This window comes from Phyllobates terribilis, unplaced genomic scaffold (genome assembly GCF_046119375.1).
Source record: "Phyllobates terribilis strain yellow unplaced genomic scaffold, ASM4611937v1 Scaffold_5__5_contigs__length_657084704, whole genome shotgun sequence".
Taxonomy (NCBI): Eukaryota; Metazoa; Chordata; class Amphibia; order Anura; family Dendrobatidae; genus Phyllobates; species Phyllobates terribilis.
Window position 1 is genome coordinate 206867852 of NW_027362765.1, and position 72089 is coordinate 206939940.

The window sequence follows — 72089 nt, forward strand, 5'->3', positions numbered from 1 at the left end:
GTTGTATTGTATTATGAAATTTGTAAAAAAAAATAAAAAATAAAAAAATATTGGCATCATTTTCTGAAACCCACAACTTTTTTTCCAGTTGATGGAGCTGTTTGAGGGCTTGTTTTGCTTTTTATTTTTTGTTCAGCACTTAATGTAGTTGAAATAATTTTATATTTTGGCAGCTTCCATATAATGTGCTGCATTAATATAAGATGGCCCACTGCGGATGAAGTTGCCCGACTTATTCTTGTCTGATGAGACCACCATAGAAACATCTGAGGGCTATTGTACCTCAATGTGGTCAAAACCATGATGGCCCAGGCCTAAGTTAAAACCCTGAAGCCAAACAATTATAGAGGCCACAACATGAGACATAGTCCAGGCATGCGGCCCAGCTTCAGCACGGAGGCAAGACATTTGGATAAGTCCAGAAGCCTAGACCATCTGAGGCAACACTTATACAGTGCACTTACCTGTGCTGCCCCCATAACTGTGGCTTCACTCCTTCGTTTCCACATCATAACTTCTGCCACTGGCCACACTTCAAAACAATGGGGAATGGGGAAACTGGTAACGCCAAGAGCCCTCCTCAGAGGGAAGTGGCATCGCAACCAGGAATACTACATTATGCTGGATGATACTGTGGCTGGTTGACAGCTGAGGGACCACTTTAGAGGAGGAAAGGCTGGGACCCACCCAATACTACCTTAGTCCATACCCTGAAGTTGAAGAAGTTGGGTGTTTTCTCTTAGCGCACCTCTCTTGCGACGGTCCATTGTACGGACAAGAAAAACACTGGAGTGCGGTGGTAAGAAGGACCTTTTAACCTCTCAGTGATCCTGTCCCGGGTAAAACCTCCTGGTGCGCAGTCATGAAGGACAAACTGGAAAATTGCAATTCTGGAGTATTCATTTCTTTTAGCACTTATCGTACAGTATCAATAATTTCATACTTTGATAGACCAGACTCCCCCCCACCCCACACACACACACACACACACACTCAACAGTTTTATTTTCTTTTATTATAAAGGTGGAAAAGGGGAGTGATTTTTTAAAATGTTTGTTTTATTTTTTCTTAGCTGCCCTAAGGGCTTTGAACCTGCAATCATATTAATGTATATGATAAAACTGCAGTTCTAACAAAGGAGGACATAGGTGGCAGATATGGGGGTCATCAGCAGGTCTCTGGCTGCCATGGTAAGTCAGCGGTTCTTAGAAGGAGATGGTGATAGAAATGCAGCTGTCAGAGCACGCTCCGGTGGCTACATTATAGTCAGATGCCGGCTGTACACCACCGCCAGATTCTGTCACGTGAAGCAGGCTCAGTCCCTGGGCTGATTTCATACTTTCCATAGTGACCTATGAAGAAAATGTACGGCATCGGTCGTTAAAGGGGTATTTCCATCTCGAAGATCCTATCCCAATAGTAGTAGGTGTAAAAATAATATTAGCAAATACCCCCATTTAGAAATGTAATATAGTTTTTCTGATTCAATATTGCAGAACCTTAGGTATCCATGGTTACAATCACAGATATAGTGACTTAGGTATCCATGGTTATGACAACTAGCAAATAGCTAAGGTCCTGCAATGCCTGCACATGAGGAAAGAGACATAGCGAATCAGAAAAACTATACTACATTTCTAATTGGAGGTATTTGCTAATATTATTATTACACCTACTACATATTGGGATAGGATCTTGGAGATGGGAATACCCCTTTCAGCGCTTAAATTTACAATCCCTGTAAGAATTTTTATAATATACTTTATTACCTTACTTCTATGCTGCATACTGTTTTACATGGCCAGCTCAAGATCCTTTAAATGTGCCTGTCAACTGCTGCACCAAGATCAACATACTGAAGAAATCTAGATATGGTGAACAGAGACCACAACAGGGTGAGAACCAAGCATTTACCCTATGGAGGGAGAGTGGGCATCACTCACCTGGTGGAGTTGTGACAGGCACAACTCCTGTATAGGCGCTGCCCCATGGCTGGTGGATAGATACATTAGGTGGGCTGCACTGCTGGAGTAAACAGATTCTTCCACAATAAGGTATTCTTTATTCACAACGCGTTTAAACCATGTCAGCCATTATTTTTTTTTTTCCCCACTTGATAACAGATGCTGGTATGGCGTTGAAACGCGTTGTAAATAGAAAAAGAAAAGCCTTATCATTGTTGAAGAATCAGTTTATTCTAGCAGCGCAGCCCACCTAATATGTTATCAATATAATGTAGTCAAGCAATCATATATATAATATGATGATTGCGCAATATTAATAGGATAAAAACTTTGATGAGGAGGAGTGCTTCTTTAATGGTGTACATCATTTTCTGGAGAAAACAGCAACATTTATCCAGCATTTTTATTAGAATCTGCAATGAAGGCTAACAGATCCCCAGACTTAGGAAAATCGTGCTTTGCTCTTATCGAGCATTTGTTGCCCATTTTAATGCAGTTCTCAAAGCATATATAGCACTTCACAGTTTCCGATGTGAATTCGATTAATTGCAGCCATTGTTTTTCCTCTCCAAGCAGGAACCCATCCATCGTGCCAACGCAAACCACTTATTTCCCAATCAGGAATGAAAAGGAATTTAGATCTAAAAATAAAGTTTTGTGTAAGTACTTTCTGAATTGCTCAGTCGTTGAAATCAATCTTTTTAATATGGGCAGTAGCATGTGTGGAGAAGACTGACACAGGCTTCGATTAAAAGGGCACGTTTACATCAGCATTTCAGACTAGCAGATGGCCGGAAATAGGGCTAATGCTCAATAGTCTCAGGCACATTCGCTATTGCAGCTTGGTATAAAAGGGGCTGCGCAGGTTTATAAAACATCCGCCTTTATTGCCCAGGTATAGCGCCACCCTTGGGCTGTTTGTTTTTCCTTCTCAGCCACTGTATTACGTCAACTACCATTGCTTCAGAACCCTGAGCCAACCAGGTATCGGCCGGCAGTATCCCCCCCTTACAAAGAGCCTGGAAGGAGCCCCCCCATTATATATGCGTTTATACATTTTGTAATGTAGGAAACAACATCCAGCTGAAAATCTCTTTATTGGAAAACAAGAACAAGATTTACAGATAAGTTAAGCCGAGATATTTACCAACACATATGTCATGTCCGTTCTAAGCGAACATCCATGACAAAGTGCTCTTCTAAAGGGCCAGGGGGGACGGAGGGTAGAAAAACACGCTTATAAATACTGTTTAGAGGGTCTATAGGAAAGTTAAGTGCAGAAAACCTTGCACCCGCAGGTTTCTATGTACATCAGGAAAGTATCCTTAGGACAGGACTAAGTTCTTTACTGCCATTATTTTTTTTTTTTAAGAATAGGCCCCAAGTATAAAACACTTATTTTTCCACAGTAATCTGATTGATTACTATGGACAGATCTGTTAAGATTTTTTACCCATGGAAAGCAATGATATTTCACACAAATAGTCCAGCATTCAGTGGGTTATTCACAAATCCGCTTGGGATACTCAGATTCTGTCATTTTTGATGGGAAAATTAGCATTTTTCCTATAAAACCAACGGACCCTAATACAAGTTAATGTGGACCATAAGACACTGTGTATACCAGAACCCATAGCGCAGACGTGGACAGAGCCAGAGACGAAGGCTAAAAGACCACCAATTCTGCAGAAGTCAGCGGCACTCATACTGTAACGTAGGACTGAACTGTACAGTGTGGGCAACATGAATCTATAGGTGGCATGCCATATAGACTGCTGCCACCATAGCGTAACACTTGGCTTTAGGCCACCTAATTCACTACGTTCGCTTCACCCAACAGAAGTGGCAGTTCCCTGGAGAAACCTTCTCGTTGGCGTCACCTTGATGGTGAAGGACAAGTCTAATTCTTCTGTTACTGACTATTAATAATTAAATAAATTATAATGGAACATAAATCAGAACGCTGGAGACATTAAGGAACGATTAAAGCAGAAGGACATAAAGCACCCTCGGTAACCAGCAGGTCAGTTTATGAAGAGTTCATCATTCGGCAAACCATTGAGCAGCTGAAGAAGCCAGCGCTGCATGTTCCTGATGCTAGACGGGTCTGCACAAGTCTTTAAGAATCAACATAAAAATACAACTTCAATTTCACGAGGTGTAGTAGATACGTATGGCTGCGTTACTCGGTGGCTGATACATCCATGTTTAGGTCTTCAACAACTCAATGCAAGTGCTATGATTAGGCTACTGGTGCGCACCTTCAGAAATTACTGGTATAAGTGCAGATTTAATTGCTTATATGTAATGAGCAAGTAACAGGGAAAAAGCATTCGGGTGCATGACACGTTGCAGCTGGACAAGTGGCCGAAATTCTACCCATCCACAGTCAGCCAATGGTCGCACCCTTAGTCTTCCCAGAGATCAAAGTGCAACCAGTACAGTTAATGCAGGGGAGGAAATAGGCGCTGGTCTGGCCCAATGTAAAGGCTGTTTCAGTATTCACTGCACAAGTCCAGAGATGTCAGGTCACCAAAATCACAGTCAAAGAGTTCGCTTACACCCTCACTGTTCTCCAGCCCAAAGTGGTACTCATGAGAGAGAGGAGGAGACAGGCTGATGAACTCATCAGGGAGAAAATCAGGCAGGACACCATCAGTGACTGGGGACAGGTGAAGGTCCTCTGCGGAGTAACCCAAGGGGAGGTCTGTCTCCGGTGATAGCAAAGACTCTGGAAACAACAAATATACATTAAAATCACCAGGCATTGCAGTTACAGTATATCCAAAAAAATAAAATAAAAAGGCTACACAATGATACTACTTATATTCAAAGATAAGCTACCCCTTTCTCAGTAGGGGAATGCAAGGCTCATTCCATTCAATCATTATACATCACGAGGTCATGCACAACCCCAAAGGAAGAATGTAAGCTATGAACACAACTACAGAAGGGTCATAAATCCCGTGACAGCCATAAGTCAACCCTTCCATAAAGGAACAGATTCTGCATTAGACAAAATTCACCATACATGGGTTAGAGATTGACCCTGGTGTTTCTTTAAAATTGCCTCTTCAGAGAGGAAGCAGACTAGAGCTCTAGTGCCATCTATAGGAAATAGCAATCCTAAAAAAAGTCAATATCAACTCTCTAATGAGCCTTGTCACATGACTTAAGATTAAAGCCAATATGTAATTTGCAGACACTGTTTTGGGGTACTGCCACTTCCTATAGGTGGCACTAGCGTTCTAGTTCTCTTCCTCTCTGAAGAGACAATTTGCATATTTCCCAGAGGAGCATTGCAGCTTAAAAGTCTCCTCACCTCGGCATGTCAGGCTTGACATGTCACTCTCTGCAAGGAGAAAAGTTACCCCTTGGATCCCATTTAAAATTTAAGAAATAAGCCATTGGTGAAACTTCTGCATCAGTGACCTTTCACACAAGCAAATGTCTATATGAGTGTTTTCCATGCACATAAAACCAAACACCTTTATGATCACCGCAAGCCTCATTTAGAGAACACCCAAATTCTTTCCAGCAAAATATAAAAAGCCCAGCAGACAGGAGGTGGCTATGACGGGTATTGAAGTATCGGAAAGAGCAGCATTGTCAGCTCAGAGGCACACTGAGGGTAACCAGCACTTTTTCTATTGGAATATATCACTTGCCTCCAATGTTGGACTAGAACATACAAGTCTATTCTCATCGCATAATTTACATCTACAGCTACTTACCCAAGCATGCTTCACATTCTCACACACCGATAACACAAAAGCACAAGTATGGTGCAGATACAGACATGTACGGCTTCACAGAGAAATGAATCATGCCTGCATAGGAACACTTCCTCAGACATTTACATCATCACTTAGGAGACTATAGATTACTTCTCCCACCTAGAAGAGCAGGATCCTCACCTTGGTCACAAGAAAGCAGGCCTATGCCAATATCCTGAGAAGCTTCCAGAACTGTGGACTCGTTTCCGCTCTGTTTGCTTGGCGAGTTGTCAGAAGAACTAGTACCTTTGGTCGGGGTTTTGACTGGACTGCAAACCCCAGAAGTGTCATCTGGGCAGAGGAACACATCAATGGGTCCGCGGGTACTTTTAAGAGAAATCTGCAGACCCTACAGAGAGAAGGAAAAAAATAAACCATACAAACTGGAAAAAATTCTCTAACATCCCTAAAAATGTCCATTTAAAAATACACCTGTCTACAGCATTGACTATAAAACCCATTCGGCATCCACATTAAAGCTCGGTACAACTCAACTTCTCAATGGCAGAGCCAAGTTGGAAGAGCAAGCAAAACACTCATTTTTTTCTTAGAAATCAGACCGAATGTAGCCGCATTCTGGTGTCCCTAATACAGCCAGTGTTCGGACTGCCAATGGTTCCACGGACACTAAAGGGCCAGGCATTACGGCTGTATGAAGACAATCAAGCTACATTAGGGCAGCCTGAAAGCCTTTAGGAAGGCACTTCTACTTTCCATACCTCCCAGGTTTCGGCCTGTCAGACTTTTCTGCTTACCTCTGTGGGATCAGAAACTTGCATCTGTGTTTCTGGAGGAGCTTTAATCACCATCAACATGCGCTCTGAGGGGTCAGCAATGCTACGAAGGTCCTGGCAAGTTACATATCCCAATGTGCCACCAGTTAAGGAAAGTCAATGCTTATAAAAAAGTCTTAGCCAATTTTTCAAGCATGGCAGCACCAAGTAATTACATGTATACGGCAACATTCTGCATAATATAATCAAGCAATGCAAAACCAAAATCATTTTCTAGGAATATCAATTGATTGCTCCTTAATATAGGCCACCAGTGTGTGATCGGTGCAGGCCCCCTAATGCACTGTGCCTGGATAAACATTAAAAGGAATCCATCAGCTGACTCATGCTGCCTGAACTAAAAGCAGCACAAATCAGGCAGAAGCTGCATTATTGTAGCCATGTAGGAGGCTAACAAACGCTGTGACAAGAATCCTTCTTGGATGACTAGTCCGAGGCATGTCCCCAGCGGCTTCTCACTTACATGGCGACAGATCCATCAGTCTAGTGCAGCGGGTATGTGTACAGGGAGAGATGTGTCCATCTAGGTCAAGGAGTGGCCAGAGACTTGCCTTGGACTAGTCTTCTGAGATTAACATGCATTAGCGATGAACGATGTTATCCAAGTATCTTCGGCATGCTCGTATATCAAGTCCGAGTCCCTGCGTCTGCATGATTTATGGCTGTTAGACAGCCTCAACACATGTGAGGATTCCCCAAACAGGCAATCCCTGCATGTGATGAGGCTAACAGCCATAAATCATGCAGACGCAGGGACTCGAACATAATATACGAGAATGCCGAAGATACTCGGTAAGCAACCGAGCGTGCTCGGCGAAACGGTTAAACGAGCACGCTCACTCATCACTAATCTGCAAGTTAATAGCTTTCTGAAGCTGCCTAGTGCCTGCACAGAGCCCCACTGCCGGGAGCAAGTGAACTTTATCCCTCCTAGCCTAGGGCTTTCAGACATATGGGGGCCAGCACAGCTTCAGTCACTGTTCAGTACCTAGTGAGTGGCAGCTGTAACCTCGCCCAGACACCAACTGACATCTAGCTCACTAGGGCATAAGTGCTAAGCCAGTTGTCAGTAAGTGCCGGGGGAGCGGTTAGAGCTGTCGCTCACTAGGCATAGAGCAGTGACTGAAGCCACGCAGGCCCCCCATATGGCTGAAATCCAGAGCCTTCCCTGAGGAATAAAGCTCATTTCCTCCTGGCAGTGGGGCTCTCAGTGCAGCAGGTTCAGAACACTATTAACCTGCCTGCAGATTAATCCCATATCTGCGAGTTATTTATTTTTAACATGACGGTACCCTTTAAGCCGTCCATAATGCCCCCTTTATGCAGTGGAGTGTGGATTGGGTTCCAATTAATGGCGCACTTATTGGTCGTCTTAAAACAGCCATTTTGGAATATAAGTTAATATCTGAAAACTCAGAATGATGCATTCTCCAATTCTGCATTTTTGTATCTGAACTTTCAAAACCTCTATTGTTCTAAGACTCTAGAAAGGATATTGTTGGCTCTCGGACTCCTCGGTGAGCAGTTTCAGCTGTGTGGTGCACATGTGAAGCAGTTCATCTAACTGCTGCTCCGTTGCCACAAGATCCTGACAATCTTTCGCCAACATCTGGCATCTGCTGCTGGACTCCACCACTGATCTGTTCCCGCTACAAAGAGGCAGCGCAAAGTAAAAAGTGAGAAGAGTACATATAGGTAATTTAGAGATCTAATTAAATTTCTGCATTTTTTGGACTATAAGACACTTTTTTCCTCCAAAATTTTGGAGGAAAGTGTGTGTGTGTGTGTGTGTGTGTGTGTGTCTTAGTCCGAATACTATATGTATGGACGCATGGTGGTCGGTGTGGGAGAGCAGCAGCGGGAGATCAGCAGGGCACAGGAGGCAGCAGCCGCCTGCTGCAGCCTACTCTGTGCCCGCTACTAAAGAAAATGAGTACTCCCTGCTCCCCACGCCCATGGGCGTGGAGAGCAATGAATATTCATTTTTCTTAATGGCTGGTACACTGGAGCCGCAGCGCGGCTCCTGCTGTGCCAGCTATTAAAGCTCATGAATATTCCCTACAACCCACTCCCATGGGTTGTAGTGAATATTCATGGTCTTTAATAGCTGGCACACTGACCGCAGAGCGGAAGCAGGAGCCGCGCTGCTGTACAGTGTGCCGGCTGGTGAAGAGACTGAATGGTCACTGCTCCCCCACGCACAGAGTCCCAGCCATGCACGGCTCACACAGTGAGTGTCGGCAGCAGAGCGGGACAGCGCTGGAGGAGAGAGGAGGCGCGTATCATGGTTTCTTTTTTTTCTTCTTTTTTTTGTAGGCAGCGTCATGGGGCCTCAGAGGGTGCCATGCATACCAGGATGGGGGGCATAAAGGGGTGCCATGCATACCAGGATGGGGGGCATAAAGGGGTGCCATGCATACCAGGATGCAATGGGGGCCACTTATACCAGGATGGAGGATATTAACAGAATTAGGGGACATTAACCCAATACCAGTGTCAGCAGCAGACCACCACCCCCATAACAGGGCATCATGACCACATTTTTTGCTTAAATATTTTTTTCCTATTTTCCTCCTTTAAAACCTAGGTGCGTCCTATGGTCCGGTGCGTCTTATAGTCCGAAAAATACGGTACCCTCCCCATAGTAGCCAATGAAACATTACTACCACAAGCATCAACATTCTGGAAAACAAAGTCTTGTTAGAAATATTATATATGGAGACTATTGACAAAAAACATCTAAGATGGGGTGAAGAAATGTGATCCTTATAAAGTAACAGAGGCATAGACAGAAGGTACATGTCTTTCTGAGAGTCATCTGTGATTATCAGCTGAGAATACACATTTCTATTACTTACAGCCATTGAATGTGGTTTTTAGATTTTTTGGTGATCAGGTGGATCCCTTCAAGCACATTGGTGATGTCATAGATCCGCCTCTTTTGCACATTCAGGACCTGAGCGGCCCAGTTTAGGTCCACCACTCCATCTGCGGACTTGCTAAGAAGCTCCAGAAACCTCTTGGTTGTAAGGTTCAAAGATGTCTCATAACGGGACCTTTCTCCTGGAGACTTCACTCCTAGAGAAAAAAAAAACACCCAAAAATAACTTTTATAGCAGGCATAACACTCCAGAATTAAAATAAAATATTATAGTAATTATTATTGACTAAGGCTCAATCGTGCAGCAAACTGATGAATAAAGACTCCAGATCCAAAACCATAAATTAGAACTAACTGGACCAATGGGAAGTAAATAAAGCAGTGTTTGATAGTTCTGAGCTCAGTATAAGGCAGGCTGGCTCGCAATAGTCCAAGTGCGGCATCCAGTAACTACAATCACCTCTAGCAGGATTTCTCGTCTTTCCACGTGGCGTCTGAAGTCCTTCTGGAATATACCGGTGTCCGGCCTCCAAATCCAGCTTTCTCTTCACCTAAAAAAAAACAAAAGAAGGCCAGGTACTTAAAAAGGGAACACAATTGTTTCAGATTAGCCGATAGGCACATTACAAGTTGTATTCTAAAGCTGCATTCACACATTGCAATTTAAAAAAATCAAAGCAAAGTCCAATTGGACCTTGCACTTGTTTTTTCAGTTGCATCAGTTAAAGGGAATCTGTCACCAGTTTTTTTGTCATCTAATCTGACAGCAGCATGATGCAGGGGCAGACACCCTGATTCCAGCGATGTGTCACTTACTGTAGATTTGATAAAATCAGTTTTAATCAGCAGGAGATTATCACTACAGGACTAGTAAACCTGCTGCCAGGTAGTCCTCCATATTCATGAGCTCTGTATAACCCCTCCCCCCCCAACTGATTGGCAGCTTTCTGTATACATTGTACATAGGCAGAAAGCGGTGTGGGCGGGCTCATACAGAGCTCAGCATTCAGATATCTGGAAGATCTACAGCAGATAAAACAGCGATTTTATCAAAATGACAGCAAGAAGCCCAGTAAGTGGCACATGCCTGGAATCAGGGTCTCTGCCCCTACATAATGTTGGTCTCAGATGTGGTAGCAAAAATCTGGTGACAGATTCCCTTTAAGCAAACCAAAGCTGGTGGCCCCCATTGATTATTACTAGTGATGAGCACAAGTGCCAGTTACTCGAGTCTGTCGAGGGTGCTCTGATGTGCACCCAGTATTGCGGGTGCTCGAGTGACATGTTCGCGTTCCTGTGGCCACATGTTTTGTGACTGCTAGAGACAAAACAGGCGGGATTGCCTGACATACACATTTGCCTGCAGCCATGTTTAGATCCTTGCACCTGATATATTGCAGATGGGCGCCCGTTATCCGCCATTCGGCACATTAAGCACAGACTTCTCCCCAGAACAGAGAGAATAGCTGGGATTTTTTTCCCACCCAGACCCACTGTGCGTGTAAGAAATCACTCATGTCACTTGGCCTATTAACTTATCGGTTTGTGTGCTGTAAGTTGTGCACACAAGAGAGCAAAAAACATGTGCCCCAAGAATACAGCCACCAAAGTTTGGAAGTGATCCCCGGTCCATTGGATAAATGATAACTTTCCAACCGCTGGGGGTCAGACAAATGGAGCCCTAACTGATTCTGAAAAACGAGGCGGAGGTCGATCATTGATCATGCTCACTGCCACTCCATTCATTCTCATGGGAGTGCTGAACACAAACTGAGCGCAGCTCGTGGCTCTCCCATTAAGAATGCATGGAGCAGCAGTCCGCACACTCGACCACCACTCCACTCACACAGGACCCTTCAGAACCCAAGGTCTCGGGATCGGTGGGGTCTCAGCGGTCGGGAAGTTATCCCCTATGTATAACTAAGCCCAGCCATTGGGAGGGTAGATATTGGAGCTGCACTGCTGCCTCTCCCACAGCAGGCCATGGCTAGTACATGTCTGACTCTCCAGAAGCCGCACCTTGGGTCACATCTGCTCAGCGATTTCCCCACCACAGCCCATGTCAGGAGCGTGGGTGAGCCGCCACCAGCCTATCCTGTACTTGTAGGGGAGCGTCTGCTAGATGTGGAGAAACAAGTATTTCTCTGCCAGAGGGAGATGCATCACATTACAGACATGGGAACCCAGTCTGGGGGGGACAGACAGCACTAGCCAATCAGAGACCAGAAAGCGAGGAAAGTCTCCCCTCAAACGGAATCTCACATTTTTCAGGCTTCGTTGGACGGTAAATGGGTTGTAGACAAGAGAAACATGGCTGCTTTCCTCCACAATCTGTCCATGGGTGTGACTGGCATTGAAGGTGTAATAGCACACACAACCTGTGGACAGGCGTGGCACTGCGGAAAGAAGCGTCCAGATATCCTTCACTTGTATACATCTGCTATCACCTCAGGGAGAACGGCCATATATCTCTACATATTATTCACAAGTGATGCGGTACAGTGAAAGTCTCCAGGGTCATACACCCCCCCCCCCCCCCCAATATTCACACAGTAGATTTCACTCCACTAAAAGGGTCCCTCAATAAGAAGGCACAAAGGTTTAGGGTTTAACCAGCCACAATGGGATTTTACTGAGGAACAGACTTGGGCCCCATTCACATGTCCGCGGCTTGTGTACGGGTTATATGCAGCTTTTTGCAGATAAAACACAGACCTGTTTAGTATATGGACCTAATTCAGTGTCTTTTTGTACAAAGATGGAGGCAATCAAGAGCTTGGTCTGATGTGTGGAGCAAATTCACCCTTAATGGGGGAAAACAAAAAAAAAGTACACAGATCCATGTGCAGCCGATGTGTCACTGACTGATGCCAGGGCCGGGGGAAACCTCCATCAGTTAAGGGGGAAACGGAGGCTAAGGATAGTAAGACCAAGAACCTCAACCTGTGCATGTGTGAATTCAGCCTTACATGAAGACCACATACAAGCTCCTGGCATACGTAACCATAGAAGTACAATCACCCAACAGAGGCCAGAAGGGCACTCTGCCAGGCTGGTATATATCACCTTCATAAAGCCTCGCTATAGGGGATAGGTGATAAGATGGTGGAGATTTTCCGCAGCTTTCACATGTCAAACTTGACCCTTTAACTCAGTTAAAGTGCGGCTGCAGCTGACAGATAAGAGCAGGCCCAGCGCTGACGTGGTAACCCTACCCACTGCCAGACGGGGCTTACATCACTGCATACAGTGTACACTGGCCGGCTTACAGTAAGTGACAGTGCGGCCATTGTGGCTGCAACATGGTGTGTCAGACAGGTCATCACAGGAGAACTACATATCCTCCAGTCAGCTGTATTCACCCTATAGTGAATGCCTGTCATTACAGACCGCCATAGTGGCAGTCACCCATCTTCCTATGGTGGTACCTAGGCAGATCTGACGACCTCCGCAGAAAGGACATAGTCACACAGCTAACACCAATGTCCGATCCCATATTTCATGAGCTGGAAGTGTGGGGAACACTCCAAAAAGAAGCCCTAAAGTTTTTCAGTGTGTAAGGAAAAAAGCAACAAATAAAGGGGATTACCGGAGGACGTCCAAGGGTGGGCTTCTGTCCCGCACTTCCTGGGCTCGGTCCTTGCGGGGTAGTGAACAGCATCAGCTCCGCCTCACTGAGGCCGGTGTTTGTGGGTCCTTCTCCCGGGACATCTGGCGTGGATATAATGACGATCTGCTGCTCCGCCACATGGATGGTGCCACCAGCGTCCCAAATTGCCCCTAGATCTCCATCAATGCAGCCGTAAGTGACCCCAAAGTCCTGGGACATGATCAGAGGGGTTATTCCCTCCCTAGCTCCATGTCCACAATTAAAACCTTGTCTACACAAGAAACCTCAACCCAAGAACGGACGACCAACCAGACCCAGCGTCACTGGGCACAATCCACATCACCAAGACTTGGGGGAAAAGAAGCCGGGGTGGTTCATGGAGCCCTCTGTGTGTGGGGGTTACACGGCACTATGGTGGTACTCCCAGCCAATGTCACAATGCACAATACCCAGAGGTGACCGATCGGAACCATGCCAACTCTGGATGGATGGGCAGCAACTGGGACATTTAAAGGGCCATCAGGGCCAATCACAACAATAACCCAGGTAGTTAAAAGGATCGGAGGGGAGATAAATAATCCGGCAACAGGGAATAAAAGGGGGAACAGGAACCATTCCTACTGCGGTAAAGAAAGGGGCGACCAGCAGAGCACGGACTCAGCCCAGACTATGGTCTGCAGTCAGAAGACAGAGGTGTCACAGTCACCGACCAACTCCGGCATCTATGCTCCAAGTGCTAAACACCACAGTGCGATCCGATCGGAAGAGAAATCGTACAATCCGCATCTGTTCTGCAGCTCCCCGCACTTCTAGGCCAGTCCGCATCACACGTCCCGGGACATCACCATCCTCTGAGCTCTCAGCCGTGCCACACAGACGGGGTCTCCGCGCAGGGTGCAGGGGGGATCGGCGGCGCAGCCCGCAGTCAGTGGTCCCGAGAGCGCTATTGTTGTCTCCCCCCAGCTGATCCCCGGATCTCCCAGATCTCGCCCATTTGCGCGCCAATTCCTTTTTTGCCGCGAAACTTCACCCTACGTCATCAACTACTTGCTATTGGCTGTTGAGATCTCAGGAAACGCTCCTAATTGGCTGAGCGAATATTCGAAACAGGCGGGCAAGAAAGGACAGTTTGATTGATGCGTGCGAAAACCAATGGAGTAATAGAACGGAGCAAAACAAGGGCAGTGATTGGTCACATGCAGGGCAGTGGGCTGGGCCATGTTTCCTGACAGGAAATAAATACAGTTCTGTGCAGAGAATGTATGAAGGAGGATGAATGGGCAGTGAGGGGCTCTGCCCGGTGCAGTGTGCATGGTCTACGGTGGGTGCTAGTGGCAGCTTGTGATAGTAGTGGCAGCAACAAGCAGCACACTCCTACTATACTATGCATACAATCGCATAAAGACGTAGTAATAGAGTTTTATTTCTTTTTTGTATTTTTTTTCAGGGGCCATTTTTTTGCTAAAATATTATTAAGACTGTGTGCCAGAACTGAGAGCATAACAATTATTAGTTTACAATATTTAGTTTCTATGGAATTGAATACAAACTATTAAAAAAACATACAAAAAATCCCCAACATACACACACAAAGACAAATTGGTGGGTGAGCCCTGTGGGGACCCCAGTAGTGAAGAAACCCTAATAACAAATGTAAGAAATATACAAGAAAGAAATATACAACCCAATAATGAGCTCACCTAATAATAAGGAGCTCACCTAATAATAAGGAGCTCACCCAATAATAAGGAGCTCACCCAATAATAAGGAGCTCACCTAATAAGGAGCCCGCCTAATAAGGAGCTCACTCAATAATAAGGAGCTCACCTAATAAGGAGCTCACCTAATAATAAGGAGTTAACCCAATAATAATGAGCTCACCCAATAATAAGGAGCTCACCTAATAAGGAGCTCACCTAATAATAATGAGCTCACCCAATAATAAGGAGCTCACCCAATAATAAGGAGCTCACCTAATAATAAGGAGCTCACTCAATAATAAGGATCTCACATAATAAGGCGCTCACCTAATAATAAGGAGTTAACCCAATAATAATGAGCTCACCCAATAATAATCAGCTCACCCAATAATAAGGAGCTCACCCAATGATAAGGAGCTCACCTAATAATAAGGAGCTCACTCAATAATAAGGAGCTCACCTAATAATAAGGAGCTCACTCAATAATAAGGAGCTCACCTAATAAGGAGCTCACCTAATAATAAGGAGCTCACTCAATAATAAGGAGCTCACCTAATAAGGAGCTCACCTAATAATAAGGAGTTAACCCAATAATAATGAGCTCACCCAATAATAAAGAGCTCACCTAATAATAAGGAGCTCACTCAATAATAAAGAGCTTACTCAATAATAAGGAGTTCACCTAATAATAAGGAGCTCACACAATAATAAGTTCACCGAATAATAAGGAGCTCACCCAATAATAATGAGCTCATCCAATAATAAGGAGCTCACTCAATAATAAGGGGCTCACCAAATAATATGGAGCTCACCCGATAATAAAGAGCACACCTAATAAGGAGCTCACCTAATAAGAAGGAGCCCACCTAATAAGAAGGAGCTCACCCAATAAGAAGGAGCTCACCCGATAAGAAGGAGACCACCTGATAATAAGGAGCTCATCCAATAATAAAGAGCTCACCCAATAATAAAGAGCACCTAATAAGGAGCTCACCCAATAAGGAGCTCACCTAATAATAAGGAGCCCACCTAATAAGGAGCTCACCTAATAATAAGGAGGTCACCCAATAAGGAGCTCACCTAATAATGAGGAGCCCACCTAATAATAAGGAGCTCACCCAATGATAAGGAGCCCACCGAATAATAATGAGCTCACCCAATAATAAGGAGCTCACCCAATAAAGAACTTACCTAATAATAAGGAGCCCACCTAATAATAAGGAGCCCACCCAATAATAAGGAGCTCACCCAATAAGGAGCTTACCCAATAATATGGAGCCCACCTAATAATAAGGAGCTCATCCAATAATAAAGAGCTCACACAATAATGAGCTCACCCAATAATAAGGAGCTCAACTAATAATAAGGAGCTCACCCAATAAAGAGCTCACCTAATAATAAGGAGCCCACCTAATAATAAGGAGCTCACCTAATAAGGAGCTCACCCAATAATAAGGAGCTCACCCAATAAGGATCTCACCTAATAATAAGGAGCCCACCTAATAATAAGGAGCCCACCCAATAATAAGGAGATCACCCAATAATAAAGAGCTCACCTAATAATAAGGAGCTCACCCAATAAGGAGCTCACCTAATAATAAGGAGCCCACCTAATAATAAGGAGTCCACCCAATAATAAGGAGCTCGCCCAATAATAAGGAGGCACTGACCCAATAATAAAGAGCTCACCTTATAATAAAGAGCTCACCTAATAATAAGGAGCACACCCAATAATAAGGCGCTCACCCAATAATAAGGAGCTCACCCAATAATAAGGAGTTCACCTAATAATAAGGAATTCACCCAATAATAAGAAGCTCACCTAATAATGAGGCACTTACCCAATAATAAAGAGCTCACCTAATAATGAGCTCACTCAATAATAAGCTCGCCCAATAATAAGGAGCTCGCTCAATAATAAAGAGGCACTTAATAATAAAGAGCTCACTCAATAATGAGTTCACTCAATAATAAGAAGCTCAACCAATAATAAGGACTTCACCAAATAATAAGGAGCTCACCTAATAATAAGGAGCTCACCTAATAATAAGGAGGCACTTACCCAATAATAAAGAGCTCACCTAATAATAAGGAGCCCACCTAATAATAAGGAGCTCATCTAATAAGAAGGAGCCCACCTAATAATAAGGAGCTCACCCAATAAGGAGCTCACCTAATAATAAAGAGCTCACCCAATAATAAAGAGCTGACCCAATAATAAAGAGCTCACCTAATAATAAGGAGCTCACCTAATAATAGAGAGCTCACCCAATAAGGAGCTCACCTAATAATAAGGAGCCCACCTAATAATAAGGAGCCCATCCAATAATAAGGAGCTCACCTAATCATAAGGAGCTCACTCAATAAGGAGCTCACCTAATAATAAGGAGTCCACGTAATAATAATGAGCTCACCCAATAATAAGGAGCTCACCCAATAAGGAGCTCACCTAATAATAAGGAGCTCACCTAATAATAAGGAGCCCACCCAATAATAAGGAGCTCACCCAATAAGGAGCTCACCTAATAATAAGGAGCCAACCTAATAATAAGGAGCTCACCCAATAATAAAGAGCTCATCTAATAATAAAGAGCTCACCCAATAATAAAGAGCTCACCCAATAATAAGGTGCTCACCTAATAATAAGGAGCCCACCTAATAATAAGAAGTCCACCCAATAATAAAGAGCTCACCCAATAATAAGGAGCTTGCCCAATAATAAAGGGCACATGCTTCCTGACAGGAAATAAATACAGTTCTGTGCAGAGAATGTATGAAGGAGGATGAATGGGCAGTGAGGGGCTCTGCCCGGTGCAGTGTGCATGGTCTACGGTGGGTGCTAGTGGCAGCTTGTGATAGTAGTGGCAGCAACAAGCAGCACACTCCTACTATACTATGCATACAATCGCATAAAGATGTAGTAATAGAGTTTTATTTCTTTTTTGTATTTTTTTTCAGGGGCCATTTTTTTGCTAAAATATTATTAAGACTGTGTGCCAGAACTGAGAGCATAACAATTATTAGTTTACAATATTTCGTTTCTATGGAATTGAATACAAACTATTAAAAAAACATACAAAAAATCCCCAGCATACACACACAAAGACAAATTGGTGGGTGAGCCCTGTGGGGACCCCAGTAGTGAAGAAACCCTAATAACAAATGTAAGAAATATACAAGAAAGAAATATACAACCCAATAATGAGCTCACCTAATAATAAGGAGCTCACCTAATAATAAGGAGCTCACCCAATAAAAAGGAGCTCACCCAATAATAAGGAGCTCACCTAATAATAAGGAGCTCACCTAATAATAAGGAGCTCACATAATAAGGAGCTCACCTAATAATAAGGAGTTAACCCAATAATAATGAGCTCACCCAATAATAAGGAGCTCACCCAATGATAAGGAGCTCACCTAATAATAAGGAGCTCACCTAATAATAAGGAGCTCACTCAATAATAAGGAGTTCACCTAATAATAAGGAGTTAACCCAATAATAATGAGCTCACCCAATAATAAAGAGCTCACCTAATAATAAGGAGCTCACTCAATAATAAGGAGCTCACCTAATAATAAGTAGCTCACATAATAAGGAGCTCACCCAATAATAAAGAGCTTACTCAATAATAAGGAGCTCACCTAATAATAAGGAGCTCACACAATAATAAGTTCACCGAATAATAAGGAGCTCACCCAATAATAATGAGCTCATCCAATAATAAGGAGCTCACTCAATAATAAGGGGCTCACCAAATAATATGGAGCTCACCCGATAATAAAGAGCACACCCAATAAGGAGCTCACCTAATAAGAAGGAGCCCACCTAATAAGAAGGAGCTCACCCAATAAGAAGGAGACCACCTGATAATAAGGAGCTCATCCAATAATAAAGAGCTCACCCAATAATAAAGAGCACCTAATAATAAGGAGCTCACCCAATAAGGAGCTCACCTAATAATAAGGAGCCCACCTAATAAGGAGCCCACCTAATAAGGAGCTCACCTAATAATAAGGAGCTCACCCAATAAGGAGCTCACCTAATAATGAGGAGCCCACCTAATAATAAGGAGCTCACCCAATGATAAGGAGCCCACCGAATAATAATGAGCTCACCCAATAATAAGGAGCTCACCCAATAAAGAACTTACCTAATAATAAGGAGCCCACCTAATAATAAGGAGCCCACCCAATAATAAGGAGCTCACCCAATAAGGAGCTTACCTAATAATAAGGAGCCCACCTAATAATAAGGAGCCCACCCAATAATAAGGAGCCCACCTAATAATAAGGAGCTCACCCAATAATAAAGAGCTCACCCAATAATGAGCTCACCCAATAATAAGGAGCTCAACTAATAATAAGGAGCTCACCCAATAAAGAGCTCACCTAATAATAAGGAGCCCACCTAATAATAAGGAGCTCACCTAATAATAAGGAGCTCACCCAATAATAAGGAGCTCACCCAATAAGGATCTCACCTAATAATAAGGAGCCCACCTAATAATAAGGAGCCCACCCAATAATAAGGAGATCACCCAATAATAAAGAGCTCACCTAATAATAAGGAGCTCACCCAATAAGGAGCTCACCTAATAATAAGGAGCCCACCTAATAATAAGGAGTCCACCCAATAATAAGGAGCTCACCCAATAATAAGGAGCTCGCCCAATAATAAGGAGGCACTGACCCAATAATAAAGAGCTCACCTTATAATAAAGAGCTCACCTAATAATAAGGAGCACACCCAATAATAAGGCGCTCACCCAATAATAAGGAGCTCGCCCAATAATAAGGAGTTCACCTAATAATAAGAAATTCACCCAATAATAAGGAGCTCACCTAATAATGAGGCACTTACCCAATAATAAAGAGCTCACCTAATAATGAGCTCACTCAATAATAAGCTCGCCCAATAATAAGGAGCTCGCTCAATAATAAGGAGGCACTTAATAATAAAGAGCTCACTCAATAATGAGTTCACTCAATAATAAGAAGCTCAACCAATAATAAGGACATCACCAAATAATAAGGAGCTCACCTAATAATAAGGAGCTCACCTAATAATAAGGAGCTCACCTAATAATAAGGAGGCACTTACCCAATAATAAAGAGCTCACCTAATAATAAGGAGCCCACCTAATAATAAGGAGCTCATCTAATAAGAAGGAGCCCACCTAATAATAAGGAGCTCACCCAATAAGGAGCTCACCTAATAATAAAGAGCTCACCCAATAATAAAGAGCTGACCCAATAATAAAGAGCTCACCTAATAATAAGGAGCTCACCTAATAATAGAGAGCTCACCCAATAAGGAGCTCACCTAATAATAAGGAGCCCACCTAATAATAAGGAGCTCACCCAATAATAAAGAGCTCACCCAATAATAAAGGCCACGCCTAATAATAAGGAGCTCACCCAATAAGGAGCTCACCTAATAATAAGGAGCCCACCTAATAATAAGGAGCCCATCCAATAATAAGGAGCTCACCTAATCATAAGGAGCTCACTCAATAAGGAGCTCACCTAATAATAAGGAGTCCACGTAATAATAATGAGCTCACCCAATAATAAGGAGCTCACCTAATAATAAAGAGTCCACCCAATAATAAGGAGCTCACCCAATAAGGAGCTCACCTAATAATAAGGAGCCAACCTAATAATAAGGAGCTCACCCAATAATAAAGAGCTCATCTAATAATAAAGAGCTCACCCAATAATAAAGAGCTCACCCAATAATAAGGTGCTCACCTAATAATAAGGAGCCCACCTAATAATAAGAAGTCCACCCAATAATAAAGAGCTCACCCAATAATAAGGAGCTTGCCCAATAATAAAGGGCACACCTAATAATAAGGAGCTCACCTAATCATAAGGAGCTCACCCAATAAGGAGCTCACCTAATAATAAGGAGCCCACTTAATAATAATGAGCTCACCCAATAATAAGGAGCTCACCCAATAAGGAGCTCACCTAATAATAAGGAGCCCACCCAATAATAAGGAGCTCACCCAATAAGGAGCTCACCTAATAATAAGGAGCCAACCTAATAATAAGGAGCTCACCCAATAATAAAGAGCTCACCCAATAATAAAGAGCTCACCCAAAAATGAGCCCACCCAATAATAAGGTGCTCACCTAATAATAAGGAGTCCACCCAATAATAATAAGCTCGCCCAATAATAAGGAGCTCGCTCAATAATAAGGAGGCACTTAATAATAAAGAGCTCACTCAATAATGAGTTCACCCAATAATAAGAAGCTCAACCAATAATAAGGACTTCACCGAATAATAAGGAACTCACCTAATAATAAGGAGGCACTTACCCAATAATAAAGAGCTCACCTAATAATAAGGAGCCCACCTAATAATAAGGAGCTCACCTAATAAGAAGGAGCCCACCTAATAATAAGGAACTCACCCAATAATAAGGAGCTCACCTAATAATAAGGAGCCCATCTAATAATAAGGAGTCCATCCAATAAGGAGCTCACCCAATAATAAGGAGCTCACCTAATAAGGAGCTCACCTAATAATAAGGAGCTCACCTAATAATAGAGAGCTCACCTAATAATAAGGAGCTCACCCAATAATAAAGGGCACACCTAATAATGAGCTCACCCCATATAAGGAGCTCACCTAATAATAAGGAGCCCACTTAATAATAAGGAGCCCACTTAATAATAATGAGCTCACCCAATAATAAGGAGCTCACCCAATAAGGAGCTCACCTAATAATAAGGAGCTCACCTAATAATAAGGAGCCCACCCAATAATAAGGAGCCCACCCAATAATAAGGAGCTCACCCAATAAGGAGCTCACCTAACAATAAGGAGCCAACCTAATAATAAGGAGCTCACCCAATAATAAAGAGCTCACCAAATAATGAGCTCACCCAATAATGAGCTCACCCAATAATGAGCTCACCTAATAATAAAGAGCCCACCTAATAATAAGGAGTCCACCCAATAATAAAGAGCTCACCCAATAATAAGGAGCTTGCTCAGTAATAAGGAGGCACTGACCCAATAATAAAGAGCTCACCTTATAATAAAGAGCTCACCTAATAATAAGGAGCTCACCCAATAGTGAGCTCACCCAATAATAAGGAGCTCGCCCAATAATAAGGAGTTCACCCAATAATAAGGAGTTCACCCAATAATAAGGAGCTCACCCAATAATAAGGAGGCACTTACCCAATAATAAAGAGCCCACCTAATAATAAGAAGCTCACTCAATAATAAGGTGCTCGTGCAATAATAAGGAGGCACTTAATAATAAAGAGCTTACTCAATAATGAATTCACCTAATAATAAGGAGCTCACCCAATAAGGAGCTCACCTAATAATAAGTAGCTCACCTAATAATAAGTAGCCCACCTAATAATAAGGAGCTCACCTAATAATAAGAAGCTCACCCAATAATAAGGAGCTCACCCAATAAGGAGCTCACCTAATAATAAGGAGCCTGCCCAATAATAAGGAGCTCACCTAATAATAAGGAGCTCACCTAATAATAAGGAGACCACCTAATAATAAGGAGTCCACCCAATAATAAGGAGCTCACCCAATAAGGAGCCAACCTAATAATAAGGAGCTCACCCAATAATAAAGAGCTAACCCAATAATAAAGAGCTCACCCAATAATAAGGAGCTCGCCCAATAATAAGGAGCTCGCCCAATAATAAGGAGCTCACCCAATAATAAGGAGGCACTGACCCAATAATAAAGAGCTCACCTTATAATAAAGAGCTCACTTAATAATAAGGAGCTCACCCAATAATAAGGAGCTCACCCGATAATAAGGAGCTCACCTGATAATCAGGAGTTCACCCAATAATAAAGGAGCTCACCCAATAATAAGGAGCTCACCTATTAATAATGAGGCACTTATCCAATAATATAGAGTGCACCTAATAATAAGGAGCTCACTCAATAATAAGCTCGCCCAATAATAAGAAGCTCGCCCAATAATAAGGAGGCACTTAATAATAAAGAGCTCACTCAATAATGAGTTCACCCAATAATAAGGAGCTCACTCAATAAAAAGGAGCTTGCCCAATAATAAAGAGCTCACCTAATAATAAGGAACTTACCTAATAATAAGGAGCTCACCCAATAAAAAGGAGCTCGCCCAATAATAAACAGCTCACCTACTAATAAACAGCTCACCTAATAATAAGGAGCTCACCCAATAAAAAGGAGCTCACCCAATAATAAGCTCACCTAATAATAATAAGCTCACCCAATAATAAGGAGCTCACTCAATAATAAGGAGCTCACCCAATAATAAGGAGCTCACCTAATAATAAGGAGCTCACCTAATATAAAGGAGCTCACCCAATAATAAAGTGCTCATCTAATAATAAAGAGCTCACCTAATAATAAAGAGCTCACCTAATAATAAGGAGCTTACCTAATAATAAGGAGCTCACCTAATATAAAGGAGCTCACCCAATAATAAAGTGCTCACCTAATAATAAAGAGCTCACCTAATAATAAAGTGCTCACCTAATAATAAAGAGCTCACCTAATAATAAAGAGCTCACCTAATAATAAGGAGCTCACCTAATAATAAAGGGCTCTCCCAATAATAAGGAGCTCACCTAATAATAAGGAGCTTGCCCAATAAGTAGCTCACCCAATAATAAGTCTACTACGTCTGAATGTCAGCCTCCAGTAGGCGTACATGGGCAAAAATTATGTACGGAAGAGCGCACGTTTGCTCTGTCGGCAACATTATAGTCTATGGCCTCATCTGCGCATGCGCCCAAATCCCGTTTTGCAGGGGGTGCGGACGTAAGCCTGACAGGACCAACGAATGTGTGCCAGAATGCAGCGTGTAGCACCCTTACTATTTAATGAACATATATTAATACTATTTGTTATTAGGATCTCCTCACTGCTGGGGTCCCCACAGGGCTCACCCACCAATTTGTCTTTGTTTTTTTGAATGTCTTTTTTAACAATTTGTGTTCAATTCAATAAAATCTAAATATTTTAAACTAATTATTGTTATGCTCTCAGTCCTGGCACACAGTCTGTATTGGTCTCTTCTATGTCTTCAGTGCCTTTGGGACATCTCACTCTGTTCCAAGATTACAATTTTCGGTAGCTAAAATATTATTAGAATATTAAGCTTAATGAGACATTTTTTTGTTCCCCTGGGGGACCTGAAGCAGCGACCCTTTATAATGCATATTTTTTTCACAGCATCCAAGGTGTCAAAGTTTTGGAGACAGCGTTTATTGATCACCAATCATTCCCTGGTGCCCAGCACTGCTGGAAGTCAGGATTGTGAAGAACACAGCGCTGGGATCTTCTGAAGAGACTTGCTAGAAAGACTTCACAAGAAGCCCCCTCAATGGCCTTTATTAAGCGGTTAATTCTGCTGTTGTCTTCTTGTGCTCTTAGCTGTGCCTGTACACTGTGTGGCATGTGATTGTACCCATACACTATGTCACATGTGCCCATACAGTGACTGTGCCCATACATTGTGCAGCCTGTGGTTATACCCATACACTGTGTGGTATGTGCCCATATACCGTGAGGTATGTAGGTGTGCCCACACACTGTGCAGCATGTGCCCATATACTGTGTGGTATGTGCCCATACACTGCGATATATGCCCATATACCGTGCGGTCTGTGGTTGTGCCCATATACCGTGCGGCCTGTGGTTGTACTATATACTGTGCAGCATGTGGCTGTGCCCATACACTGTGCAGCCTGTGGTTAAACTATATACTGTGCAGCATGTGGCTGTGCCCATACACTGTGCAGCCTGTGGTTATACTATATACTGTACAGCATGTGGCTGTGCCCATACACTGTGCGGTCTGTGGTTGTGCCCATACACTGTGCAGCATGTGCCCTTACACTGTGCGGCATGTGCCCATACACTGAGCGGCATGTGTCCATATACCGTGCGGCCTGGGGTTGTACAAACAATATGCAGTATGTGGCTGTGCCCATACACTGTGCAGCCTGTGGTTATACTACACACCGTGCAGCATGTGGCTGTGCCCATACACTGAGCGGTCTGTGGTTATACTATACACCGTGCATCATGTGGCTGTGCCCATACACTGTGCGGCCTGTGGTTATACTATACACTGTGCAGCATGTGGCTGTGCTCATACACTGTGCAGCATGTGGCTGTGCCGATACACTGTGCAGCTTGTGGCTGTGCCCATACACTATGCAGCCTGTGGTTATACTATACACTGTGCAGCCTGTGGTTATACTATACACCGTGCAGCATGTGGCTGTGCCCATACACTGTGCAGCCTGTGGTTATACTATACACCGTACAGCATGTGCCTGTGCCCATACACTGTGCAGCCTGTGGTGTGGTTATACTATACACCGTGCAGCATGTGGCTGAGCCCATACACTGTGCAGCATGTGGCTGTGCCCATACACCGTGCAGCATGTGGCTGTGCCGATACACTGTGCAGCCTGTGGTTCTACTATACACCGTACAGCATGTGCCTGTGCCCATACACTGTGTGGTCTGTGGTCATACTATACACCGTGCAGCATGTGGCTGAGCCCATACACTGTGCAGCATGTGGCTGTGCCCATACACCGTGCAGCATGTGGCTGTGCCCGTATACTGTGCAGCATGTGGCTGTGCCGATACACTGTGCAGCATGTGGCTGTGCCCATACACTGTGTAGCATGTGGCTGTGCTCATACACTGTGCAGCATGTGGCTGTGCCGATACACTGTGCAGCATGTGGCTGTGCCCATACACTGTGCAGCCTGTGGTTATACTATACACTGTGCAGCCTGTGGTTATACTATACACCGTGCAGCATGTGGCTGTGCCCATACACTGTGCAGCCTGTGGTTATACTATACACCGTGCAGCATGTGCCTGTGCCCATACACTGTGTGGTCTGTGGTCATACTATACACCGTGCAGCATGTGGCTGAGCCCATACACTGTGCGGCATGTGGCTGTGCCCATACACCGTGCAGCATGTGGCTGTGCCCGTACACTGTGCAGCATGTGCCTGTGCCGATACACTGTGCAGCATGTGGCTGTGCCCATACACTGGGTAGCATGTGGCTGTGCCGATACACTGTGCAGCATGTGGCTGTGCCGATACACTGTGCAGCATGTGGCTGTGCCCATACACTGTGTAGCATGTGGCTGTGCCCATACACTGTGCAGCATGTGGCTGTGCCGATACACTGTGCAGCATGTGGCTGTGCCCATACACCGTGCAGCATGTGGCTGTGCCCATACACTGTGCAGCCTGTGGTTATACTATACACCGTGCAGCATGTGGCTGTGCACATACACTGTGCAGCATGTGGCTGTGCCCATACACTGTGTAGCATGTGGCTGTGCCGATACACTGTGCAGCATGTGGCTGTGCCGATACACTGTGCAGCATGTGGCTGTGCCCATACACTATGTAGCATGTGGCTGTGCCGATACACTGTGCAGCATGTGGCTGTGCCGATACACTGTGCAGCATGTGGCTGTGCCCATACACTGTGTAGCATGTGGCTGTGCCGATACACTGTGCAGCATGTGGCTGTGCCGATACACTGTGCAGCATGTGGCTGTGCCCATACACTGTGTAGCATGTGGCTGTGCCGATACACTGTGCAGCATGTGGCTGTGCCCATACACTGTGCAGCCTGTGGTTATACTATACACCGTGCAGCATGTGGCTGTGCACATACACTGTGCGGCATGTGGCTGTGCCCATACACTGTGTAGCATGTGGCTGTGCCCATACACTGTGCGGCATGTGCCCATACACTGTGTTGCCTGTGCCCATACACTGTGCGGCATGTGCCCATACACTGAGCAGCCCGTGGCTGTGCCCATACACTGTGCGGCATGTGGCTGTGCCCATACACTGTGCGGCATGAGCCCATACACTGTGCGGCACGTACCAATACACTGTGTGGCACATACCCATACACTGTGTGGCATGTGCCCATACACTGTGTGGCACGTGCCCATACACTGTGTGGCATGTGCCCATACACTGTGCTGTATGTGTCCATATACTGTGCGTCATGTAGTTGTACTATACATTGTACACCATGTGGCTGTGCCCGTACACTGTGCGGCATGTGACTGGCTAACATTAATGGCTATAGAGGTATTACAGTGTGTGGCAGTGGCCATAGTGATTACTAGTGACCCCATTAAGTAGTGAAAGACACTGGCAGTTTTTAACTAAATTATTTTGGTATGGACGGCCATACACATTAGACGGCTGTTTCTGTCAGTGTTATGGTAGCCAGGGCTCAGGGCTGGCTCTAGATTTATGCAAGTCTAATGGGCCACACTTTGCTTTAGATTTTACTTCCCCTTCTTCCAAGAGCCTTAATTCTTTCATTTTCTGTCATCATATAGTTGCATAACGGCTTGTGTTTTGGCGTATGATTTGTAGAGAGAAAAGTCCACCATTGCTTTTTTTGGGTTTTGTTTTTATGAAGTTCACTGCACGGTAAAAATGTTAACGTTGTCCTACAGGTCTTAAGGTTATGATGATGCCAAATTTATGTAGGCGTTATTGGCTTGTGTCGCCATATCCTGAGAGCAATAGCTTTTCTATTTAGATGGGCAGAGTTGCTCCACGGCATTTTTTTTTGCAGTATAAGCTGTAAGTCTTACCGTTATGACTGTGGAGTCCATACAACTTTCAGGTTTCTTCCATTTTTTGAAAAATAACCGAAAAAAATAGCAAATTTGCCATTTTAATATTTTCTTCCAATTCGATGGCCACTGTATATAATAAATATGTTATTTTCTTCAGATACCAACATGGCAATACGAAATGTGTAGATTTGGTAAATTTTTTTTTTACATTTTATTTACATTTTGGCAGCATATTGTAAAGTTACCAATCTCCTATGGTGCACAGACACAGTACAAGCATGGCAGACAGTAGGCCTCTGGCTGCCATGATAGTGACATCAGCAGGCTGGAAGGGAAGGGTGCGTAAGGGCGTAAAAATGGATACCTTCCCCCTCATTCTTCCATTTCCATTGTCCATGATTGACAGCGTCTCTTGGGGGGTGAAACTGCTCGGCTCCTCAGCCCGCAACATACATATAGTGAACACATGTGTTGTACATGTACGGAGGATTTCGCCAATGGAAATCTGGTCACCTGCGCATATTTGCTGGCTGCTGATGTCAGGCCTGCTAGGGGGTCCTAGCAGCCCCGAGATCTGCCATAAGTATCTACCTATTAGATCAATGCACAGTCATGGTCTAATAATTTGCTCAAGAAACAAAAAATGCAGCAGCACTCCATAAAAGGTCAAAATACATGAGTACATTGAAAGTATTGAATCTAGACTGTTTAGTCACTTGGGCTATGAACCTACAATTTCTGGGCTGGTAGAACTGATGAAATCACCTGTGGGTCAATGGGAGGGGTGCATGGTCAGAAAAGAGGCGGTCAAACCTCAAATTTGAGGTTTGACCACCTCTTTTCTGACCATGTATCCCTCCAGAAATTGTAGGTTCATAGCCCAAGTAGAGACATATTGGCCATTTATGTAGGCTTATAGCCCAGGTGTGACATATCAAGTAGTAGTGTAGTACCCATCAGAAGGAGGTTACCTTGTCATAGTTGATGGGCACACATGAATTGGCCAAATTATGCACTAAAAACCTTCATTTTGTAAGTACATTTCATTAAGTGACTAAACAGTCTAGATTCAATTCTTTCAATGTACCCATGTATTTTTGACCTATTATGGATTGCTTCTGCGTTTTGTTTTTTTTTGCATTATCTGTAGTCATTGCAGCAGGTACGTGTTCACATTATAAGATATGCTGGTCAGTTTTTCGCTTCACTAATAATTTGCCCATCAAGAAGTGTTGAAATTGACAGTACTCCATTCAAACCCCTCCCTCGCTGCGAATATGCAGGTGAGGAGGGCCTGCTGATCAGGACCCCCATTCTAGTGTTCAGTGGGAATCCCAGTGATCCTCCACAGCATCGGTGATGAATGCAAAATCATCCTAGTTGCTCCTGATTTTTTTTCATCCCCTTTTTTCACTGAAGCAAGTAGACTGATTTTTTAATTCACTGACTCTTAACAATGGATCAGTTATAAACGGATGAAACTCAGATGCAAGTCTGAAATAAAAAGTCTGTCTTCACAGTGTCATCCGTTTCACATAGATCTCCATAGACTTTCATGGCCGAGACAGCAAAACTGATGAGAATAGGACATGCTCTTAGTCTCACGAATTGGACACACCAACCCATTTTTAAAACTGATGTGTATGGATCAATGAAACGCTGTGAGTCAGTGTGCTGTCCGAGAGAAAAAAAAATAGACATGTTAACCGTAGCCTAAGGATGATCAGCTTTTCTTGGCACAATGTTTTGTATGTGTAAGATGAAGCGATCTGACCTGCTCATCTTTGGTCACTAGTTGTTTTCGCTACAATCTTTATGGCAATGGCAACAGAGTAAGTTTGACAATAGGCTATCTGTGCAAATAACCGTAAGGACTCGGGGTGCTTTGTGGGGCCTCTGTAATTTTATTTTTTTACATCTTGTCTTGTAAAGTTTCAGCTCTGTACAGGAGACTTGTTATTGGATGAAAATAATCGTACTCCTTATTAATGTTTGACGTCCTGAATTCTCAGTAATGGAGTACTGTCTAGTAATAAACACTGCAGAAGACCTTAGCGCTGGGTGATCATCTGGGCGATGTGCTGAGAGGGTTGTTACTGAGCAATGTGATAAGCAGATAAGCCACAAGTGAGACATCGGTCATGACACTGCGTATACATACTGTATATAGCCTGTATGTACACACAGCAGGGTGTTCAGGGAATTATCGTGATGGCCATTGCTAGGATATAACAAAAAGTGCCTTGAAAAAGTATTCATACCCTGTGAACTTTTCCACATTTTTTCCCTTTACACCCACAAACTTAAATTAATTTTATTGGGATTTTATGTGACATACCAACATTAAGTAGCAAGTATGTGTGATGTGCAAAGGAAATGATACATAATTTCTAATTAGTGTTATCAAATAAATCTGAAAATTGTGATGTGCAATTGTATTCACCCCCTGTAGTCGAATACCATTAAAAATAAAATCCTGAGTGACCAATTGACCCCAGACGTCACATAATTTGTAAATTGAGTCCACCTGTGTGTAATTTATTCTCAGTATAACTACAGCTGTTCTGTGAAGGCTTTAGAGGTTTGGGAAACACTGCTTTAGAGTTTTGTTTGAGAACATTAGAGATCAAACAGCATCATGAAAACCAAAGAACACACCAGACAGGTCAGGGATAAAGTAAAGAAGGGCCAAGTTATAAAAAATAGTCCAAGCTCTGAACATCTCACAAAGCACTGTTCAATCCATCATCCAAAAATGGAAGAAGTATGGCTCAACTGCAAACCTCCCAAGACATGGCCGTCCACCTAAACTGACATCCCGAATTAAATTACTAATTAGAAAAGCAGCCAAGAGGCACAAGGTCACTCTGGAGGAGCTGCCGAGATCCACAGCTCAGGTGGGAGAATCTTTCCACAGGACAACTTCTAAGTCATATACTCCACAAATACTCCACAAATCTGGCCTTTATGGAAGAGTGGCAAGAAGAAAGCCATTTTTGAAAGCAAGACATAAGAAGTCCCTTTTGCAGTTTGCAAAAAGCCATGTAGGAGACATAGCTAGCATGTGGAAGAAGTTCCTCAGTTCAGATGAGACCAAAGTAGAACTTTTTGGGCTAAATGTAAAACGCTATGTATGGAGGAAAATTAAAATGCACATCACCCTGAAAACACCTTCTCCACTGTCAAACATGGTGGCAGCATCATGCTGTGGGGATTCTTTTTTTCAGCAGTGACAGGGAAGCTGGACAGAGTTGATGGGAAGATGGATGGAGCTAAATACACGAGAAAAACCTATTAGAAGATGCTAAGGACTTGAGACTGGGGCATATGTTCACTTTCCAGCAGGACGACCCTAAACATACTGCCAGAGCTACAATGGAATGGTTCAACTCAAAGCATATTCATGTGTTTTGAATGGCCCAGTCACAGTCCAGACGTATATACCATTAAGGATCTGTAGCAAGTCTTTGAAAATTGCTGTTCACAGACGCCTCCATCCTCCATCCACATGAACACGTTCAGTATTTGGTCAGTATTTTCCATCAGTATTTGTAAGCCAAAACCAGGAGTGGAACAGTCTGAGGAAAAGTATAATAGAAACACATCACCACTTCTGGATTTATCAGCTACTTCTGGTTTTGGCTTACAAATAGTGATGTAAAAAAACTCACCAAATACTCAACGTGTGAACATAACCTTAGCAAGAGTGGTCCGTGGCTCTGGAGGGTCACGTGTCCTATAAAAATCTATAGCCGTCTTTTCTCTGCCCCCTATAACAGTGTACAACGTTTGCTGAAAGTGGAAACTCAAAATATTGGTTGAAAAGCACATGTAATAAAGACAGTGTATTGTGAAGATAAGATGTATTAAAATTATTAACATTAAGTAATTCCTATTTATGGTCATTAGAAAGCACAGAATGGAAGTTGTATTCATTCCTATCTAATACATGACATGTACTGCAGAGAAGGGTACCGAAGGGGACACAAGGAGGTTCTGGTTTGTCTTTATATCATGTGCTTTTTAAAGAGGTTCCCTAGGAATAGAAAGAACTACATAACTTAAGGAAATGTCATTATAAATAAATCCCTAAATACGCTTAATTAGCAAATCACTATTGTTTTGTATAGTGAGATAATCACTATAGAATCAAAATGGCTGTTGCCTTGTTTCACTGACAGAAACATGTCCTAGAATTAGTACAGGAGCCTGTGCAGTAAAAGCTAAGTCCTCCTTCATATGTAGGAAGATGTGCTCCACTAATACTACTGGCCTGTGACCATGTGCAGTAAAAGGTAAGTCCTCCTTCATATGTAGGAAGATGTGCTCCACTAATACTACTGGCCTGTGACCATGTGCAGTAAAAGCTAAGTCCTCCTTCATATGTAGGAAGATGTGCTCCACTAATACTACTGGCCTGTGACCATGTGCAGTAGAAGCTCCGTCCCCCTTCATATGTAGGAAGATGTGCTCCACTAACACTACTGGCCTGTGACCATGTACAGTAGAAGCTCCATCCTCCTTCATATGTAGGGAGATGTGCTCCACTAACACTATTGGCCTGTGACCATGTGCAGTAGAAGCTCCGTCCTCCTTCATATGTAGGAAGATGTGCTCCACTAATACTACTGGCCTGTGACCATGTTCAGTAAAAGCTCCGTCCTCCTTCATATGTAGGAAGATGTGCTCCACTAATACTACTGGCCTGTGACCATGTGCAGTAGAAGCTCTGTGCTCCTTCATATGTAGGAAGATGTGCTCCACTAATACTACTGGCCTGTGACCATGTGCAGTAGAAGCTCTGTCCTCCTTCATATGTAGGAAGATGTGCTCTGCTAATACTACTGGCCTGTGACCATGTGCAGTAGAAGCTCCATCCTCCTTCATATGTAGGAAGATGTGCTCCACTAATACTACTGGCCTGTGACCATGTGCAGTAGAAGCTCCATCCTCCTTCATATGTAAGAAGATGTGTTCCACAAATACTACTGGCCTGTGACCATGTGCAGCAGAAGCTCCATCCTCCTTCATATGTAGGAAGATGTGCTCCACTAACACTACTGGCCTGTGACCATGTGCAGTAGAAGCTCTGTCCTCCTTCATATGTAGGAAGATGTGCTCCACTAATACTACTGGCCTGTGACCATGTGCAGTAAAAGCTCCGTCCTCCTTCATATGTAGGAAGATGTGCTCCACTAATACTACTGGCCTGTGACCATGTGCAGTAGAAGCTCCATCCTCCTTCATATGTAGGAAGATGTGCTCCACTAATACTACTGGCCTGTGACCATGTGCAGTAGAAGCTCCATCCTCCTTCATATGTAGGAAGATGTGTTCCACAAATACTACTGGCCTGTGACCATGTGCAGCAGAAGCTCCATCCTCCTTCATATGTAGGAAGATGTGCTCCACTAACACTACTGGCCTGTGACCATGTGCAGTAGAAGCTCTGTCCTCCTTCATATGTAGGAAGATGTGCTCCACTAATACTACTGGCCTGTGACCATGTACAGTAGAAGCTCCGTCCTCCTTCATATATAGGAAGATGTGCTCCACTAATACTACTGTCCTGTGACCATGTACATTAGAAGGTCCGTCCTCCTTCATATGAAGGAAGATGTGCTCTACTAATACTACTGGCCTGTGACCATGTACAGTAGAAGCTCTGTCCTCCTTCATATGTAGGAAGATGTGCTCCACTAATACTACTGGCCTGTGACCATGTGCAGTAGAAGCTTCAACCTCCTTCATAAGTAGGAAGATGTGCTCCACTAATACTACTGGCCTATGACCATGTGCAGTAGAAGCTCTGTCCTCCTTCATATGTAGGAAGATGTGCTCCACTAATACTACTGGTCTGTGACCATGTGCTGTAGAAGCTCTGTCCACCTTCATATGTAGGAAGATGTGCTCCACTAATACTACTGGCCTGTGACCATGTGCAGTAGAAGCTCCATCCTCCTTTATATGTAGGAAGATGTGCTCCACTAACACTACTGGCCTGTGACCATGTGCAGTAGAAGCTCCGTCCTCCTTCATATGTAGGAAGATGTGCTCCACTAATACTACTGGCCAGTGACCATGTGCAGTAGAATCTCCATCCTCCTTCATATGTAGGAAGATGTGCTCCACTAATACTACAGGCCTGTGACCATGTGCAGTAGAATCTCTGTCCTCCTTCATATGTAGGAAGATGTGCTCCACTAATACTACTGGCCTGTGACCATGTGCAGTAGAATCTCTGTCCTCCTTTATATGTAGGAAGATGTGCTCCACTAACACTACTGGCCTGTAACCATGTGCAGTAGAATCTCCGTCCTCCTTCATATGTAGGATGATGTGCTCCACTAATACTACAGGCCTGTGACCATGTGCAGTAGAAGCTCCATCCTCCTTCATATGTAGGAAGATGAGCTCCACTAATACTACTGGCCTGTGACCATATGCAGTAGAAGCTCCGTCCTCCTTCATATGTAGCGAGATGTGCTCCACTAATACTACTGGCCTGTGACCATGTGCAGTAGAAGCTCCGTCCTCCTTCATATGTAGGAAGATGTGCTCCACTAATACTACTGGCCTGTGACCATGTGCAGTAGAAGCTCCGTCGTCCTTCATATGTAAGATGTGCTCCACTAACACTACTGGCCTGTGACCATGTGCAGTAGAAGCTCTGTCCTCCTTCGTATGTAGGAAGATGAGCTCCACTAATACTACTGGCCTGTGACCATGTGCAGTAGAAGCTCCATCCTCCTTTTTATGTAGGAAGATGTGCTCCACTAATACTACTGGCCTGTGACCATGTGCAGTAGAAGCTCCGTCTTCCTTTATATGTAGGAAGATGTGCTCCACTAACACTACTGGCCTGTGACCATGTACAGTAGAAGCTCCATCCTCCTTCACATGTAAGATGTGGCTCCACTAACACTACTGGCCTATGACCATGTGCAGTAGAAGCTCTGTCCTCCTTCATATGTGGGAAGATGTGCTCCACTAATACTACTGGCCTGGGACCATGTACAGTAGAAGCTCCGTCCTCCTTCATATATAGGAAGATGTGCTCCACTAATACTACTGTCCTGTGACCATGTACATTAGAAGGTCCGTCCTCCTTCATATGAAGGAAGATGTGCTCTACTAATACTACTGTCCTGTGACCATGTACATTAGAAGGTCCGTCCTCCTTCATATGTAGGAAGATGTGCTCCACTAATACTACTGGCCTGTGACCATGTGCAGTAGAAGCTCCATCCTCCTTCATATGTAGGAAGATGTGCTCCACTAATACTACTGGCCTGTAAACATGTGCAATAGAATCTCTGTCCTCCTTCATATGTAGGAAGATGTGCTCCACTAATACTACTGGCCTGTGACCATGTACAGTAGAAGCTCCATCCTCCTTTATATGTAGGAAGATGTGCTCCACTAATACTACTGGCCTATGACCATGTACAGTAGAAGCTCTGTCCTCCTTCATATGTAGGAAGATGTGCTCCACTAATACTACTGGCCTGTCACCATGTGCAGTAGAAGCTCCGTCCTCCTTCATAGCTAGGAAGATGTGCTCCACTAATACTACTGGCCTGTGACCATGTGCAGTAGAAGCTCCATCCTCCTTCATATGTAGGAAGATGTGCTCCACTAATACTACTGGCCGATGACCATGTGCAGTAGAAGCTCCGTCCTCCTTCATATGTAGGAAGATGTGCTCCACTAATACTACTGGCCTGTGACCATATGCAGTAGAAGCTCCGTCCTCCTTCATATGTAGGAAGATGTGCTCCACTAATACTACTGGCCTGTGACCATGTGCAGTAGAATCTCCATCCTCCTTCATATGTAGGAAGATGTACTCCACTAATACTACTGGCCTATGACCATGTGCAGTAGAAGCTCTGTCCTCCTTCATATGTAGGAAGATGTGCTCCACTAATACTACTGGCCTGTGACCATGTGCAGTAGAAGCTCTGTCCTCCTTCATATGTAGGAAGATGTGCTCCACTAATACTACTGGCCTGTGACCATGTGCAGTAGAAGCTCCATCCTCCTTTATATGTAGGAAGATGTGCTCCACTAACACTACTGGCCTGTGACCATGTGCAGTAGAAGCTCTGTCCTCCTTCATATGTAGGAAGATGTGCTCCACTAATACTACTGGCCAGTGACCATGTGCCGTAGAATCTCCATCCTCCTTCATATGTAGGAAGATGTGCTCCACTAATACTACTGGCCTGTGACCATGTGCAGTAGAATCTCTGTCCTCCTTCATATGTAGGAAGATGTGCTCCACTAATACTACTGGCCTGTGACCATGTGCAGTAGAATCTCCATCCTCCTTCATAAGTAGGAAGATGTGCTCCACTAATACTACTGGCCTATGACCATTTGCAGTAGAAGCTCTGTCCTCCTTCATATGTAGAAAGATGTGCTCCACTAATACTACTGGTCTGTGACCATGTGCTGTAGAAGCTCTGTCCTCCTTCATATGTAGGAAGATGTGCTCCACTAATACTACTGGCCTGTGACCATGTGCAGTAGAAGCTCCATCCTCCTTTATATGTAGGAAGATGTGCTCCACTAACACTACTGGCCTGTGACCATGTGCAGTAGAAGCTCCGTCCTCCTTCATATGTAGGAAGATGTGCTCCACTAATACTACTGGCCAGTGACCATGTGCAGTAGAATCTCCATCCTCCTTCATATGTAGGAAGATGTGCTCCACTAATACTACTGGCCTGTGACCATGTGCAGTAGAATCTCTGTCCTCCTTCATATGTAGGAAGATGTGCTCCACTAATACTACTGGCCTGTGACCATGTGCAGTAGAATCTCTGTCCTTCTTTATATGTAGGAAGATGTGCTCCACTAACACTACTGGCTTGTAACCATGTGCAGTAGAATCTCTGTCCTCCTTCATATGTAGGATGATGTGCTCCACTAATACTACAGGCCTGTGACCATGTGCAGTAGAAGCTCCGTCCTCCTTCACATGTAGGAAGATGTGCTCCACTAATACTACTGGCCTATGACCATGTGCAGTAGAAGCTCCGTCCTCCTTCACATGTAGGAAGATGTGCTCCACTAATACTACTGACCTGTGACCATATGCAGTAGAAGCTCCGTCATCCTTCATATGTAGGAAGATGTGCTCCACTAATACTACTGGCCTGTGACAATGTACAGTAGAATCTCCATCCTCCTTCATATGTAGGAAGATGTACTCCACTAATACTACTGGCCTATGACCATGTGCAGTAGAAGCTCTGTCCTCCGTCATATGTAGGAAGATGTGCTCCACTAATACTACTGGCCTGTGACCATGTGCAGTAGAAGCTCTGTCCTCCTTCATATGTAGGAAGATGTGCTCCACTAATACTACTGGCCTGTGACCATGTGCAGTAGAAGCTCCATCCTCCTTTATATGTAGGAAGATGTGCTCCACTAACACTACTGGCCTGTGACCATGTGCAGTAGAAGCTCCGTCCTCCTTCATATGTAGGAAGATGTGCTCCACTAATACTACTGGCCAGTGACCATGTGCAGTAGAATCTCCATCCTCCTTCATATGTAGGAAGATGTGCTCCACTAATACTACTGGCCTGTGACCATGTGCAGTAGAATCTCTGTCCTTCTTCATATGTAGGAAGATGTGCTCCACTAATACTACTGGCCTGTGACCATGTGCAGTAGAATCTCCATCCTCCTTCATAAGTAGGAAGATGTGCTCCACTAATACTACTGGCCTATGACCATGTGCAGTAGAAGCTCTGTCCTCCTTCATATGTAGGAAGATGTGCTCCACTAATACTACTGGTCTGTGACCATGTGCTGTAGAAGCTCTGTCCTCCTTCATATGTAGGAAGATGTGCTCCACTAATACTACTGGCCTGTGACCATGTGCAGTAGAATCTCCATCCTCCTTCATAAGTAGGAAGATGTGCTCCACTAATACTACTGGCCTATGACCATGTGCAGTAGAATCTCTGTCCTCCTTCATATGTAGGAAGATGTGCTCCACTAATACTACTGGCCTGTGACCATGTGCAGTAGAATCTCTGTCCTTCTTTATATGTAGGAAGATGTGCTCCACTAACACTACTGGCTTGTAACCATGTGCAGTAGAATCTCTGTCCTCCTTCATATGTAGGATCATGTGCTCCACTAATACTACAGGCCTGTGACCATGTGCAGTAGAAGCTCCATACTCGTTCATATGTAGGAAGATGAGCTCCACTAATACTACTGGCCTGTGACCATGTGCAGTAGAAGCTCCGTCCTCCTTCATATGTAGGGAGATGTGCTCCACTAATACTACTGGCCTGTGACCATGTGCAGTAGAAGCTCCGTCCTCCTTCATATGTAGGAAGATGTGCTCCACTAATACTACTGGCCTGTGACCATGTGCAGTAGAAGCTCCGTCCTACTTCATATGTAAAAAGATGTGCTCCACTAATACTACTGGCCTGTGACCATGTGCAGTAGAAGCTCCGTCGTCCTTCATATGTAAGATGTGCTCCACTAACACTACTGGCCTGTGACCATGTGCAGTAGAAGCTCTGTCCTCCTTCGTATGTAGGAAGATGTGCTCCACTAATACTACTGGCCTGTGACCATGTGCAGTAGAAGCTCCATCCTCCTTTTTATGTAGGAAGATGTGCTCCACTAATACTACTGGCCTGTGACCATGTGCAGTACAAGCTCCGTCCTCCTTTATATGTAGGAAGATGTGCTCCACTAACACTACTGGCCTGTGACCATGTACAGTAGAAGCTCCATCCTCCTTCATATGTAAGATGTGGCTCCACTAAAACTACTGGCCTATGACCATGTGCAGTAGAAGCTCTGTCCTCCTTCATATGTAGGAAGATGTGCTCCACTAATACTACTGGCCTGTGACCATGTGCAGTAGAAGCTCCATCCTCTTTCATATGTAGGAAGATGTGCTCCACTAACACTACTGGCCTGTGACCATGTGCAGTAGAAGCTCTGTCCTCCTTCATATGTAGGAAGATGTGCTCCACTAATACCACTGGCCTGAGACCATGTACAGTAGAAGCTCCGTCCTCCTTCATATATAGGAAGATGTGCTCCACTAATACTACTGTCCTGTGACCATGTACATTAGAAGGTCCGTCCTCCTTCATATGAAGGAAGATGTGCTCTACTAATAATACTGGCCTGTGACCATGTACAGTAGAAGCTCCGTCCTCCTTCATATGTAGGAAGATGTGCTCCACTAATACTACTGGCCTGTGACCATGTGCAGTAGAAGCTCCATCCTCCTTCATATGTAGGAAGATGTGCTCCACTAATACTACTGGCCTGTAACCATGTGCAGTAGAATCTCTGTCCTCCTTCATATGTAGGAAGATGTGCTCCACTAATACTACTGGCCTGTGACCATGTGCAGTAGAAGCTCCATCCTCCTTCATATGTAGGAAGATGTGCTCCACTAATACTACTGGCCTATGACCATGTGCAGTAGAAGCTCCGTCCTCCTTCATATGTAGGAAGATGTGCTCCACTAATACTACTGGCCTGTGACCATGTGCAGTAGAATCTCTGTCCTCCTTCATATGTAGGAAGATGTGCTCCACTAATACTACTGGCCTGTGACCATGTGCAGTAGAATCTCTGTCCTTCTTTATATGTAGGAAGATGTGCTCCACTAACACTACTGGCTTGTAACCATGTGCAGTAGAATCTCTGTCCTCCTTCATATGTAGGATGATGTGCTCCACTAATACTACAGGCCTGTGACCATGTGCAGTAGAAGCTCCATACTCCTTCATATGTAGGAAGATGAGCTCCACTAATACTACTGGCCTGTGACCATGTGCAGTAGAAGCTCCGTCCTCCTTCATATGTAGGGAGATGTGCTCCACTAATACTACTGGCCTGTGACCATGTGCAGTAGAAGCTCCGTCCTCCTTCATATGTAGGAAGATGTGCTCCACTAATACTACTGGCCTGTGACCATGTGCAGTAGAAGCTCCGTCCTACTTCATATGTAAAAAGATGTGCTCCACTAATACTACTGGCCTGTGACCATGTGCAGTAGAAGCTCCGTCGTCCTTCATATGTAAGATGTGCTCCACTAACACTACTGGCCTGTGACCATGTGCAGTAGAAGCTCTGTCCTCCTTCGTATGTAGGAAGATGTGCTCCACTAATACTACTGGCCTGTGACCTTGTGCAGTAGAAGCTCCATCCTCCTTTTTATGTAGGAAGATGTGCTCCACTAACACTACTGGCCTGTGACCATGTGCAGTAGAAGCTCCGTCCTCCTTCATATGTAGGAAGATGTGCTCCACTAATACTACTGGCCAGTGACCATGTGCAGTAGAATCTCCATCCTCCTTCATATGTAGGAAGATGTGCTCCACTAATACTACAGGCCTGTGACCATGTGCAGTAGAATCTCTGTCCTCCTTCATATGTAGGAAGATGTGCTCCACTAATACTACTGGCCTGTGACCATGTGCAGTAGAATCTCTGTCCTCCTTTATATGTAGGAAGATGTGCTCCACTAACACTACTGGCCTGTAACCATGTGCAGTAGAATCTCCGTCCTCCTTCATATGTAGGATGATGTGCTCCACTAATACTACAGGCCTGTGACCATGTGCAGTAGAAGCTCCATCCTCCTTCATATGTAGGAAGATGAGCTCCACTAATACTACTGGCCTGTGACCATATGCAGTAGAAGCTCCGTCCTCCTTCATATGTAGCGAGATGTGCTCCACTAATACTACTGGCCTGTGACCATGTGCAGTAGAAGCTCCGTCCTCCTTCATATGTAGGAAGATGTGCTCCACTAATACTACTGGCCTGTGACCATGTGCAGTAGAAGCTCCGTCGTCCTTCATATGTAAGATGTGCTCCACTAACACTACTGGCCTGTGACCATGTGCAGTAGAAGCTCTGTCCTCCTTCGTATGTAGGAAGATGAGCTCCACTAATACTACTGGCCTGTGACCATGTGCAGTAGAAGCTCCATCCTCCTTTTTATGTAGGAAGATGTGCTCCACTAATACTACTGGCCTGTGACCATGTGCAGTAGAAGCTCCGTCTTCCTTTATATGTAGGAAGATGTGCTCCACTAACACTACTGGCCTGTGACCATGTACAGTAGAAGCTCCATCCTCCTTCACATGTAAGATGTGGCTCCACTAACACTACTGGCCTATGACCATGTGCAGTAGAAGCTCTGTCCTCCTTCATATGTGGGAAGATGTGCTCCACTAATACTACTGGCCTGGGACCATGTACAGTAGAAGCTCCGTCCTCCTTCATATATAGGAAGATGTGCTCCACTAATACTACTGTCCTGTGACCATGTACATTAGAAGGTCCGTCCTCCTTCATATGAAGGAAGATGTGCTCTACTAATACTACTGTCCTGTGACCATGTACATTAGAAGGTCCGTCCTCCTTCATATGTAGGAAGATGTGCTCCACTAATACTACTGGCCTGTGACCATGTGCAGTAGAAGCTCCATCCTCCTTCATATGTAGGAAGATGTGCTCCACTAATACTACTGGCCTGTAAACATGTGCAATAGAATCTCTGTCCTCCTTCATATGTAGGAAGATGTGCTCCACTAATACTACTGGCCTGTGACCATGTACAGTAGAAGCTCCATCCTCCTTTATATGTAGGAAGATGTGCTCCACTAATACTACTGGCCTATGACCATGTACAGTAGAAGCTCTGTCCTCCTTCATATGTAGGAAGATGTGCTCCACTAATACTACTGGCCTGTCACCATGTGCAGTAGAAGCTCCGTCCTCCTTCATAGCTAGGAAGATGTGCTCCACTAATACTACTGGCCTGTGACCATGTGCAGTAGAAGCTCCATCCTCCTTCATATGTAGGAAGATGTGCTCCACTAATACTACTGGCCTATGACCATGTGCAGTAGAAGCTCCGTCCTCCTTCATATGTAGGAAGATGTGCTCCACTAATACTACTGGCCTGTGACCATATGCAGTAGAAGCTCCGTCCTCCTTCATATGTAGGAAGATGTGCTCCACTAATACTACTGGCCTGTGACCATGTGCAGTAGAATCTCCATCCTCCTTCATATGTAGGAAGATGTACTCCACTAATACTACTGGCCTATGACCATGTGCAGTAGAAGCTCTGTCCTCCTTCATATGTAGGAAGATGTGCTCCACTAATACTACTGGCCTGTGACCATGTGCAGTAGAAGCTCTGTCCTCCTTCATATGTAGGAAGATGTGCTCCACTAATACTACTGGCCTGTGACCATGTGCAGTAGAAGCTCCATCCTCCTTTATATGTAGGAAGATGTGCTCCACTAACACTACTGGCCTGTGACCATGTGCAGTAGAAGCTCTGTCCTCCTTCATATGTAGGAAGATGTGCTCCACTAATACTACTGGCCAGTGACCATGTGCCGTAGAATCTCCATCCTCCTTCATATGTAGGAAGATGTGCTCCACTAATACTACTGGCCTGTGACCATGTGCAGTAGAATCTCTGTCCTCCTTCATATGTAGGAAGATGTGCTCCACTAATACTACTGGCCTGTGACCATGTGCAGTAGAATCTCCATCCTCCTTCATAAGTAGGAAGATGTGCTCCACTAATACTACTGGCCTATGACCATTTGCAGTAGAAGCTCTGTCCTCCTTCATATGTAGAAAGATGTGCTCCACTAATACTACTGGTCTGTGACCATGTGCTGTAGAAGCTCTGTCCTCCTTCATATGTAGGAAGATGTGCTCCACTAATACTACTGGCCTGTGACCATGTGCAGTAGAAGCTCCATCCTCCTTTATATGTAGGAAGATGTGCTCCACTAACACTACTGGCCTGTGACCATGTGCAGTAGAAGCTCCGTCCTCCTTCATATGTAGGAAGATGTGCTCCACTAATACTACTGGCCAGTGACCATGTGCAGTAGAATCTCCATCCTCCTTCATATGTAGGAAGATGTGCTCCACTAATACTACTGGCCTGTGACCATGTGCAGTAGAATCTCTGTCCTCCTTCATATGTAGGAAGATGTGCTCCACTAATACTACTGGCCTGTGACCATGTGCAGTAGAATCTCTGTCCTTCTTTATATGTAGGAAGATGTGCTCCACTAACACTACTGGCTTGTAACCATGTGCAGTAGAATCTCTGTCCTCCTTCATATGTAGGATGATGTGCTCCACTAATACTACAGGCCTGTGACCATGTGCAGTAGAAGCTCCGTCCTCCTTCACATGTAGGAAGATGTGCTCCACTAATACTACTGGCCTATGACCATGTGCAGTAGAAGCTCCGTCCTCCTTCACATGTAGGAAGATGTGCTCCACTAATACTACTGACCTGTGACCATATGCAGTAGAAGCTCCGTCATCCTTCATATGTAGGAAGATGTGCTCCACTAATACTACTGGCCTGTGACCATGTACAGTAGAATCTCCATCCTCCTTCATATGTAGGAAGATGTACTCCACTAATACTACTGGCCTATGACCATGTGCAGTAGAAGCTCTGTCCTCCGTCATATGTAGGAAGATGTGCTCCACTAATACTACTGGCCTGTGACCATGTGCAGTAGAAGCTCTGTCCTCCTTCATATGTAGGAAGATGTGCTCCACTAATACTACTGGCCTGTGACCATGTGCAGTAGAAGCTCCATCCTCCTTTATATGTAGGAAGATGTGCTCCACTAACACTACTGGCCTGTGACCATGTGCAGTAGAAGCTCCGTCCTCCTTCATATGTAGGAAGATGTGCTCCACTAATACTACTGGCCAGTGACCATGTGCAGTAGAATCTCCATCCTCCTTCATATGTAGGAAGATGTGCTCCACTAATACTACTGGCCTGTGACCATGTGCAGTAGAATCTCTGTCCTCCTTCATATGTAGGAAGATGTGCTCCACTAATACTACTGGCCTGTGACCATGTGCAGTAGAATCTCCATCCTCCTTCATAAGTAGGAAGATGTGCTCCACTAATACTACTGGCCTATGACCATGTGCAGTAGAAGCTCTGTCCTCCTTCATATGTAGGAAGATGTGCTCCACTAATACTACTGGTCTGTGACCATGTGCTGTAGAAGCTCTGTCCTCCTTCATATGTAGGAAGATGTGCTCCACTAATACTACTGGCCTGTGACCATGTGCAGTAGAATCTCCATCCTCCTTCATAAGTAGGAAGATGTGCTCCACTAATACTACTGGCCTATGACCATGTGCAGTAGAATCTCTGTCCTCCTTCATATGTAGGAAGATGTGCTCCACTAATACTACTGGCCTGTGACCATGTGCAGTAGAATCTCTGTCCTTCTTTATATGTAGGAAGATGTGCTCCACTAACACTACTGGCTTGTAACCATGTGCAGTAGAATCTCTGTCCTCCTTCATATGTAGGATGATGTGCTCCACTAATACTACAGGCCTGTGACCATGTGCAGTAGAAGCTCCATACTCCTTCATATGTAGGAAGATGAGCTCCACTAATACTACTGGCCTGTGACCATGTGCAGTAGAAGCTCCGTCCTCCTTCATATGTAGGGAGATGTGCTCCACTAATACTACTGGCCTGTGACCATGTGCAGTAGAAGCTCCGTCCTCCTTCATATGTAGGAAGATGTGCTCCACTAATACTACTGGCCTGTGACCATGTGCAGTAGAAGCTCCGTCCTACTTCATATGTAAAAAGATGTGCTCCACTAATACTACTGGCCTGTGACCATGTGCAGTAGAAGCTCCGTCGTCCTTCATATGTAAGATGTGCTCCACTAACACTACTGGCCTGTGACCATGTGCAGTAGAAGCTCTGTCCTCCTTCGTATGTAGGAAGATGTGCTCCACTAATACTACTGGCCTGTGACCATGTGCAGTAGAAGCTCCATCCTCCTTTTTATGTAGGAAGATGTGCTCCACTAATACTACTGGCCTGTGACCATGTGCAGTACAAGCTCCGTCCTCCTTTATATGTAGGAAGATGTGCTCCACTAACACTACTGGCCTGTGACCATGTACAGTAGAAGCTCCATCCTCCTTCATATGTAAGATGTGGCTCCACTAAAACTACTGGCCTATGACCATGTGCAGTAGAAGCTCTGTCCTCCTTCATATGTAGGAAGATGTGCTCCACTAATACTACTGGCCTGTGACCATGTGCAGTAGAAGCTCCATCCTCTTTCATATGTAGGAAGATGTGCTCCACTAACACTACTGGCCTGTGACCATGTGCAGTAGAAGCTCTGTCCTCCTTCATATGTAGGAAGATGTGCTCCACTAATACCACTGGCCTGAGACCATGTACAGTAGAAGCTCCGTCCTCCTTCATATATAGGAAGATGTGCTCCACTAATACTACTGTCCTGTGACCATGTACATTAGAAGGTCCGTCCTCCTTCATATGAAGGAAGATGTGCTCTACTAATAATACTGGCCTGTGACCATGTACAGTAGAAGCTCCGTCCTCCTTCATATGTAGGAAGATGTGCTCCACTAATACTACTGGCCTGTGACCATGTGCAGTAGAAGCTCCATCCTCCTTCATATGTAGGAAGATGTGCTCCACTAATACTACTGGCCTGTAACCATGTGCAGTAGAATCTCTGTCCTCCTTCATATGTAGGAAGATGTGCTCCACTAATACTACTGGCCTGTGACCATGTGCAGTAGAAGCTCCGTCCTCCTTCATAGCTAGGAAGATGTGCTCCACTAATACTACTGGCCTGTGACCATGTGCAGTAGAAGCTCCATCCTCCTTCATATGTAGGAAGATGTGCTCCACTAATACTACTGGCCTATGACCATGTGCAGTAGAAGCTCCGTCCTCCTTCATATGTAGGAAGATGTGCTCCACTAATACTACTGGCCTGTGACCATGTGCAGTAGAATCTCTGTCCTCCTTCATATGTAGGAAGATGTGCTCCACTAATACTACTGGCCTGTGACCATGTGCAGTAGAATCTCTGTCCTTCTTTATATGTAGGAAGATGTGCTCCACTAACACTACTGGCTTGTAACCATGTGCAGTAGAATCTCTGTCCTCCTTCATATGTAGGATGATGTGCTCCACTAATACTACAGGCCTGTGACCATGTGCAGTAGAAGCTCCATACTCCTTCATATGTAGGAAGATGAGCTCCACTAATACTACTGGCCTGTGACCATGTGCAGTAGAAGCTCCGTCCTCCTTCATATGTAGGGAGATGTGCTCCACTAATACTACTGGCCTGTGACCATGTGCAGTAGAAGCTCCGTCCTCCTTCATATGTAGGAAGATGTGCTCCACTAATACTACTGGCCTGTGACCATGTGCAGTAGAAGCTCCGTCCTACTTCATATGTAAAAAGATGTGCTCCACTAATACTACTGGCCTGTGACCATGTGCAGTAGAAGCTCCGTCGTCCTTCATATGTAAGATGTGCTCCACTAACACTACTGGCCTGTGACCATGTGCAGTAGAAGCTCTGTCCTCCTTCGTATGTAGGAAGATGTGCTCCACTAATACTACTGGCCTGTGACCTTGTGCAGTAGAAGCTCCATCCTCCTTTTTATGTAGGAAGATGTGCTCCACTAATACTACTGGCCTGTGACCATGTGCAGTACAAGCTCCGTCCTCCTTTATATGTAGGAAGATGTGCTCCACTAACACTACTGGCCTGTGACCATGTACAGTAGAAGCTCCATCCTCCTTCATATGTAAGATGTGGCTCCACTAACACTACTGGCCTATGACCATGTGCAGTAGAAGCTCTGTCCTCCTTCATATGTAGGAAGATGTGCTCCACTAATACTACTGGCCTGTGACCATGTGCAGTAGAAGCTCCATCCTCTTTCATATGTAGGAAGATGTGCTCCACTAACACTACTGGCCTGTGACCATGTGCAGTAGAAGCTCTGTCCTCCTTCATATGTAGGAAGATGTGCTCCACTAATACCACTGGCCTGAGACCATGTACAGTAGAAGCTCCGTCCTCCTTCATATATAGGAAGATGTGCTCCACTAATACTACTGTCCTGTGACCATGTACATTAGAAGGTCCGTCCTCCTTCATATGAAGGAAGATGTGCTCTACTAATACTACTGGCCTGTGACCATGTACAGTAGAAGCTCCGTCCTCCTTCATATGTAGGAAGATGTGCTCCACTAATACTACTGGCCTGTGACCATGTGCAGTAGAAGCTCCATCCTCCTTCATATGTAGGAAGATGTGCTCCACTAATACTACTGGCCTGTAACCATGTGCAGTAGAATCTCTGTCCTCCTTCATATGTAGGAAGATGTGCTCCACTAATACTACTGGCCTGTGACCATGTGCAGTAGAAGCTCCGTCCTCCTTCATAGCTAGGAAGATGTGCTCCACTAATACTACTGGCCTGTGACCATGTGCAGTAGAAGCTCCATCCTCCTTCATATGTAGGAAGATGTGCTCCACTAATACTACTGGCCTATGACCATGTGCAGTAGAAGCTCCGTCCTCCTTCACATGTAGGAAGATGTGCTCCACTAATACTACTGGCCTGTGACCATATGCAGTAGAAGCTCCGTCATCCTTCATATGTAGGAAGATGTGCTCCACTAATACTACTGGCCTGTGACCATGTGCAGTAGAATCTCCATCCTCCTTCATATGTAGGAAGATGTACTCCACTAATACTACTGGCCTATGACCATGTGCAGTAGAAGCTCTGTCCTCCGTCATATGTAGGAAGATGTGCTCCACTAATACTACTGGCCTGTGACCATGTGCAGTAGAAGCTCTGTCCTCCTTCATATGTAGGAAGATGTGCTCCACTAATACTACTGGCCTGTGACCATGTGCAGTAGAAGCTCCATCCTCCTTTATATGTAGGAAGATGTGCTCCACTAACACTACTGGCCTGTGACCATGTGCAGTAGAAGCTCCGTCCTCCTTCATATGTAGGAAGATGTGCTCCACTAATACTACTGGCCAGTGACCATGTGCAGTAGAATCTCCATCCTCCTTCATATGTAGGAAGATGTGCTCCACTAATACTACTGGCCTGTGACCATGTGCAGTAGAATCTCTGTCCTCCTTCATATGTAGGAAGATGTGCTCCACTAATACTACTGGCCTGTGACCATGTGCAGTAGAATCTCCATCCTCCTTCATAAGTAGGAAGATGTGCTCCACTAATACTACTGGCATATGACCATGTGCAGTAGAAGCTCTGTCCTCCTTCATATGTAGGAAGATGTGCTCCACTAATACTACTGGTCTGTGACCATGTGCTGTAGAAGCTCTGTCCTCCTTCATATGTAGGAAGATGTGCTCCACTAATACTACTGGCCTGTGACCATGTGCAGTAGAATCTCCATCCTCCTTCATAAGTAGGAAGATGTGCTCCACTAATACTACTGGCCTATGACCATGTGCAGTAGAATCTCTGTCCTCCTTCATATGTAGGAAGATGTGCTCCACTAATACTACTGGCCTGTGACCATGTGCAGTAGAATCTCTGTCCTTCTTTATATGTAGGAAGATGTGCTCCACTAACACTACTGGCTTGTAACCATGTGCAGTAGAATCTCTGTCCTCCTTCATATGTAGGATGATGTGCTCCACTAATACTACAGGCCTGTGACCATGTGCAGTAGAAGCTCCATACTCCTTCATATGTAGGAAGATGAGCTCCACTAATACTACTGGCCTGTGACCATGTGCAGTAGAAGCTCCGTCCTCCTTCATATGTAGGGAGATGTGCTCCACTAATACTACTGGCCTGTGACCATGTGCAGTAGAAGCTCCGTCCTCCTTCATATGTAGGAAGATGTGCTCCACTAATACTACTGGCCTGTGACCATGTGCAGTAAAAGCTCCGTCCTACTTCATATGTAAAAAGATGTGCTCCACTAATACTACTGGCCTGTGACCATGTGCAGTAGAAGCTCCGTCGTCCTTCATATGTAAGATGTGCTCCACTAACACTACTGGCCTGTGACCATGTGCAGTAGAAGCTCTGTCCTCCTTCGTATGTAGGAAGATGTGCTCCACTAATACTACTGGCCTGTGACCATGTGCAGTAGAAGCTCCATCCTCCTTTTTATGTAGGAAGATGTGCTCCACTAATACTACTGGCCTGTGACCATGTGCAGTACAAGCTCCGTCCTCCTATATATGTAGGAAGATGTGCTCCACTAACACTACTGGCCTGTGACCATGTGCAGTAGAAGCTCCGTCCTCCTTCATATGTAGGAAGATGTGCTCCACTAATACTACTGGCCAGTGACCATGTGCAGTAGAATCTCCATCCTCCTTCATATGTAGGAAGATGTGCTCCACTAATACTACTGGCCTGTGACCATGTGCAGTAGAATCTCTGTCCTCCTTCATATGTAGGAAGATGTGCTCCACTAATACTACTGGCCTGTGACCATGTGCAGTAGAATCTCCATCCTCCTTCATAAGTAGGAAGATGTGCTCCACTAATACTACTGGCCTATGACCATGTGCAGTAGAAGCTCTGTCCTCCTTCATATGTAGGAAGATGTGCTCCACTAATACTACTGGTCTGTGACCATGTGCTGTAGAAGCTCTGTCCTCCTTCATATGTAGGAAGATGTGCTCCACTAATACTACTGGCCTGTGACCATGTGCAGTAGAATCTCCATCCTCCTTCATAAGTAGGAAGATGTGCTCCACTAATACTACTGGCCTATGACCATGTGCAGTAGAATCTCTGTCCTCCTTCATATGTAGGAAGATGTGCTCCACTAATACTACTGGCCTGTGACCATGTGCAGTAGAATCTCTGTCCTTCTTTATATGTAGGAAGATGTGCTCCACTAACACTACTGGCTTGTAACCATGTGCAGTAGAATCTCTGTCCTCCTTCATATGTAGGATGATGTGCTCCACTAATACTACAGGCCTGTGACCATGTGCAGTAGAAGCTCCATACTCCTTCATATGTAGGAAGATGAGCTCCACTAATACTACTGGCCTGTGACCATGTGCAGTAGAAGCTCCGTCCTCCTTCATATGTAGGGAGATGTGCTCCACTAATACTACTGGCCTGTGACCATGTGCAGTAGAAGCTCCGTCCTCCTTCATATGTAGGAAGATGTGCTCCACTAATACTACTGGCCTGTGACCATGTGCAGTAAAAGCTCCGTCCTACTTCATATGTAAAAAGATGTGCTCCACTAATACTACTGGCCTGTGACCATGTGCAGTAGAAGCTCCGTCGTCCTTCATATGTAAGATGTGCTCCACTAACACTACTGGCCTGTGACCATGTGCAGTAGAAGCTCTGTCCTCCTTCGTATGTAGGAAGATGTGCTCCACTAATACTACTGGCCTGTGACCATGTGCAGTAGAAGCTCCATCCTCCTTTTTATGTAGGAAGATGTGCTCCACTAATACTACTGGCCTGTGACCATGTGCAGTACAAGCTCCGTCCTCCTATATATGTAGGAAGATGTGCTCCACTAACACTACTGGCCTGTGACCATGTACAGTAGAAGCTCCATCCTCCTTCATATGTAAGATGTGGCTCCACTAACACTACTGGCCTATGACCATGTGCAGTAGAAGCTCTGTCCTCCTTCATATGTAGGAAGATGTGCTCCACTAATACTACTGGCCTGTGACCATGTGCAGTAGAAGCTCCATCCTCTTTCATATGTAGGAAGATGTGCTCCACTAACACTACTGGCCTGTGACCATGTGCAGTAGAAGCTCTGTCCTCCTTAATATGTAGGAAGATGTGCTCCACTAATACCACTGGCCTGAGACCATGTACAGTAGAAGCTCCGTCCTCCTTCATATATAGGAAGATGTGCTCCACTAATACTACTGTCCTGTGACCATGTACATTAGAAGGTCCGTCCTCCTTCATATGAAGGAAGATGTGCTCTACTAATACTACTGGCCTGTGACCATGTACAGTAGAAGCTCCGTCCTCCTTCATATGTAGGAAGATGTGCTCCACTAATACTACTGGCCTGTGACCATGTGCAGTAGAAGCTCCATCCTCCTTCATATGTAGGAAGATGTGCTCCACTAATACTACTGGCCTGTAACCATGTGCAGTAGAATCTCTGTCCTCCTTCATATGTAGGAAGATGTGCTCCACTAATACTACTGGCCTGTGACCATGTGCAGTAGAAGCTCCGTCCTCCTTCATAGCTAGGAAGATGTGCTCCACTAATACTACTGGCCTGTGACCATGTGCAGTAGAAGCTCCATCCTCCTTCATATGTAGGAAGATGTGCTCCACTAATACTACTGGCCTATGACCATGTGCAGTAGAAGCTCCGTCCTCCTTCACATGTAGGAAGATGTGCTCCACTAATACTACTGGCCTGTGACCATATGCAGTAGAAGCTCCGTCATCCTTCATATGTAGGAAGATGTGCTCCACTAATACTACTGGCCTGTGACCATGTGCAGTAGAATCTCCATCCTCCTTCATATGTAGGAAGATGTACTCCACTAATACTACTGGCCTATGACCATGTGCAGTAGAAGCTCTGTCCTCCGTCATATGTAGGAAGATGTGCTCCACTAATACTACTGGCCTGTGACCATGTGCAGTAGAAGCTCTGTCCTCCTTCATATGTAGGAAGATGTGCTCCACTAATACTACTGGCCTGTGACCATGTGCAGTAGAAGCTCCATCCTCCTTTATATGTAGGAAGATGTGCTCCACTAACACTACTGGCCTGTGACCATGTGCAGTAGAAGCTCCGTCCTCCTTCATATGTAGGAAGATGTGCTCCACTAATACTACTGGCCAGTGACCATGTGCAGTAGAATCTCCATCCTCCTTCATATGTAGGAAGATGTGCTCCACTAATACTACTGGCCTGTGACCATGTGCAGTAGAATCTCTGTCCTCCTTCATATGTAGGAAGATGTGCTCCACTAATACTACTGGCCTGTGACCATGTGCAGTAGAATCTCCATCCTCCTTCATAAGTAGGAAGATGTGCTCCACTAATACTACTGGCCTATGACCATGTGCAGTAGAAGCTCTGTCCTCCTTCATATGTAGGAAGATGTGCTCCACTAATACTACTGGTCTGTGACCATGTGCTGTAGAAGCTCTGTCCTCCTTCATATGTAGGAAGATGTGCTCCACTAATAATACTGGCCTGTGACCATGTGCAGTAGAATCTCCATCCTCCTTCATAAGTAGGAAGATGTGCTCCACTAATACTACTGGCCTATGACCATGTGCAGTAGAAGCTCTGTCCTCCTTCATATGTAGGAAGATGTGCTCCACTAATACTACTGGCCTGTGACCATGTGCAATAGAAGCTCCATCCTCCTTTATATGTAGGAAGATGTGCTCCACTAACACTACTGGCCTGTGACCAAGTGCAGTAGAAGCTCTGTCATCCTTCATATGTAGGAAGATGTGCTCCACTAATACTACTGGCCAGTGACCATGTGAAGTAGAATCTCCATTCTCCTTCATATGTTGGAAGATGTGCTCCACTAATACTACTGGCCTGTGACCATGTGCAGTAGAATCTCTGTCCTCCTTCATATGTAGGAAGATGTGCTCCACTAATACTACTGGCCTGCGACCATGTGCAGTAGAATCTCTGTCCTCCTTCATATGTAGGAAGATGTGCTCCACTAACACTACTGGCCTGTAACCATGTGCAGTAGAATCTCCGTCCTCCTTCATATGTAGGATGATGTGCTCCACTAATACTACAGGCCTGTGACCATGTGCAGTAGAAGCTCCATCCTCCTTCATATGTAGGAAGATGAGCTCCACTAATACTACTGGCCTGTGACCATGTGCAGTAGAAGCTCCGTCCTCCTTCATATGTAGGGAGATGTGCTCCACTAATACTACTGGCCTGTGACCATGTGCAGTAGAAGCTCCGTCCTCCTTCATATGTAGGAAGATGTGCTCCACTAATACTACTGGCCTGTGACCATGTGCAGTAGAAGCTCCGTCCTCCTTCATATGTAAAAAGATGTGCTCCACTAATACTACTGGCCTGTGACCATGTGCATTAGAAGCTCCGTCGTCCTTCATATGTAAGATGTGCTCCACTAACACTACTGGCCTGTGACCATGTGCAGTAGAAGCTCTGTCCTCCTTCGTATGTAGGAAGATGTGCTCCACTAATACTACTGGCCTGTGACCATGTGCAGTAGAAGCTTCATCCTCCTTTTTATGTAGGAAGATGTGCTCCACTAATACTACTGGCCTGTGACCATGTGCAGTAGAAGCTCCGTCCTCCTTTATATGTAGGAAGATGTGCTCCACTAACACTACTGGCCTGTGACCATGTACAGTAGAAGCTCCATCCTCCTTCATATGTAAGATGTGGCTCCACTAACACTACTGACCGATGACCATGTGCAGTAGAAGCTCTGTCCTCCTTCATATGTAGGAAGATGTGCTCCACTAATACTACTGGCCTGTGACCATGTGCAGTAGAAGCTCCATCCTCCTTCAAATGTAGGAAGATGTGCTCCACTAATACTACTGGCCTGTGACCATGTGCAGTAGAAGCTCTGTCCTCCTTCATATGTAAGATGTGCTCCACTAACACTACTGGCCTGTGACCATGTGCAGTAGAAGCTCTGTCCTCCTTCATATGTAGGAAGATGTGCTCCACTAATACTACTGGCCTGTGACCATGTGCAGTTGAAGCTTCATCCTCCTTTACATGTAGGAAGATGTGCTCCACTAATACTACTGGCCTGTGACCATGTGCAGTAGAAGCTCCGTCCACCTTTATATGTAGGAAGATGTGCTCCACTAACACTACTGACCTGTGACCATGTGCAGTAGAAGCTCCATCCTCCTTCATATGTAGGAAGATGTGCTCCACTAATACTACTGGCCTGTGACCATGTGCAGTAGAAGCTCCGTCCTCCTTCATATGTAAGAAGATGTGCTCCACTAATACTACTGGCCTATGACCATGTACAGTAGAAGCTCTGTCCTCCTTCATATGTAGGAAGATGTGCTCCACTAATACTACTGGCCTATGACCATGTACAGTAGAAGCTCTGTCCTCCTTCATATGTAGGAAGATGTGCTCCACTAATACTACTGGCCTATGACCATGTGCAGTAGAAGCTCTGTCCTCCTTCATATGTAGGAAGATGTGCTCCACTAATACTACTGGCCTGTGACCATGTGCAGTAGAAGCTCCGTCCTCCTTCATATGTAGGAAGATGTGCTCCACTAATACTACTGGCCTGTGACCATGTGCAGTAGAAGCTCCGTCCTCCTTCATATGTAAGATGTGCTCCACTAACACTACTGGCCTGTGATCATGTGCAGTAGAAGCTCTGTCCTCCTTCATATGTAGGAAGATGTGCTCCACTAATACTACTGGACTGTGACCATGAGCAGTAGAAGCTCCATCCTCCTTTATATGTAGGGAGATGTGCTCCACTAATACTACTGTCCTGTGACCATGTGCAGCAGAAGCTCTGTCCTCCTTCATATGTAAGAAGTGCTCCACTAATACTACTGGCCTGTGACCATGTACAGTAGAAGCTCGGTCCTCCATCATATGTAGGGAGATGTGCTCCACTAATACTACTGGCCTGTGACCATGTGCAGTAGAAGCTCTGTCCTCCTTCATATGTAAGATTAGCTCCACAAATACTACTGGCCTGTGACCATGTACAGTAGAATCTCCATCCTCCTTCATATGTAGGAAGATGTGCTCCACTAATATTACTGGCCTGTGACCATGTGCAGTAGAAGCTCCATCCTCCTTTATATATAGGAAGATGTGCTCCACTAACACTACTGGCCTGTGACCATGTGCAGTAGAAGCTCCGTCCTCCTTCATATGTAGGAAAATGTGCTCCACTAATACTACTGGCCTGTGACCATGTGCAGTAGAAGCTCCGTCCTCCTTCATATGTAGGTAGATGTGCTCCACTAATACTACTGGCCTGTGACCATGCGCAGCAGAAGCTCCATCCTCCTTCATATGTAGGTAGATGTGCTCCACTAATACTACTGGCCTGTAACCATGTGCAGTAGAATCTCTGTCCTCCTTCATATGTAGGAAGATGTGCTCCACTAATACTACTGGCCTGTGACCATGTGCAGTAGAAGCTCCGTCCTCCTTCATAGCTAGGAAGATGTGCTCCACTAATACTACTGGCCTGTGACCATGTGCAGTAGAAGCTCCATCCTCCTTCATATGTAGGAAGATGTGCTCCACTAATACTACTGGCCTATGACCATGCGCAGTAGAAGTTCCTTCCTCCTTCATATGTAGGAAGATGTGCTCCACTAATACTACTGGCCAGTGACCATGTGGAGTAGAATCTCCATCCTCCTTCATATGTAAGAAGATGTGCTCCACTAATACTACTGGCCTGTGACCATGTGCAGTAGAATCTCCATCCTCCTTCATATGTAGGAATATGTGCTCCACTAATACTACTGGCCTGTGACCATGTGCAGTAGAAGCTCCATCCTCCTTTATATGTAGGAAGATGTGATCCACTAATACTACTGGCCTGTGACCATGTGCAGTAGAAGCTCCGTCCTCCTTCATATGTTGGAAGATGTGCTCCACTAATACTACAGGCCTGTGACCAGGTGCAGTAGAAGCTCCGTCCTCCTTCATATGTAGGATGATGTGCTCCACTAATACTACTGGCCTGTGACCATGTGCAGTAGAAGCTCCGTCCTCCTTCATATGTAAAAAGATGTGCTCCACTAATACTACTGGCCTGTGACCATGTGCAGTAGAAGCTCCGTCGTCCTTCATATGTAGGAAGATGTCCTCCACTAATACTACTTGCCTGTGACCATGTGCAGTAGAAGCTCCATCCTCCTTTATATGTAGGAAGATGTGCTCCACTAATACTACTGGCCTGTGACCATGTGCAGTAGAAGCTCCGGCCTTCCTTTATATGTAGGAAGATGTGCTCCACTAACACTACTGGCCTGTGACCATGTACAGTAGAAGCTCCATCCTCCTTCATATGTAAGATGTGGCTCCACTAACACTACTTGCCTATGACCATGTGCAGTAGAAGCTCTGTCCTCCTTCATATGTAGGAAGATGTGCTCCACTAATACTACTGGCCTGTGACCATGTGCAGTAGAAGCTCCGTCCTCCTTCATATGTAAGATGTGCTCCACTAACACTACTGGCCTGTGACCATGTGCAGTAGAAGCTCTGTCCTCCTTCATATGTAGGAAGATGTGCTCCACTAATAATACTGGCCTGTGACCATGTGCAGTAGAAGCTCCATCCTCCTTTATATGTAGGAATATGTGCTCCACTAATACTACTGGCTTGTGACCATATGCAGTAGAATCTCCATTCTCCTTCATATGTAGTAAGATGTGCTCTACTAATACTACTGGCCTGTGACCACGTACAGTAGAAGCTCAGTACTCCTTCATATGTAGTTAGATGTGCTCCACTAATACTACTGGCCTGTGACCATATACAGTAGAAGCTCTGTCCTCCTTCATATGTAGGAAGATGTGCTCCACTAACACTACTGGCCTGTGACCATGTGCAGAATAATCTCCGTCCTCCTTCATATGTAGGAAGATGTGCTCCACTAATACTACTGGTCTGTGACCATGTGCAGTAGAAGCTCCATCCTCCTATATATGTAGGAAGATGTGCTCCACTAATACTACTGGCCTGTGACCATGTACAGTAGAATCTCCATCCTCATTCATATGTAGGAATATGTGCTCCACTAATACTACTGGCCTGTGACCATGTGCAGTAGAAGCTCCATCCTCCTTTATATGTAGGAAGATGTGATCCACTAATACTACTGGCCTGTGACCATGTGCAGTAGAAGCTCTGTCCTCCTTCGTATGTAGGAAGATGTGCTCCACTAATACTACTGGCCTGTGACCATGTGCAGTAGAAGCTCCGTCCTCCTTCATATGTAAGAAGATGTGCTCCACTAATACTACTGGCCTATGACCATGTACAGTAGAAGCTCTGTCCTCCTTCATATGTAGGAAGATGTGCTCCACTAATACTACTGGCCTATGACCATGTACAGTAGAAGCTCTGTCCTCTTTCATATGTAGGAAGATGTGCTCCACTAATACTACTGGCCTATGACCATGTGCAGTAGAAGCTCTGTCCTCCTTCATATGTAGGAAGATGTGCTCCACTAATACTACTGGCCTGTGACCATGTGCAGTAGAAGCTCCGTCCTCCTTCATATGTAGGAAGATGTGCTCCACTAATACTACTGGCCTGTGACCATGTGCAGTAGAAGCTCCGTCCTCCTTCATATGTAAGATGTGCTCCACTAACACTACTGGCCTGTGATCATGTGCAGTAGAAGCTCTGTCCTCCTTCATATGTAGGAAGATGTGCTCCACTAATACTACTGGACTGTGACCATGAGCAGTAGAAGCTCCATCCTCCTTTATATGTAGGGAGATGTGCTCCACTAATACTACTGTCCTGTGACCATGTGCAGCAGAAGCTCTGTCCTCCTTCATATGTAAGAAGTGCTCCACTAATACTACTGGCCTGTGACCATGTACAGTAGAAGCTCGGTCCTCCATCATATGTAGGGAGATGTGCTCCACTAATACTACTGGCCTGTGACCATGTGCAGTAGAAGCTCTGTCCTCCTTCATATGTAAGATTAGCTCCACAAATACTACTGGCCTGTGACCATGTACAGTAGAATCTCCATCCTCCTTCATATGTAGGAAGATGTGCTCCACTAATATTACTGGCCTGTGACCATGTGCAGTAGAAGCTCCATCCTCCTTTATATATAGGAAGATGTGCTCCACTAACACTACTGGCCTGTGACCATGTGCAGTAGAAGCTCCGTCCTCCTTCATATGTAGGAAAATGTGCTCCACTAATACTACTGGCCTGTGACCATGTGCAGTAGAAGCTCCGTCCTCCTTCATATGTAGGTAGATGTGCTCCACTAATACTACTGGCCTGTGACCATGCGCAGCAGAAGCTCCATCCTCCTTCATATGTAGGTAGATGTGCTCCACTAATACTACTGGCCTGTAACCATGTGCAGTAGAATCTCTGTCCTCCTTCATATGTAGGAAGATGTGCTCCACTAATACTACTGGCCTGTGACCATGTGCAGTAGAAGCTCCGTCCTCCTTCATAGCTAGGAAGATGTGCTCCACTAATACTACTGGCCTGTGACCATGTGCAGTAGAAGCTCCATCCTCCTTCATATGTAGGAAGATGTGCTCCACTAATACTACTGGCCTATGACCATGCGCAGTAGAAGTTCCTTCCTCCTTCATATGTAGGAAGATGTGCTCCACTAATACTACTGGCCAGTGACCATGTGGAGTAGAATCTCCATCCTCCTTCATATGTAAGAAGATGTGCTCCACTAATACTACTGGCCTGTGACCATGTGCAGTAGAATCTCCATCCTCCTTCATATGTAGGAATATGTGCTCCACTAATACTACTGGCCTGTGACCATGTGCAGTAGAAGCTCCATCCTCCTTTATATGTAGGAAGATGTGATCCACTAATACTACTGGCCTGTGACCATGTGCAGTAGAAGCTCCGTCCTCCTTCATATGTTGGAAGATGTGCTCCACTAATACTACAGGCCTGTGACCAGGTGCAGTAGAAGCTCCGTCCTCCTTCATATGTAGGATGATGTGCTCCACTAATACTACTGGCCTGTGACCATGTGAAGTAGAAGCTCCGTCCTCCTTCATATGTAAAAAGATGTGCTCCACTAATACTACTGGCCTGTGACCATGTGCAGTAGAAGCTCCGTCGTCCTTCATATGTAGGAAGATGTCCTCCACTAATACTACTTGCCTGTGACCATGTGCAGTAGAAGCTCCATCCTCCTTTATATGTAGGAAGATGTGCTCCACTAATACTACTGGCCTGTGACCATGTGCAGTAGAAGCTCCGGCCTTCCTTTATATGTAGGAAGATGTGCTCCACTAACACTACTGGCCTGTGACCATGTACAGTAGAAGCTCCATCCTCCTTCATATGTAAGATGTGGCTCCACTAACACTACTTGCCTATGACCATGTGCAGTAGAAGCTCTGTCCTCCTTCATATGTAGGAAGATGTGCTCCACTAATACTACTGGCCTGTGACCATGTGCAGTAGAAGCTCCGTCCTCCTTCATATGTAAGATGTGCTCCACTAACACTACTGGCCTGTGACCATGTGCAGTAGAAGCTCTGTCCTCCTTCATATGTAGGAAGATGTGCTCCACTAATAATACTGGCCTGTGACCATGTGCAGTAGAAGCTCCATCCTCCTTTATATGTAGGAATATGTGCTCCACTAATACTACTGGCTTGTGACCATATGCAGTAGAATCTCCATTCTCCTTCATATGTAGTAAGATGTGCTCTACTAATACTACTGGCCTGTGACCACGTACAGTAGAAGCTCAGTACTCCTTCATATGTAGTTAGATGTGCTCCACTAATACTACTGGCCTGTGACCATATACAGTAGAAGCTCTGTCCTCCTTCATATGTAGGAAGATGTGCTCCACTAACACTACTGGCCTGTGACCATGTGCAGAATAATCTCCGTCCTCCTTCATATGTAGGAAGATGTGCTCCACTAATACTACTGGTCTGTGACCATGTGCAGTAGAAGCTCCATCCTCCTATATATGTAGGAAGATGTGCTCCACTAATACTACTGGCCTGTGACCATGTACAGTAGAATCTCCATCCTCATTCATATGTAGGAATATGTGCTCCACTAATACTACTGGCCTGTGACCATGTGCAGTAGAAGCTCCATCCTCCTTTATATGTAGGAAGATGTGATCCACTAATACTACTGGCCTGTGACCATGTGCAGTAGAAGCTCTGTCCTCCTTCGTATGTAGGAAGATGTGCTCCACTAATACTACTGGCCTGTGACCATGTGCAGTAGAAGCTCCAGCCTCCTTATTATGTAGGAAGATGTGCTCCACTAATACTACTGGCCTGTGACCATGTGCAGTAGAAGCTCCGTCCTCCTTTATATGTAGGAAGATGTGCTCCACTAACACTACTAGCCTGTGACCATGTACAGTAGAAGCTCCATCCTCCTTCATATGTAAGATATGGCTCCACTAACACTACTGACCTATGACCATGTGCAGTAGAAGCTCTGTCCTCCTTCATATGTAGGAAGATGTGCTCCACGAATACTACTGGCCTGTGACCATGTGCAGTAGAAGCTCCATCCTCCTTCAAATGTAGGAAGATGTGCTCCACTAATACTACTGGCCTGTGACCATGTGCAGTAGAAGCTCTGTCCTCTTTCATATGTAAGATGTGCTCCACTAACACTACTGGCCTGTGACCATGTGCAGTAGAAGCTCTGTCCTCCTTCATATGTAGGAAGATGTGCTCCACTAATACTACTGGCCTGTGACCATGTGCAGTAGAAGCTCCGTCCACCTTTATATGTAGGAAGATGTGCTCCACTAACACTACTGACCTGTGACTATGTGCAGTAGAAGCTCCATCCTCCTTCATATGTAGGAAGATGTGCTCCACTAATACTACTGGCCTGTGACCATGTGCAGTAGAAGCTCCGTCCTCCTTCATATGTAAGAAGATGTGCTCCACTAATACTACTGGCCTATGACCATGTACAGTAGAAGCTCTGTCCTCCTTCATATGTAGGAAGATGTGCTCCACTAATACTACTGGCCTATGACCATGTACAGTAGAAGCTCTGTCCTCCTTCATATGTAGGAAGATGTGCTCCACTAATACTACTGGCCTATGACCATGTGCAGTAGAAGCTCTGTCCTCCTTCATATGTAGGAAGGTGTGCTCCACTAATACTACTGGCCTGTGACCATGTGCAGTAGAAGCTCCGTCCTCCTTCATATGTAGGAAGATGTGCTCCACTAATACTACTGGCCTGTGACCATGTGCAGAAGAAGTTCCGTCCTCCTTCATATGTAAGATGTGCTCCACTAACACTACTGGCCTGTGACCATGTGCAGTAGAAGCTCTGTCCTCCATATGTAGGAAGATGTGCTCCACTAATACTACTGGCCTGTGACCATGAGCAGTAGAAGCTCCATCCTCCTTTATATGTAGGGAGATGTGATCCACTAATACTACTGTCCTGTGACCATGTGCAGCAGAAGCTCTGTCCTCCTTCATATGTAAGAAGTGCTCCACTAATACTACTGGCCTGTGACCATGTATAGTAGAAGCTCGGTCCTCCTTCATACGTAGGGAGATGTGCTCCACTAATACTACTGGCCTGTGACCATGTGCAGTAGAAGCTCCGTCCTCCTTCATATGTAAGATTAGCTCCACAAATACTACTGGCCTGTGACCATTTTCAGTAGAATCTCCATCCTCCTTCATATGTAGGAAGATGTGCTCCACTAATGCTACTGGCCTGTGACCATGTGCAGTAGAAGCTCCATCCTCCTTTATATATAGGAAGATGTGCTCCACTAATACTACTGGCCTGTGACCATGTGCAGCAGAAGCTCCATACTCCTTCATATGTAGGAAGATGTGCTCCACTAATACTACTGGCCTGTAACCATGTGCAGTAGAATCTCTGTCCTCCTTCATATGTAGGAAGATGTGCTCCACTAATACTACTGGCCTGTGACCATGTGCAGTAGAAGCTCCGTCCTCCTTCATAGCTAGGAAGATGTGCTCCACTAATACTACTGGCCTGTGACCATGTGCAGTAGAAGTTCCGTCCTCCTTCATATGTAGGAAGATGTGCTCCACTAATACTACTGGCCAGTGACCATGTGGAGTAGAATCTCCATCCTCCTTCATATGTAAGAAGATGTGCTCCACTAATACTACTGGCCTGTGACCATGTGCAGTAGAATCTCCGTCCTCCTTCATATGTAGGAATATGTGCTCCACTAATACTACTGGCCTGTGACCATGTGCAGTAGAAGCTCCATCCTCCTTTATATGTAGGAAGATGTGATCCACTAATACTACTGGCCTGTGACCATGTGCAGTAGAAGCTCCGTCCTCCTTCATATGTAGGAAGATGTGCTCCACTAATACTACTGGCCTGTGACCAGGTGCAGTAGAAGCTCCGTCCTCCTTCATATGTAGGATGATGTGCTCCACTAATACTACTGGCCTGTGACCATGTGCAGTAGAAGTTCCGTCCTCCTTCATATGTAAAAAGATGTGCTCCACTAATACTACTGGCCTGTGACCATGTGCAGTAGAAGCTCCGTCGTCCTTCATATGTAGGAAGATGTCCTCCACTAATACTACTGGCCTGTGACCATGTGCAGTAGAAGCTCTGTCCTCCTTCATATGTAGGAAGATGTGCTCCACTAATACTACTGGCCTGTGACCATGTGCAGTAGAAGCTCCATCCTCCTTTATATATAGGAAGATGTGCTCCACTAATACTACTGGCCTGTGACCATGTGCAGCAGAAGCTCCATACTCCTTCATATGTAGGAAGATGTGCTCCACTAATACTACTGGCCTGTAACCATGTGCAGTAGAATCTCTGTCCTCCTTCATATGTAGGAAGATGTGCTCCACTAATACTACTGGTCTGTGACCATGTGCAGTAGAAGCTCCGTCCTCCTTCATAGCTAGGAAGATGTGCTCCACTAATACTACTGGCCTGTGACCATGTGCAGTAGAAGTTCCGTCCTCCTTCATATGTAGGAAGATGTGCTCCACTAATACTACTGGCCAGTGACCATGTGGAGTAGAATCTCCATCCTCCTTCATATGTAAGAAGATGTGCTCCACTAATACTACTGGCCTGTGACCATGTGCAGTAGAATCTCCGTCCTCCTTCATATGTAGGAATATGTGCTCCACTAATACTACTGGCCTGTGACCATGTGCAGTAGAAGCTCCATCCTCCTTTATATGTAGGAAGATGTGATCCACTAATACTACTGGCCTGTGACCATGTGCAGTAGAAGCTCCGTCCTCCTTCATATGTAGGAAGATGTGCTCCACTAATACTACTGGCCTGTGACCAGGTGCAGTAGAAGCTCCGTCCTCCTTCATATGTAGGATGATGTGCTCCACTAATACTACTGGCCTGTGACCATGTGCAGTAGAAGCTCCGTCCTCCTTCATATGTAAAAAGATGTGCTCCACTAATACTACTGGCCTGTGACCATGTGCAGTAGAAGCTCCGTCGTCCTTCATATGTAGGAAGATGTCCTCCACTAATACTACTGGCCTGTGACCATGTGCAGTAGAAGCTCTGTCCTCCTTCATATGTAGGAAGATGTGCTCCACTAATACTACTGGCCTGTGACCATGTGCAGTAGAAGCTCCGTCCTCCTTCATATGTAGGAAGATGTGCTCCACTAATACTACTGGCCTGTGACCATGTGCAGTAGAAGTTCCGTCCTCCTTCATATGTAAGAAGATGTGCTCCACTAATACTACTGGCCTATGACAATGTACAGTAGAAGCTCTGTCCTCCTTCATATGTAGGAAGATGTACTCCACTAATACTACTGGCCTATGACCATGTACAGTAGAAGCTCTGTCCTCCTTCATATGTAGGAAGATGTGCTCCACTAATACTACTGGCCTATGACCATGTGCAGTAGAAGCTCTGTCCTCCTTCATATGTAGGAAGATGTGCTCCACTAATACTACTGGCCTGTGACCATGTGCAGTAGAAGCTCCGTCCTCTTTCATATGTAGGAAGATGTGCTCCACTAATACTACTGGCCTGTTACCATGTGCAGTAGAAGCTCCATCCTCCTTCATATGTAAGATGTGTTCCACTAACACTACTGGCCTGTGACCATGTGCAGTAGAAGCTCTGTCCTCCTTCATATGTAGGAAGATGTGCTCCACTAACACTACTGACCTGTGACCATGTGCAGTAGAAGCTCCGTCCACCTTTATATGTAGGAAGATGTGCTCCACTAACACTACTGACCTGTGACCATGTGCAGTAGAAGCTCCATCCTCCTTCATATGTAGGAAGATGTGCTCCACTAATACTACTGGCCTGTGACCATGTGCAGTAGAAGCTCCGTCCTCCTTCATATGTAAGAAGATGTGCTCCACTAATACTACTGGCCTATGACCATGTACAGTAGAAGCTCTGTCCTCCTTCATATGTAGGAAGATGTGCTCCACTAATACTACTGGCCTATGACCATATACAGTAGAAGCTCTGTCCTCCTTCATATGTAGGAAGATGTGCTCCACTAATACTACTGGCCTATGACCATGTACAGTAGAAGCTCTGTCCTCCTTCATATGTAGGAAGATGTGCTCCACTAATACTACTGGCCTATGACCATGTGCAGTAGAAGCTCTGTCCTCCTTCATATGTAGGAAGATGTGCTCCACTAATACTACTGGCCTGTGACCATGTGCAGTAGAAGCTCCGTCCTCCTTCATATGTAGGAAGATGTGCTCCACTAATACTACTGGCCTGTGACCATGTGCAGCAGAAGTTCCGTCCTCCTTCATATGTAAGATGTGCTCCACTAACACTACTGGCCTGTGACCATGTGCAGTAGAAGCTCTGTCCTCCTTCATATGTAGGAAGATGTGCTCCACTAATACTACTGGCCTGTGACCATGAGCAGTAGAAGCTCCATCCTCCTTTATATGTAGGGAGATGTGCTCCACTAATACTACTGTCCTGTGACCATGTGCAGCAGAAGCTCTGTCCTCCTTCATATGTAAGAAGTGCTCCACTAATACTACTGGCCTGTGACCATGTATAGTAGAAGCTCGGTCCTCCTTCATATGTAGGGAGATGTGCTCCACTAATACTACTGGCCTGTGACAATGTGCAGTAGAAGCTCCGTCCTCCTTCATATGTAAGATTAGCTCCACAAATACTACTGGCCTGTGACCATTTTCAGTAGAATCTCCATCCTCCTTCATATGTAGGAAGATGTGCTCCACTAATACTACTGGCCTGTGACCATGTGCAGTAGAAGCTCCATCCTCCTTTATATATAGGAAGATGTGCTCCACTAATACTACTGGCCTGTGACCAAGTGCAGCAGAAGCTCCATACTCCTTCATATGTAGGAAGATGTGCTCCACTAATACTACTGGCCTGTAACCATGTGCAGTAGAATCTCTGTCCTCCTTCATACGTAGGAAGATGTGCTCCACTAATACTACTGGCCTGTGACCATGTGCAGTAGAAGCTCCGTCCTCCTTCATAGCTAGGAAGATGTGCTCCACTAATACTACTGGCCTGTGACCATGTGCAGTAGAAGTTCCGTCCTCCTTCATATGTAGGAAGATGTGCTCCACTAATACTACTGGCCAGTGACCATGTGGAGTAGAATCTCCATCCTCCTTCATATGTAAGAAGATGTGCTCCACTAATACTACTGGCCTGTGACCATGTGCAGTAGAATCTCCGTCCTCCTTCATATGTAGGAATATGTGCTCCACTAATACTACTGGCCTGTGACCATGTGCAGTAGAAGCTCCATCCTCCTTTATATGTAGGAAGATGTGATCCACTAATACTACTGGCCTGTGACCATGTGCAGTAGAAGCTCCGTCCTCCTTCATATGTAGGAAGATGTGCTCCACTAATACTACTGGCCTGTGACCAGGTGCAGTAGAAGCTCCGTCCTCCTTCATATGTAGGAAGATGTGCTCCACTAATACTACTGGCCTATGACCATGTGTAGTAGAAGCTCCGTCCTCCTTCATAGCTAGGAAGATGTGCTCCACTAATACTACTGGCCTGTGACCATGTGCAGTAGAAGTTCCGTCCTCCTTCATATGTAGGAAGATGTGCTCCACTAATACTACTGGCCAGTGACCATGTGGAGTAGAATCTCCATCCTCCTTCATATGTAAGAAGATGTGCTCCACTAATACTACTGGCCTGTGACCATGTGCAGTAGAATCTCCGTCCTCCTTCATATGTAGGAATATGTGCTCCACTAATACTACTGGCCTGTGACCATGTGCAGTAGAAGCTCCATCCTCCTTTATATGTAGGAAGATGTGATCCACTAATACTACTGGCCTGTGACCATTTGCAGTAGAAGCTCCGTCCTCCTTCATATGTAGGAAGATGTGCTCCACTAATACTACTGGCCTGTGACCAGGTGCAGTAGAAGCTCCGTCCTCCTTCATATGTAGGATGATGTGCTCCACTAATACTACTGGCCTGTGACCATGTGCAGTAGAAGCTCCGTCCTCCTTCATATGTAGGAAGATGTGCTCCACTAATACTACTGGCCTGTGACCAGGTGCAGTAGAAGCTCCGTCCTCCTTCATATGTAGGATGATGTGCTCCACTAATACTACTGGCCTGTGACCATGTGCAGTAGAAGCTCCGTCCTCCTTCATATGTAAAAAGATGTGCTCCACTAATACTACTGGCCTGTGACCATGTGCAGTAGAAGCTCCGTCGTCCTTCATATGTAGGAAGATGTCCTCCACTAATACTACTGGCCTGTGACCATGTGCAGTAGAAGCTCTGTCCTCCTTCATATGTAGGAAGATGTGCTCCACTAATACTACTGGCCTGTGACCATGTGCAGTAGAAGCTCCATCCTCCTTTATATATAGGAAGATGTGCTCCACTAATACTACTGGCCTGTGACCATGTGCAGCAGAAGCTCCATACTCCTTCATATGTAGGAAGATGTGCTCCACTAATACTACTGGCCTGTAACCATGTGCAGTAGAATCTCTGTCCTCCTTCATATGTAGGAAGATGTGCTCCACTAATACTACTGGTCTGTGACCATGTGCAGTAGAAGCTCCGTCCTCCTTCATAGCTAGGAAGATGTGCTCCACTAATACTACTGGCCTGTGACCATGTGCAGTAGAAGTTCCGTCCTCCTTCATATGTAGGAAGATGTGCTCCACTAATACTACTGGCCAGTGACCATGTGGAGTAGAATCTCCATCCTCCTTCATATGTAAGAAGATGTGCTCCACTAATACTACTGGCCTGTGACCATGTGCAGTAGAATCTCCGTCCTCCTTCATATGTAGGAATATGTGCTCCACTAATACTACTGGCCTGTGACCATGTGCAGTAGAAGCTCCATCCTCCTTTATATGTAGGAAGATGTGATCCACTAATACTACTGGCCTGTGACCATGTGCAGTAGAAGCTCCGTCCTCCTTCATATGTAGGAAGATGTGCTCCACTAATACTACTGGCCTGTGACCAGGTGCAGTAGAAGCTCCGTCCTCCTTCATATGTAGGATGATGTGCTCCACTAATACTACTGGCCTGTGACCATGTGCAGTAGAAGCTCCGTCCTCCTTCATATGTAAAAAGATGTGCTCCACTAATACTACTGGCCTGTGACAATGTGCAGTAGAAGCTCCGTCGTCCTTCATATGTAGGAAGATGTCCTCCACTAATACTACTGGCCTGTGACCATGTGCAGTAGAAGCTCTGTCCTCCTTCATATGTAGGAAGATGTGCTCCACTAATACTACTGGCCTGTGACCATGTGCAGTAGAAGCTCCGTCCTCCTTCATATGTAGGAAGATGTGCTCCACTAATACTACTGGCCTGTGACCATGTGCAGTAGAAGTTCCGTCCTCCTTCATATGTAAGAAGATGTGCTCCACTAATACTACTGGCCTATGACAATGTACAGTAGAAGCTCTGTCCTCCTTCATATGTAGGAAGATGTACTCCACTAATACTACTGGCCTATGACCATGTACAGTAGAAGCTCTGTCCTCCTTCATATGTAGGAAGATGTGCTCCACTAATACTACTGGCCTATGACCATGTGCAGTAGAAGCTCTGTCCTCCTTCATATGTAGGAAGATGTGCTCCACTAATACTACTGGCCTGTGACCATGTGCAGTAGAAGCTCCGTCCTCTTTCATATGTAGGAAGATGTGCTCCACTAATACTACTGGCCTGTTACCATGTGCAGTAGAAGCTCCATCCTCCTTCATATGTAAGATGTGCTCCACTAACACTACTGGCCTGTGACCATGTGCAGTAGAAGCTCTGTCCTCCTTCATATGTAGGAAGATGTGCTCCACTAACACTACTGACCTGTGACCATGTGCAGTAGAAGCTCCGTCCACCTTTATATGTAGGAAGATGTGCTCCACTAACACTACTGACCTGTGACCATGTGCAGTAGAAGCTCCATCCTCCTTCATATGTAGGAAGATGTGCTCCACTAATACTACTGGCCTGTGACCATGTGCAGTAGAAGCTCCGTCCTCCTTCATATGTAAGAAGATGTGCTCCACTAATACTACTGGCCTATGACCATGTACAGTAGAAGCTCTGTCCTCCTTCATATGTAGGAAGATGTGCTCCACTAATACTACTGGCCTATGACCATATACAGTAGAAGCTCTGTCCTCCTTCATATGTAGGAAGATGTGCTCCACTAATACTACTGGCCTATGACCATGTACAGTAGAAGCTCTGTCCTCCTTCATATGTAGGAAGATGTGCTCCACTAATACTACTGGCCTATGACCATGTGCAGTAGAAGCTCTGTCCTCCTTCATATGTAGGAAGATGTGCTCCACTAATACTACTGGCCTGTGACCATGTGCAGTAGAAGCTCCGTCCTCCTTCATATGTAGGAAGATGTGCTCCACTAATACTACTGGCCTGTGACCATGTGCAGCAGAAGTTCCGTCCTCCTTCATATGTAAGATGTGCTCCACTAACACTACTGGCCTGTGACCATGTGCAGTAGAAGCTCTGTCCTCCTTCATATGTAGGAAGATGTGCTCCACTAATACTACTGGCCTGTGACCATGAGCAGTAGAAGCTCCATCCTCCTTTATATGTAGGGAGATGTGCTCCACTAATACTACTGTCCTGTGACCATGTGCAGCAGAAGCTCTGTCCTCCTTCATATGTAAGAAGTGCTCCACTAATACTACTGGCCTGTGACCATGTATAGTAGAAGCTCGGTCCTCCTTCATATGTAGGGAGATGTGCTCCACTAATACTACTGGCCTGTGACAATGTGCAGTAGAAGCTCCGTCCTCCTTCATATGTAAGATTAGCTCCACAAATACTACTGGCCTGTGACCATTTTCAGTAGAATCTCCATCCTCCTTCATATGTAGGAAGATGTGCTCCACTAATACTACTGGCCTGTGACCATGTGCAGTAGAAGCTCCATCCTCCTTTATATATAGGAAGATGTGCTCCACTAATACTACTGGCCTGTGACCAAGTGCAGCAGAAGCTCCATACTCCTTCATATGTAGGAAGATGTGCTCCACTAATACTACTGGCCTGTAACCATGTGCAGTAGAATCTCTGTCCTCCTTCATACGTAGGAAGATGTGCTCCACTAATACTACTGGCCTGTGACCATGTGCAGTAGAAGCTCCGTCCTCCTTCATAGCTAGGAAGATGTGCTCCACTAATACTACTGGCCTGTGACCATGTGCAGTAGAAGTTCCGTCCTCCTTCATATGTAGGAAGATGTGCTCCACTAATACTACTGGCCAGTGACCATGTGGAGTAGAATCTCCATCCTCCTTCATATGTAAGAAGATGTGCTCCACTAATACTACTGGCCTGTGACCATGTGCAGTAGAATCTCCGTCCTCCTTCATATGTAGGAATATGTGCTCCACTAATACTACTGGCCTGTGACCATGTGCAGTAGAAGCTCCATCCTCCTTTATATGTAGGAAGATGTGATCCACTAATACTACTGGCCTGTGACCATGTGCAGTAGAAGCTCCGTCCTCCTTCATATGTAGGAAGATGTGCTCCACTAATACTACTGGCCTGTGACCAGGTGCAGTAGAAGCTCCGTCCTCCTTCATATGTAGGAAGATGTGCTCCACTAATACTACTGGCCTATGACCATGTGTAGTAGAAGCTCCGTCCTCCTTCATAGCTAGGAAGATGTGCTCCACTAATACTACTGGTCTGTGACCATGTGCAGTAGAAGTTCCGTCCTCCTTCATATGTAGGAAGATGTGCTCCACTAATACTACTGGCCAGTGACCATGTGGAGTAGAATCTCCATCCTCCTTCATATGTAAGAAGATGTGCTCCACTAATACTACTGGCCTGTGACCATGTGCAGTAGAATCTCCGTCCTCCTTCATATGTAGGAATATGTGCTCCACTAATACTACTGGCCTGTGACCATGTGCAGTAGAAGCTCCATCCTCCTTTATATGTAGGAAGATGTGATCCACTAATACTACTGGCCTGTGACCATTTGCAGTAGAAGCTCCGTCCTCCTTCATATGTAGGAAGATGTGCTCCACTAATACTACTGGCCTGTGACCAGGTGCAGTAGAAGCTCGGTCCTCCTTCATATGTAGGATGATGTGCTCCACTAATACTACTGGCCTGTGACCATGTGCAGTAGAAGCTCCGTCCTCCTTCATATGTAAAAAGATGTGCTCCACTAATACTACTGGCCTGTGACCATGTGCAGTAGAAGCTCTGTCGTCCTTCATATGTAGGAAGATGTGTTCCACTAATACTACTGGCCTATGACCATGTACAGTAGAAGCTCTGTCCTCCTTCATATGTAGGAAGATGTGCTCCACTAATACTACTGGCCTATGACCATGTACAGTAGAAGCTCTGTCCTCCTTCATATGTAGGAAGATGTGCTCCACTAATACTACTGGCCTATGACCATGTGCAGTAGAAGCTCTGTCCTCCTTCATATGTAGGAAGATGTGCTCCACTAATACTACTGGCCTGTGAACATGTGCAGTAGAAGCTCCGTCCTCCTTCATATGTAGGAAGATGTGCTCCACTAATACTACTGGCCTGTGACCATGTGCAGTAGAAGTTCCGTCCTCCTTCATATGTAAGATGTGCTCCACTAACACTACTGGCCTGTGACCATGTGCAGTAGAAGCTCTGTCCTCCTTCATATGTAGGAAGATGTGCTCCACTAATACTACTGGCCTGTGACCATGAGCAGTAGAAGCTCCATCCTCCTTTATATGTAGGGAGATGTGCTCCACTAATACTACTGTCCTGTGACCATGTGCAGCAGAAGCTCTGTCCTCCTTCATATGTAAGAAGTGATCCACTAATACTACTGGCCTGTGACCATGTATAGTAGAAGCTCGGTCCTCCTTCATATGTAGGGAGATGTGCTCCACTAATACTACTGGCCTGTGACCATGTGCAGTAGAAGCTCCGTCCTCCTTCATATGTAAGATTAGCTCCACAAATACTACTGGCCTGTGACCATTTTCAGTAGAATCTCCATCCTCCTTCATATGTAGGAAGATGTGCTCCACTAATACTACTGGCCTGTGACCATGTGCAATAGAAGCTCCATCCTCCTTTATATATAGGAAGATGTGCTCCACTAATACTACTGGCCTGTGACCATGTGCAGCAGAAGCTCCATACTCCTTCATATGTAGGAAGATGTGCTCCACTAATACTACTGGCCTGTAACCATGTGCAGTAGAATCTCTGTCCTCCTTCATATGTAGGAAGATGTGCTCCACTAATACTACTGGCCTGTGACCATGTGCAGTAGAAGCTCCATCCTCCTTCATAGCTAGGAAGATGTGCTCCACTAATACTACTGGCCTGTGACCATGTGCAGTAGAAGTTCCGTCCTCCTTCATATGTAGGAAGATGTGCTCCACTAATACTACTGGCCAGTGACCATGTGGAGTAGAATCTCCATCTGTCACGCTGTCTCTGTATACTGGAGGTAGGGGGCCTAAGCTGACCCTAAGCTGGGGCCCTGACTAATCCCTCAACCTGGAGGTACTGTTAAAGGTACAGAGGTCCAGGCCGCCAGCGTAACCCCTACCTCCTGAGGATCCCTGCACCTAAGTAATCTAGTCCTGAGAAGGACCCCGATCACAACAAAAGGGGTCAAGTAATAATATGCCCACACACAGTACTTAGACGAACGAGACAGTACAAGGGAAAAACCAAAACCACCTTGCATACAAAAACTACACAACTACAACAGAGGGAACACCAACGGGAAAGGAGATAAATGATAAAGCGAGGAAGGGAAAAAACTCTCCGAATACAATTATCTCTGAAACTCCAAATACCACGATCCGCTCTGTTAGTCTGCATGAAATGCTTTCACCGACACTTCCCTAACAGACCAGCAGGCATTTGAAGGAGTCTCACTACAGCAGCATTGATTGCAGCTGGGCGAGGCTGGACCTCGTCTAGCACAGAGAGAGAGAGAATTAACTCCCTCACTGCCGAAAAACACAAAGCACCAAAAAGTCAGCTGCGAGAAGTCAGGCTGTGTAATCGTGACGATCTTCGTGGCGACACACCCGTGACAGTACCCCCCCTTCTACGAGGGGCCTCCGGACCCTCAGGGCCAGGTTTATCCGGTTGAGTCGTGTGGAAGGCCCGAACTAATCGGTCTGCTTTAATATCCGACGCAGGAACCCACATCCTCTCCTCAGGACCATACCCTTTCCAATGAACCAGGTACTGAAGGGACCGGCGATTAAAGCGTGAATCGATGACCCTCGATACCTGGAACTCCAAGTCACCCTTGACCACCACTGGAGGGGGAGGTAAAGGTGACGGTACCACCGGCGCCACATACCTCTTAAGCAACGATCTGTGGAACACGTTGTGAATTTTAAACGTAGTGGGGAGGTCAAGACGGAATGCCACCGGATTAATAATAGAACTGATTCTGTACGGCCCGATGAACCTGGGACCCAGTTTCCAGGAGGGAACCTTAAGTTTTATATTCCTGGTAGACAACCATACCCGATCGTTCACTTTTAGGTCCGGACCAGACACTCTCCTCCTATCAGCCATACGTTTGTATCGGTTCCCCATAGTATTCAGATTCTTCAGCACCC

General features: G+C 45.2%; 1 protein-coding gene across 1 annotated transcript; it reads right to left on the reverse strand.

Moving 5' to 3' along the window:
• Positions 1–3042: 3042 nt before the first annotated feature.
• Positions 3043–14080, reverse strand: E2F1 (E2F transcription factor 1). Its single transcript, XM_073683759.1, has 8 exons — positions 13803–14080; positions 13005–13235; positions 9876–9966; positions 9393–9612; positions 8029–8183; positions 6496–6608; positions 5882–6089; positions 3043–4695 (listed from the first exon to the last, which is right to left on the reverse strand). The coding sequence occupies exons 1-8, from the start codon at positions 13848–13850 to the stop codon at positions 4460–4462; spliced, it is 1302 nt and encodes a 433-aa protein (XP_073539860.1). The 5' UTR covers positions 13851–14080; the 3' UTR covers positions 3043–4459.
• Between the last annotated feature and the right edge of the window lie 58009 nt (positions 14081–72089).

Bases quoted from the DNA above. Each gene is read 5' to 3' on its own strand.
- E2F1 (XM_073683759.1), bottom strand. From the start codon at position 13,850: ATGCGGACTGGCCTAGAAGTGCGGGGAGCTGCAGAACAGATGCGGATT. The intron at 9,613-9,875 runs GTGATTGTAGTT...TTTTTTCTCTAG, and splicing joins GACGAGAAATCCTGCTAGAG to GAGTGAAGTCTCCAGGAGAA. The intron at 6,609-8,028 runs ATCCTTTCTAGA...CTGGTGGCACAT, and splicing joins GGAGTCCGAGAGCCAACAAT to TGGGATATGTAACTTGCCAG.